At 40.1% G+C, this 60,431-nt stretch overlaps 1 protein-coding gene across 2 annotated transcripts; it reads left to right on the forward strand.

Moving 5' to 3' along the window:
- Nucleotides 1–10,313: 10,313 nt before the first annotated feature.
- Nucleotides 10,314–49,902, forward strand: prlra (prolactin receptor a). 2 transcript variants are annotated; one of them, XM_029125314.2, is made up of 10 exons: nucleotides 10,314–10,590; nucleotides 21,295–21,397; nucleotides 26,859–26,991; nucleotides 33,010–33,179; nucleotides 34,528–34,694; nucleotides 38,998–39,054; nucleotides 46,616–46,757; nucleotides 47,044–47,140; nucleotides 47,220–47,289; nucleotides 48,265–49,902. In XM_029125314.2, exons 2-10 carry the CDS (start codon nucleotides 21,328–21,330, stop codon nucleotides 49,264–49,266), a joined length of 1,908 nt encoding a protein of 635 aa, XP_028981147.2. In that variant the 5' UTR covers nucleotides 10,314–10,590; nucleotides 21,295–21,327; the 3' UTR covers nucleotides 49,267–49,902. The 2 variants fall into 2 exon arrangements, with proteins under 2 accessions (XP_028981147.2, XP_010864873.2); XM_010866571.3 differs by lacking the exon at nucleotides 38,998–39,054 and having other exon boundaries at nucleotides 10,315–10,590.
- The last annotated feature ends 10,529 nt before the right edge of the window (nucleotides 49,903–60,431 follow it).

The following is a 60,431-nucleotide window of genomic DNA, read 5'->3' on the forward strand; positions in this document are numbered from 1 at the left end:
CAATCATTTAACGGGGAAGTGGGGACTCAGATATTGGAACAGGTTACCATAGAGATTAACAAAGAAAGTAGAAAAAATATAATACTATTCAATAAAATAAAATATGATTATATTATAGCAGACACTCCTGACAACTGGGGTGGTGAGTGGGGTAGCAAGATATTTTTGTAGGGAGGCAGCTGCCAACACTTGCCACCCCGGTGATTTTGCCAGTGCAGTTAACATTTACTTTTCACATGCTTTTGTTATAGTTCGTCTAGTCAAATACATGATTTAGCCGATGTAGCATTTCTAGAACGTTATGTCTAATTTAAAACTCTCAATTAAGCATCCATAACTAAAACATTAGCCAATTCTGAAATCGGTGGTGGTGTTTCTGTAGTAAGAACCAGAGAGTCTCCGACTCTGCAGAAAACAAGTATGAATTGTACGGATATAATAGCATTGTTTTTTCATTGCAGCCTAAGATGTGCATGCTCCTTAACTACAGAAACCAAACAGGTGAATTCAATAACTTATTTATTGCTGTTGTTCATCACGGCCTACTACATTTGCTTGTGATATTATTTACTGTAGATTGAATAAATTGGTTATTGTTGAAAATAATAAAATAAAGGTTCATTCGGTAACATTCGGCAACTATTTTTGTGAGTCATTAAGCAGAGTGCTATTATAGTTAACAACAAGGTCCCACCATGATATAGAGATGGTATTAAGAGCTTGGACAAAAATAATAATTACATGAATCAATGATTCAAATGATCTGAATGTTTTAAAAGAACTGTACTGAATGATTCAGTTCATTTAAGTGATTCGAATGCCCATCAACTTGAGGTAGGCTCTGACTAAAGAACATACATTTAGTTTATCTGGTATTAAGAAGTTCTCAGCAGGAAACCGATGGAGTGCCTCCTCCGGGTAGGGAATGAGGCGTTACTCCAAGTAAAGGAGTTCAAGTATCTCGGGGTCTTGTTCGCGAGTGAGGGGACAATTGAGTGGGAGATTGGCCGGAGAATCGGAGCATCAGGGGCGGTTTTGCATTCACTTTACCGCACTGTTGTGACGAAAAGAGAGCTAAGGCGGAAGGCAAAGGTCTCGATAAACCGGTAAATTTCTGTTCCTACCCTCACCTATGGTTATGAAGGTTGGGTCATGACCGAAAGAACTAGATCGCGAGTACAAGTGGCTGAAATGGGTTTTCTCAGAAGGGTGGCTGGCTTCTCCCTTAGGGATAGGGTGAGAAGCTCAGCCATCTGTGAGGAACTTGGAGTAGAGCCACTGCTCCTTTGCCTCGAAAGGAGCCAGTTGAGGTGGTTCAGGCATCTGGTAAGGATGCCCCCAGGATGTCTCCCTAGGGAGGTGTTCCAGGCACGTCCAGCTGGGAGGAAACCTCGGGGTAGGCCCAGGACTAGGTGGAGAGATTATATTTCGACACTGGCCTGGGAACGCCTCAGGATCCCCCTGTCAGAGCTGGCAAATGTGGCTCGGGAAAGAGAAGTTTGGGGTCCCCTGCTGGAGCTGCTGTCCCTGTGACCCGATACCGGATAAGCGGATGAAGATGAGATGATGGTATTAAGAAGTAGGTGGAGGTCAAAAGGGGCATGTTACAGCTACGGCACCATGTTCAGTGATGGGCCAGTTGTATACAGGAGTTTGTTGTTGACATTCATGTGTATGAAGGAGTTACTAGAAGCAAGCACAACATATACCAAATGCCAAAAAAGGATTGGTCCAAGAACCTAACCTTAAAAACACCCATAGCAGCCAGCAAACCTTCAACTGATGTTGATAATGTCAACCCCTGTAAAATAATACATTTGTGGAATGAACAAACATTTCTAAATCTAGCAATATTATTACCAGTCCCAGGTTTCCATCATAAAAAGGTCATAGCAAGGTTATAATGTAGCTGTCACAGGGTTTTACATATTTTTCATCTATGCTCAAGAAGAAGTGTTCTAGACATTTATAAAGTCTAAAAATGTTTACCAATCATAAAATATGTAATTATTTATTAATACTTTAATAATGCAAATTCATGCTTTAACACAATGTATTTTTCTTAACAAAGCAACAGGTGCCTAAGCAAATCACTTTACACTGTCTCTGGGAGATTCAACCATTCTATTTGATTTCAATAAAGTAGCACCACACCCCAGTGACAGAGCAAAACGGGAAGCAGAAAAACAATAAAGATGGCATTTAAAGGCACGGCGCACCTTTACAACTACGATCAGTCACAGTGTGTTTTTACAATGTTTGAAGTGAACTCCAGTAAATCCGGATTGTTTGAGTAAAGGGAACCAACTTCACTTGTGATATGTGAGCAGTAGAAATACAGGTAGTATAGTACATTTAATCCATAGCCCAAAATAATGATTGCCTTGATAACAGGATTAGTAATGATAGCTGTAGCAATTGGATTCATATTTTTTCCTGTTTTGGATATTCTTTCGATATGGATTCAGATGTAATAAAAATGTCTGAAGAGGCATAAAGATACATTCTCTTTGGAAAGGGAAACAAGTTCACTATGTACGTTTGTGTACAAAGTTTAATTAAGTTGATTTCACTTAACATGTTATTCTACAATTAGATGTTGTAATTAAAGGAGCCATGCGTAAGATTTTTACTGTACTAGTAATGTAAATGTCCGGAAGACATCTGCTGTTCATGTTTTAAGTTAATATTTAAAAGATTTTTACCTACAAAATTGTTCAGAGGGCCTGAGAAATCTTTCATTTAAATGTTCTTGCTGGCCCATCTATCAGTTTGCGTTGACTTATAGTCTCTTCATACTCAATTCCAACATTTGGAGTATGATCCCACCACCCAAAACCACCTTGGATTAGTTAATACTATTCTTGTCTCATTCACTATGGGAAGGGGAGCAGGAGACAAGTCGTATCATTGACCTGTCAGTGTACATTTTCTACCAGTGTTAAATGGTATGACGTTTGATGCCACACAGACCCAAGTTCACACTGATGAGGTGTCCAACCAGTGTCTCATGCTGGTGTTCACTGAACATTGAGTGCTTTTAAATAAAAAATGTAGAGCCCTTTTCAGAGAATACTGTCAGACATTATCCCTGCTTTATTTTGGAAGAATGTACCCCCTCAATTTTTTTTATTCTCTACTTTTTCCGTTCACCTAAAAATCCCGTTCACATTACAGTGAAGAGGATTCCCAAGATTTGATTCCTTGGCATTACGAAGAACCTCTGAAATTCAATTAATGAGCTTTGTTGTAGCATACTGGGAGTGGATAATATGGGTTTTGTTGTAGTTGAAGGTGATACTGCCATGCAATACCAATGGCCTTTCTGTGGTGTGGTCTGCAGGTATGGGGCTAGTAGTGATAGTGGAAAACCTGAAGCTAAAAACTACTCAGGCTTGGCACCAGATTGATTCTGTTGGGGGGATCATTTGATTTCCTTAGAGGGTGGCACATTAATAATAAACTATTTTGCATTTGAATTGTGACAGTGCATCCGGCAATTTATTCTTAATTTCACAGTCACAGTGCTGTAAAAATGTATTTATAATGTACACAGTTGAAATATAATTAATACATTTTAAACCCATCAAAACAACAAGTTAGTTTCAAGCAAAAAGGAGTTAGTGAACAGGTTTTCCAACATTCTGAAGTGTTTTTCACTGCTAAGGTAAACAATGAGCCTCTAGATATTGATGAAACAAATCTGTCTTCCTCAATATAGAAAAGAAACATAAGTCTCCCTGGCAAAAGTGACAAAAAATACCTAAACACATTCCTCTGCAAAAAAAAAGTTATTTAGAAAAGGCCTGAAGGGAGACCTGAAGATCGTAGTCCACTGACGTTCACCATAGATAGAGCTTAAGATTATCTATAAGGAAGAATGGGAGAAACAGTCCAAATCCAGTTGTTTAAAGCTGGTAGAGGCATACAGAGGAACACTCTAAGCTTTGATCATTGCCAAAAGCGCTTTTACAAAGTACTGACTAAACAGTCTGAACACTTACGAGGTAATTACATTTTACATTTTCAATAAATTGGCACACATTTCTAAAACCTGTTTTGAATTTGTCATTATTGAGTGTAGATTGATTTTCTTTTTTTTTTTACTAAATTGTAAATCTTGATTTTAACACCATAAAATGTGAAGAACGTGAAGGGGTCTAACTGTAAATTTGTTCTCCACTAATAGGGAACTATTCAAATTCAGACTTGGGGAATACATTTTTTGTCTGTAATTGTATTAAATAATGAAATAATTTTAAGAATATTAAACATTTATGCAAGCATATATAGCAAATATTATTTGGCAATGTGGTGTCTAAATTAGTACAGTTAAAAATAACAATTTGTAAAATAATCAACAGACCTAGGTACTAAATATATGCAATCATAAATGTAAGTTGCACAGTATATCAGCATCAGCTAAATGACTGAAATGGAAAAGTAAATTTTACTTAAATAATGCAAATGTCTTGCCTATGACTTTTAGGCCCCATCCACTTGATTTTCAGTACCACTATCACACAGTATTGCCATGTGGAGTTTCCTTATGTTCATGGTATTGTCTGAATCATCTATTGTATTTATTTCCTTTATTTCCCTGTTATTTCCCTTTGTTTCTAGCCTGGCATTTAGTTTGGTACTAGTTCTAGCTGTGTGTCTGTCTGACCTCAGAAGATCAGTTTCACTTTTGAAGTGCAAACTCTCCTGTCTGCAGGCAACCATGAGTGGACCGTGCACAGGCAAAATCATGCATCAACATTATTATTATAATTGATACAGCCAAGTAAATTCCAATGAAAAGCTAAAACAAAAAAGAATGCAGCTAATCACCATCATTACATTTTCTTTGTTTGACGTGACTTACTCATCCAGCCTCCATCGTAAACAGTCCTGAACAACCACCATAGCAATAACAAAATGTTTAATAACTGGCTTGCATCAGTAGCAACAAGACAGTATTAACAACAACATTTATGTCTGGTCTATTACCTTCTGGTGGAAGAATTACATTTTATGCATTCACTTGTCCATGGAATGCACATTTCATCATTCATTTGAGGAAAGAAAGCAAATAATTAGTAGCTAAACCTTATTGGTCAAATAGCTTTAAACAGCCTTGAGGTGTGTTTTGGGTCATTGTCCTGTAGAAAAATGAATGATAGTCCCACTAACTGCAAACAGAATGCCAAACAGAACTCTGGAACCAATCTACAATTCCGTCTTAGGCAAATCCCCACTTGACCTCTGCTAACTTCTCAATGTCTGCCTACTCAACATAAATGTGCGCTCTAGCAGATGACTTACACGGATCGCTCCAAAAATAAAGAATATTATTAGTCTGTCATTCTTTTTAGTTTTCTGAAGCCAACAACTGGAATGAACTGCAAAAGATAATTTAATCACTCCTTACACATTTGAAAAACAATGGCCTGCGCTGCTATATCTGTTCACCATACCTGCTAGGCAACTTATTCAGTCTGTAAATAATGTATGCATCACCTCATATTGTCTACACCTACCTATTCTTTAGGTCTCTGTATATAAGTATCACCACACATGGTGTCATTTATTAATCTGACCTCTGTTTGACCTGTTCATTTTGAGTACTCAATGTGCAACATTGCCCGCTTGCACTGTTATGCCTTTCGCCAGCTCAGCATTGCTAATGAGAATTGGTTCTTCTTCAGGTTAACTAGTCAAATGAAGGCTAAATTTTTTTACAAACCCCAGTCATCTGTGCTGTTTACTTTCTGCATTTAAATCATGTAACTGAGTGTACTGAGAACTTTAACTTAACAACCCTGAATGCCACAACCCTGAATGCAACAACAGATCACATCATTCTGCTTTAAACCTTTTGGGGGCGTTGTGTAATCTAGAGCGGTCACAGGTTCAGGTAGTAAACCAGCTAATTGGGCCAAAATATTCTTAAATATCTTTTTTATTTTGGGAAAACATGTACTTGAAATCAAGGCCGTAATGACAATATATATTGAGGGGGACACATCCCCCCCAATATTCAAAATTACTCAAAATGTCCCCCCCCCCAATAAATTGATCTATAAATTACAAATAAAATAAAAATGCGCCATGCTACAGGCAACCATGCACCGCCGTCCAAAATAATCATTAGCAAATGTAAACATAATCATAACTAAACTTAACAAATTGCCGTAATTATTACTACCGGTTCCAGTTTTACGGTTTATTGCAGTAATGCGTGTAGTTTTTCCAGGTGATGTTGCCGTACCCCAGCAGAAGCCGTTGGTCAGCTGTTGTATATCCGAAGTTTTCATACGAAATTGGGCTACTTTTCAAACAATGTCACGGGTGAAAATTAATTCGTCATGGGTTAACTTCAACCCGGCTGCACCATTTATTTCTTTATATATGCTATATCGCGTGTTTCTATGCTGTTATCACAGCCAGACGTCAGCTAAGGCTTCACATGCGTCTATACCGCACCTGTTGTGGAAATTTCTATGCACAATGTATTCTAACTGAGTAAAGGATTGAGTCCCACTGTTAAGATAGGTACAGGAATGTGTGGGACCTGGTATTTGCATAGGGGACATCTATTGTCTGTCCAGATGCAGATCAATGGGTTTTAGGACAGGATAGAAGATACAGCAAGGGGGCAGTAAGGTCAGTTGGCCCCTTTGGGTAAACACTACAGTAAACATTATGGCAGGAAGGATAAGGTGGGGGAAGATAGCATTTGACGTGTGTGATAGAACAAAGGGAAAGGTGTTTGATTTACATGAAACAGATGGCAGCATCTTACCACACCCCTTCTTCCTATGTAATAAATACTGTCGAAATGATGTTTTTATTTAGAGACTATCCACTGTTACTTTGTAACCTGTATACTTTCTCCTTGCAAGCAAGATTAAAACCGTTTATTGCGCAATTGATTTCTCCTGTCTTACCTACCATTTTCATAGAACTTTGGATTTTAGAAATTGCCATCACACACCTTAGGTTTTGTTCCTGGTGTGTGGGGGGGGGGGGCATTTTTTTAAATATTCAATGCTGTGCACCAACAAACGTGGGCAAGTTTTCTGGTATTTTGAGCAGTTGTTGTTCTGGATTTGGTACAATCAATGTTGAACACTGTACTGCCTCTCTATCTCATTACTTTAAAATGTATTAAAAAGTGGAAAACTATAATGTAATATGAGTGTTACGCAGGCTATTGTGGATACACTGAATGTATAAGCTGTTAAACTGTTGTGAGCTTTAAGGCCAAATGTTGAATGTCTGCTGAAAGTTGCAAGTAGAAAAACAGGAAATCTTATTTAGGCGGTTGCTAGGAAGAGGAAGTAGATTTAGCTTGTGTGTCTCAGACACACAGGGAACCGGACACAGATTGACAAAACACACACATACTGAGGAACTTCAAGCTGAAGACATAAAGCCCAAATATCAATCAATCAATCAAATTTATTTATAAAGCCCTTTTTACAACAGCAGTTGTCACAAAGTGCTTTACAGAGACACCCGGCCTTAAACCCCAAGGAGCAAACAACAGTAGTGTTGAATTTCAGTGGCTAGGAAAAACTCCCTAAGGTCGAATTTTAGGAAGAAACCTAGAGAGGACCCAGGCTCAGAGGGGTGACCAGTCCTCTTCTGGCTGTGCCGGGTGAGATATTAAGAGTCCAATTGGAATAATAAATTAATTTCTCTGGGCTAAATCCAGAGTCTATTTGATTTTAGACTAGGTCAGAAGTATGACCAGGTGGACAAGGACAGGGACAGCAACAGGCCCCCCAAACCAGGTAATCCGCAGGTGTGGACCAGGACCTCATCTCCTTCTAAAATGTAAAACTGGAGGAAACTGAGAAAAGTTAGAAGTACATTCCTCATATCCCCCAGCACAATAATATAGCAGCGTAACACCTTGGAACTGAGACGGGGGGGTCCGGTGACACTGTGGCCCTACCCGGGGGAGGCCCCGGACAGGGCCCAACAGGCAGGAAATCAATCCAACCACATTGCCAGGCATCAACCAAAGGGACACCCACCAACCGCAACCCCCCTGAATGAGGGCCGAGTATTGCTAGCGGTGTACAGCCCAATTGCACAAGTGCGTAACAGAGAGTCAACAACAAGCCAGTGACTCTTCCCCCGAAAGGCATTGGAGGGAGGGCATCCCAGTGGCGACGAGAGCCCTCCTGGCAAGACAGCAAGGGTGGACACTTGTGCTGCATGTACACATATAAGGTATAGAACATAAATTGGACCAATGGCACACTGCTTGGCTAATTTTAATTTTTAGGCGTGTTTGAAGTATAAATAATGCTGTTATGACTGTTCATGTCAGACATTGTGCGGCGACACTTTGTCTCCAAAAGCTTTTGTAATAAACGGAATATGCGATACGGTAATTGACCTGACTCCTGGTGTTTTATTCTCCTTTCCAATAAACCAACTCGGGGAAGTGTTAGACTTCAACACTATCTTCCTGTGGATTGTGATAGTTTTAACATCAACACGTCATTTTGCGCATATTTTGTGAAAAGGGGCCGATATGTGAGTGCTAATCAATCAACCGTCACTAACGTTCATCTATCATAGCTAAATTACTTGGAAAGCTAATTTACCACACATTCACCCAGCGACCATCAATGGTGCTCATGTGCGTATTCAACTAACTTAAATGTCTTACACAAAAGATTTTGTTAGATTTGTCAAAATGCCCACGTGAAGTCTGAGTAAAGTGTCAGTAATTTATGTTGCGCTTCATGTGTAGTTTATGCAGACAGTAGTCATTTTCATTGATTGCATATTCCTATAGTGCTGTATAGTTGTATTTGCTAACTCTGATAAATAGCGTTATTAGTGTTTGTTTGATTAAAGTGAAAGCAGTTTTATTAGTCAACTTTAATTCACAGTGAGTGTCCAGTTTTTTGGGCAGCCTCAGAAAAGAAAACTAAGCTGAGAGCAGTGAGAATATCAGTACCAGTCAGATAATAGAAGTATACAGTAGAACAAGAGGTGAGTAAAAATGTATTGATATAATAATCATTGCCATTCAGATCAGAAATGGTTAGTAATCATTCCTGAACATCATGACAAGAAACACAACTTTACTGTTATTATTTATTTCATGTTTTCATGTTCAAGAATAAGAGGGGAGAGAGAGAGCATGAGGATGCCAACAGGGTAGGGAGAGTAGGTGACTTGGAGGTGAGTGAGGAAAGGAGCAAATATTGATGACCAATCTGATATCGCCATGTTGCTGTTGTTCCAATCATACTTAATGTTGGCACACTTGAGGTTAGGCTTAGGCACAGGTACCACTGAAGTTAGATTTAGTCTCTGAGGTTAGGGTTAGGTCAAAAGGTGGGGAGCAGGGGAATATTCTGTCTTTGGACTGGGTTAACCAACTAACTACAGGTCAGTTGCAATGATGGTCCAACATTAATTATTATGTAGGAACAACACCAACACTGTGTGAATATTGATGGTTAAGAGTCTTATATATATTTAACATACATAACATTTCTGAATGTTTTACTTGGGTGGACCCCCAGACCCTTGGCTGATTTGGTCCCCCTCCAATATTGACTCCATGGCTATGACCTTTCATGAAAAAAGCATCATGGTAAATAAAATTAGTAACCAAATACATATATAAGTTGCATTTTCGTAATGAAGCAGATTTTTTTTCCCCTTCCATTTCTTTTTTAACTCTTCGGACCTGTGAGGTTAAATTACATATAAGTCTTTATGGTAGTTCCATAAAACAATTTGATTTAGTAGTTCTCCAGAAATGTGTAATGTGCTAAACTGCAGTAAAATGGACAGCTCTTGCCCACGTGAAACACTGCCACACATGGAAGAATCCCGATATCTGAGACTGGCAAGTACTGTTTAACCCTGGGCTTTGAAATTGAGTGTTGTTCCTAATGTAGGACAATTAGCAAATGCAGCATATTTTGGTCTTTTGTTATTGCATGGTAATATGATGAAACGGATTTTGTCAACAATGAAATGTAGATTAATCCTGCGAAGATACAGCAAAAACATTGAGCCTAGACTAGCTTCGATTAGTAGCCTAGCCTAGTGTTGGCTGTAACAAGCCATGACACAATATAACCAGATCTTTCACACACTTTCTTTGGGAAGCTATGTTCTCGAAGGAGTGGCAATGTTGCATCATACACATTACAAACACAGATAAACTGGGTAGTTGAAACGATTAAATAATAAACACCTGTCAATTATGTGTTAATAGGCCTTTAAATGTTCAGAATCAAAATGCATGGAAGAGGATTATTCCCGTGCTGGGCGGAGTGTCTACGGCGTGTGGGAGGGAACGATGTCAACACCGATGCAAGTCAATCCCTCCCTCCTCTTTCTCCTCAGGACTGGTTAAACAGGAGATGCTGAAAGCTCCTTAGTGTCGAGTTCATTTTAGATTTCCGTGGCTGTGTCTCAGCTCTGTGTTGTCGACAATTATCCCATTACACAACAACCCATATCTACGAACTTTCCGTTGACGCGCGGTCTCATGGGAGTTAAGTTCCTCTGGACTGCTGAAATAATTAAAGGAATTGACGGAACTCGCCGGATGCGATTGAGGTGAGTGCATTATAAGATCATATGTAACCTGCTAATTCACAATTTAAGTTTATAGCTGGCCAGGGCGGTTTTGGCCGTTTGTTCTCGTAATAGATGTCTAACTTTTAGACATTTAAGAAATGGTTAACACTTAAAAAAGTTATTGAGCAGCATAAAATATAATGGTGATTAAAATTAATTGCTAAGTATTGTATATTGCTAACTTTTTAGATTGCATATTTCATTGCTGTGCTTTACCCCTGACGTTTCATAATACGTTATTTGAAACCTGAAACACTGTCACTCTCTATACCGCACTCTGACAATGTCAGCAGACGCTGTCAGAGAGGTGACAAAGATATGCTTCATTGTGCTTTTTTCTAAAGGTCCAAATAAAATATTATTGTCGAAGTCTACAAACCCCTTGCACATTTCACATTGTTCTGCCTTAACATGTAACCGTAATTACAGCTGTAAATCATTTTCAATAAGTCGATCAACCTTTCACAACTTGTAGGGTAACATCAACCTGGTCTCAGGGGACTACGCAGACTATTTTAAATACATATTTGACAGACAAATTCGTAAGGTACATTTCGTTAGGTAAAGTAACTTTAGAGTAAAAAAAAAAAAAGTAAGCTGTGTTTCAAAGCAGGGACCTTCCACTCCGCAGATGGGTACACTACCCACTGCTCCAAACAGGAACTTTCTGTTAGAGGAGGTGAGTAGTGCTGTCACAAGATCAATATATTATAAGTGATTTTCTTTGTAACCCAAACCTAAACCTTAACCCCAGTGCTGTGATACCTAACCTTAACCCAAATCCTAACCTGAACCCTAGTGCTGTGATAACTAACCTAACATTTTTCGTTTTCTAACCTTACCCCAAACCTGAACCCTAACCTTAACCCCAGTGCTGTGATACCTAACATTAATCTAACTATAACGTTAAAATGCATTTATTACATATTTGAAACACTCTGATCGAAACACAGCTCATTCATATTGTGCAAATTCGTAATGAATGATACATTTTCGTACTGTGGGTAAAATGTGATACGTTTGTCTGGCGTTCGTATCATATTATACATTTCAATAACGTTTGTAACATATTATACGTTGTAATAACTATTGTAAGATATTTGAAGTTGTAGCCAATTAGTAATTATTATAAGTTTTGGTGGCGGATTGTAATGTAACCTAACATAACCTAACATATCATATGAAATCTGGTGCCATGGATTTACGTAAAATAGTCTACGTAGTCCCCTGAGACCACTTTGCGTAAAATATATAAAAAAATGTTTGACCATATCATGAAGATCACTTTGAGTATTTGAAGTATTTTGAAATCCGGCATCTGACCATTTAGGGTTAAGGACCTGTGTTGCTCATTTGGTAAGAGCATGGTGCTTGTAATGCCAGGTTCATGAGATTAATTCCCACAGAGAATGAACATGTATACTCTCAATACTGTCAATTGTTTTGGATGATGAAGTTGGCCTGGGTAGAAAGTTTTTGGTTGATGTTTAAACATTTTCAATCAGAATTTTCGAAAATCTGAGAAAACATTGGTTAACATGGTTTCAAAATGGTAATTGCTTCCAGCACCAAGTATTGACTTGATAGTGTTAATACATACACAATCAAAACATCATAATCAAATGTTATTTGGAGTGCTGTGAAATTAGATTTTCTTGGACTGTGGTGAGGGATTAGTCTGCTCACTAATTACTCCTTTAGAACTAAGAGGGTCATGCATGTACTGGATTATGTGCAATTAGTTCAGTAGGTGTCAACTTCCATTTTTAGTTCTGCCGCAATTATCCATTGTCTTAAAACAATATACAATTTCTATATTTTTCATAAATATAAACATGTTTTTTAATAGATTACATGGTTGTTAAAAATGTGCAAGTTTTGAATTTAATGAAGTACAAAATGTTATAGCCCAACTCCAACCTAATTTGTATTTTAAATAGGTGCTGGATGTGCCCATGTGCTTTTAATAGTCATCCTATAAGCTTACTGCAAGTGAGTACATTTCTAGAAAAAAGGGTATTTGTCCAATCCAGGATTATTTCTTATGTAATGGTCTGAATATGGTTATCTGCATGGATATAGAGAAGGGTGTTCTATGAGTAAGGCCTTAGCACAAATGACAGATGTATGAATGCCAGAAAGTTATGGGTTCTGTTTTGTTAGACTTTACTGCTGTTTTTTGTGTTATTGATTGTGAATTGTTGTTAGGTAAACTTAAATCCTATGTGGAGAATGCAGTCTGGGAGAAGGCAAAACACTTTCTGTAGATGGAAACTACAAGGTGCAATGTAGGTCAGTTCGTAGAATATAGCCCCAAAAATTCCAGGTTTGATATGGAATTTAAAATGCTGCATCATTATTTAATGGCCTGCAGATCTTACCATCGAACTAAGAACAGTATTTGAAGGTGGGGGTGAAGTGGCTGAAGATTAATTGATTACTGTTAAATATTTCTACATCTAAATGTATTGTATGTGGTGCGAGATATAGGCTTGCTGGTGGACCCTAATTAAATATGTGGATGAATGGATAGAACAAGTTAAAGACAAACAATCAATTTGGACTCCATCATGTTCTAAACATATAAAGTGCCCAAGAGAAGTCTTACTTTTTTGATTCAATTGATTTACTTTCCTACTACTGAGTGCAATCTACACATTATTTTAAAAACAAAATTCTGCAATTATTTTTGTAAGCTGTATTATGTCTAGCTGACTAGCTGTATTATATCAATTTTTAGGAACACTGATTGGCAAGCCCTTACGGTGAAATTCAAATGTAAGTTACATTTCAGATTGAACTAACCAGTCCTGGAAATGAAATTGATGCATTGATCAGAGGCCTATAATCAAATCACTAATTTAGGAAAAGCTTTACTAAATTATAACTCAGCAAATGTTTTCAATGCTGAAGGGATTTGGATGGAAAGTTTATCACCCCAATGCTTTTCTAAACCCGAGGACAAACTAAAGGACATAAGAGAAATTCATTTTTAAAGTTTTACATTCAATATCCTACTGGCCTGCTGCAGGAACTAAACCAATAAAGCTGGCACTACAAGTGTCAAACTCTTACTAAGTGAGCTACAGGGAACCTTTAGTCTCCATGGCCAATGGAAATATCCATGCCTCATTAACCTAATTTAAATTGTGCTGCTTGGTAACACGGGCAGGCCAGGTGTTACTCTGGCTACCAGGTTACCTTTACTGTAGGCTAATTGCTAGCTAGCTAGGCTACTAGGTTACTCAGAAGTGGAGGGTGTGGCAGTTGTTGGTGAATTCTTTTTTCCTCCATTAAAACACTTAGGGTTAGACTCAGTCACGTACAGGGAAGTATATTTGACATGACAAGGGGTAATGAGTGAAAAGTTTTGTAAGGTAGACAATAAACAGTCACAAAATGTCAAAAACCTTTGTGTGTGTGTGTGTGTGTGTGTGTGTGTGTGTGTCGTGTACAATGTGATGACCAAAATCGTAAAACAGGAAAAATTCTACCTTCTGGGGAATTTGGTGTCCACATTTCATGGTGTCCACATTTTAATGTACAGCTTAGCTTTTCTGTGAAAGTTACAACAGCTGTTATAGTTTTTGGTTAGGTAGGTAAGGTTAGTGTTAAGAGTTAGGGTCATTATGATTTTGAATGATTTATTTTTTTCCTTAAATGTGTTAGTGGGCATATTGTACATATTGTAAAATAGACAATAGAGTTTCTGCTAAAAGAGCAGTGGGCTGGGTTGCATGATTTATCTGTTGACGTATTAACTTGCAGAGACATGCTGATTCCTATTATCCGGTTTTTACACTTTGTACATATCTTTTGCATCCCAAATGGCAATCTATAAATTACACTACTTTTTACCAGGGTGCTTAAGGCTCTGCTCAAAACAGATGAACCATGTAGGCCAGGGAAAAGGGTGCCATTTTGATCAAGAGATGTCTTGTTCAAGAGATGTCATTCATCCATCACCAGATACGTTTTGTAGACTCCTAGGAACCTACTGTGCTGTTAATGGAGCAATTTCAGTTCATTGCCTTGCTCAAGGACAGAACAACACATTGTGGAACAATCGTTTGGTTTCTGGTCAGATGACTTAACCCCATGTTAAATAACTGTACACAAATGAGTGCAGACAATTTTTGACCCCCACCTCAGAGCCCGGGAAAACGTACCATGAAATCCCATATGACGGCGGGCTTGGTTGCAGTAAACTGTAATGTGATATGTGTTCTGTAGAAAAATATCCATTGCTTGCAGGGCCTTGTTTTTATTGGTTTCAACCTTTCCTGTGCAACCTTTCCTGTGCCTTGTTTTTATTGGTTTCAACCTTTCCTGTGTACCTGTAGATGGATCACCTTGTGGTATATTACCTCCCTGGAGGCAAATATAAAAACAACTCATAATAACTGAAATGGCAGCAAGTTGGAAAAACAGTAACCAGTTCAACCACAAACCTGGATGTTTATTAACCAAAATATATATTTAAATGTCAGTTATGTTTTGAAGTTCTAGCCTTCGGTGATGAGTTCTGGGAATTGGGTGCACTAGGATATCCCAGAATACAGCTTAGCACAAAACAGACCAGATCACATCCTGTATCAACAGAATCGTGAAGCTAGTCAAGCCGGTTCTACTTTTACTAAGTAGGTTACATGTAGTTCAAGGTTCTGCTGAAAAAGCAGGAAATGTTTCAAGGTTAGTGTAAACAACAATACACTGTTTATTTGTCTGTGTGTATTTGTCTTTGTCTCTGTGTGGGTGTGTGTTTTGAAGGTGCAGGTAACTGTCTAAAGACATGCTATGCCTCAGTCATCTCTCAGCACCTGCCTGAGCTATTCAGTTCCCTCCTAAACTAGATGAGTCACACCTCAGCCTCTTAATAATTGAATATCCCTAATTGTTATTCAACCAAGGAGCATCAGGAGAGATTAGAAGAAGCCATAGGATCTCCTCAGTGTGTCAACTCTGGTTGCATGGTGATATGTCACACCTTCTGAAGTTTCAGTCTGTAACCTTTCGGTTCTGTGAACAAGCATCAGGAAGACAGTACACTTTAAAAGAATAGGTTGATGTATGCTTTAGGGAACTGCTGTAGTCTCTGGACCTGAATAAGACCAGATAGTCTCAGTTGCATCCTAATATTTAGCATAAAAAATTGAAACAAAAATATTTTTTAGACAGAACATTTTGCAGTTAGGCAATGGATCAACATTCCCATGTTTTTTTCTTTGTCATTAATTATGTATTGCTTGTGTACTTGTATAGTGTTCATGTTTAAGTTCAAAAGGTTTATTTGTAATTTGCAATAACAAGTTACGGCAATGATATGCTTGGTTTTCCTACTCCGACAATGCAGTTAGAAGGTAAAAAGTAACAGTAATTATCATTTTATAAAAAATTAAATAACACAATCAATCAGTAATAAAACTATACAAAAACACACATCAATAATAATAATTATACAAATATACAACTGTAGTGCAATGTAAAAATGGCAGGTGTGCATGATAATAAATGACAAGTGTGCGTGGACTACAGATGGAAGGGAAGATGGGTTCCCAAGTTGAGTTGCCTTACAGCCTGTGGAAAGAAACTGTCCCGTAGCCTGTTTGTTTTGGACTGAATACTCCTGTACTTATTGCCTGACGTCAGCTTGGTAAACAGTCTGTGGCATGGGTGTCTGGGATCTGTAATGATCTGTTTGCTCCTCCTCCTACACCTCTCTGTGTAGAGATCCTGCAGGGATGACAGGTCAGACCTTGTGATGCTCTCTGCTGTTTTTATCACCCTCTGAAGTGCTTTACGGTCGAGGGTGGTCCAGCTGCCATACAAGGCGGTGACACAACCGGTCAGGATACTCTCGATAGTGCATCTGTAGAAGTTGGTGAGTATCCTGGCTTCCACGCCCAATCTCCTTAATCGGCGTAGGAAGAAGAGCCGTTTCCTGGCCTCCTTCACCACGATGTTAGAGTGATGAGACCAGGTCAAGTCATCGCTGATGTTGACCCAGAGGAACCTGATGTTGTGAACTCTCTCTACTGCAGACCCATTGATGTGTATGGGGGTGTGGTCTCCCTGCCGCTGCTTCCTGTGATCCACAATCATCTCCTTCTTTTTGCTGATATTGAGCTGGAGGTTGTTATCCTGACAACACAAAGTCAGTGACCTTACTTCGTCTCTATAGGCTGACTCGTCGTTGTCTGAGATCAGGCCTATGATGGTGTTGTCATCTGCAAACTTAACAATGGTGTTGGAGACGTGATTTGCCAGGCAGTCGTGGGTGAAGAGAGAGTACAGGAGCGGGCTCAGCACACAGCCCTGGGGGGGAGCCAGTACTGAGAGTCAGTGAGTAGGAGGTGGTGTTGCCCATCCGCACCACCTGGGGTCTGCCCGTCAGGAAGTTCAGGATCCATCTGCACATAGTGGGGTCGAGACCCAGATCCCTGAGCTTAACCGCCAGCTTGTGGGGCACAATGGTGTTGAAGGCTGAGCCATAGTCAATGAACAGCATTCTGACATAGGTGTTCCTTTTGTCCAGATGAGAGAGTGCAGAGTGGAGGGTCAGAGCGATTGCATCCTCTGTGGATCTGTTTTGTCCGTAGGCAAACTGTAGTGGGTCAAGTGTTGCAAGCATTGAGTCTTGTTGTCAAGGTTGTTTGTGTGCAAAATATGCAATATTGTTAATATTAATACATACCCTGATACTCTAAAATTGAAGACAATGTATATTGTGTAAAACTGTATGTTCAATATCATTAGGAGACGTTTACGTTTTTTTAATTATCTGACTTAATGGTGAATCCCAATGTTGTGCTGTCAAATTCACGAACTTCATTGCAGGCTTGGAGGTCTGCTATGCTGGGAAAGTGAACAAACATAGACATTGTCCATTATAGTAAAAGAGAAAAAGATCATTCGTAGTCATTTTGCCTATGTTGCTGGTCGCTCAACCAGGAGATATATAATGGGTCATTATACACTGTAGGAGAGCACTTTCCCCAACCATTACAATTGAATTTGCAGGACCCTGACCTACTACAAAGACTACAACTCGACGATACAAGGCTACCAAACAACCAGTAGAAGTGTGGTGTATTCAGACTGCTGCTGTAATGTGACCACCACACCAATTTGGGATGCCCATTACAATACCAGATGCTAGTTATTCTTGAGTTGACTTGAACACAGCTCTCTGACTTCTGACTGCTTGTGGATTCCAATTAGCCTTCACACCTCAATCTTTCACCACCATATTTAATCCTACCCAAACTTACCTAACTTGAGCTTATTTTTGCCCTGCATGAGCTTTGTCATGGCATTCCACGACATTTCATTATTGGAGTGGTCAGACAAACTGCAGCCCAAGGATACTTCTAAGAGACTCCAAGCCTTGTGGATCTTTCTAGATCCTTTATCTGCATCATTCATCTCCAATTATTCATTTTCAGACAATAATCAGCCATTACACTATTAAGCAGTGGTACATCTTTTAATTGTAATAAACCTCTCTCTCATTCCGGACGAATACGAGTAAAATGCTGCGGAGGATGTAAAACTTAGCAAAGGATACCTCATTGAAAGCGCTCTGGAGTCTCAACTGGTTGGCTGAGAGTATTCACGTACAGTAAATAGGTTTCCATGGCCACAATACCATGCCCTCTTTAACAGTTCTCATATCCCCTTTGTACCTAAGGGAGGGTTTTTCTAAAGTTATTAATCAGGTTTAAGCCTATCTGATAGGAGTGAATTTGTAGATATGGAATGCATTGGAGTCCTCATTCAATGATTTGTCCTATTTCTTCTGTAAATAACTTTTGAAAAGCTGCCCCCATCCCACTCATATTTGTACAGTATGGTTAGTCAGATTGTACAAATATTAATTAGTTCTTCCCAATGTAGTACAGTTTTTTTGTGAACTAGTTACTAATGACAGAAATAATATTCCTTTTCTCTTTATAGATATGGACTTTTCTTTGGCCCATTTTTCAGACGTGATTATTTTCATTATTGACCAGGAAGCAGATTTAGGGATAGGAAAAAGGGAACATAAGCTTGCCAGAGATGAGAACCGTGAGAACGTTGACTTTTATGGGTCATTTTACAGACATTGGATCAATTGGCCTATAATGGACGTTGTCTCTGTTTGTCCGCTCACTTCCCCAGATTAGCGGCTGGGGCAGCTCAGCTTATTGAAGCAGTTATGTAACAGAGGGCTATATGCAGCAGGAGGTCAATCCTCCGCTTTATCTGCCAATTATTATATCAGGGTGACGTTGATGAAACCAAGTTGCAAATGCAAAGATACTACCTTTAGTCTGAAAGACAGGGTCCATGGAATAAGCTAGAAGCATCAAAGCAGATATGCAGTCAAACCAGTGTTTCTTCATCAATATAGCTAGCACAACCAGTTGAACGAGTAGCCCAGTGCTAATGGTTGTGTAAATTAAACACCTGAATATAACTTTGTGTATCTGACTGCATTGTCTCAAGCTTTGGCTTGCCGCTTTGTGATCTTTTTTTCCCTACTCATCATTATAGTTTTAAAGAATGTATTGGCTCTTGTTGACATACTGATTGATATGTATTTGTTGTCATTTGGAATGTTATAGAGCCAATAGTCAGGAATGTGTAGAAACTATCTCAGGGCAAAGTCAAATTAAAATGTTTCTGGTTGTATACAGGCAAATGTAGAACATATGGGACGTGCATCGAAATACTTGTATTCTTTAGATAAATATTAATAGATAATAGTGAAGGAGTGAAAACAGGAGAGAATGGAATTTACAGCAGTACTGAACTTAGAATAAAATGAAACTTGCAGTGTTTGTTCAGTTTAAACACAGTTTGAAAAAGACGCCGTCCATATTTTGATTAATCAAGGCTGTTTTGGGAGCAAAAAGGGGACCTACAAAATATATTGGGCAGGTGGTGATAGGTGTAGAATGCCATTTCGAATTTGCCATTGTACTCGCACAACTATTACCCCAATTGTAACATACACTATACTTAATACTTGTACATTTTCTGCCCTTCTCTATTTACACTTCTGGTTAGATGCTAACTGATTTTTTTTGTTCTGTACTTGTACTGTTCAATGATAATAAAGTTGAATCTAATCTAATCTAGAGGAATCATTTGATATGAAGTTTAAAGTATTAAAATAATAAAATAAGGTGTATTCCTCTTGATGTTTTGAGAAAATAATAGTTGCTACTTTTATAATATTTGAGGAGGGTCCTCTGATAACTGGGCCTCCAATAACCACACCTATAATTCATTGACATATTCTTGAATAGTATTTGAACCCAGGTTAGTAGTGAAGTTTAAATTGTTTAGCTTGGGTTTAAGGTTTTACTCAATGACGAACACAAACACTGGCCTATCAATGCACACTGATCTGTGCTGTCCACCACCCACTCCCTTCTGTAAACTCAATAGCTTACCCTCCACTGATCTAGCCCTGCCAAGGGCAGAGGTGATCCAGAATAAAATAACCAACATCTGCACAGAGAGACAGGAGAAAAGAACACAGATTGCCAATCCAACATCATGCAAATGGCGGTTTCACTAGAGCCAGTAAGAGAAGTGGCGTCAATAGCACTTGCTGCAACCCATCCAACTGTGTTTTGCTGTGGTTAGGAAGACATAAGCCTTTTAGCATTATGCAATCAGATATGCTGTTTGCCAGCTGGAAAGAACTGCACACCGAGGGGAACACATTTAACATGTTTATTCATCTCTGCAGGTCTTAGATACAATATATGATAATGTACAGTACTTAAATATCCGTTTGGCTTTTGGAATTGCAGGACCTATACACAGCACACTCAAGCTTTCTTCGAGCTCGCTTCACACATAGACCACGGATGCAGTCAGAAAGCAGGATTGAATGATTACATCATAGTGTAGAAAACCCTTTTGTCACTATGATCATTCTGGCCCAGTTGACCTCATTAGTTCAATTAGCCAATAAGATGTACAGGATGTCAACCGGCAGTATAGTCTGGTGAGGCAAGAGGCTCACCCTCCTACTGGTATACATCCATACACATTGATGGGCCCCTGTCAACAACTGCTGCTGCTTTTCTTATTGCTCAATGATTAAGGAGAGGTTATCCTTCAGCAATGAGACCAGTGTGCCTAACATGTGAACTCTGTCACTCTTCACTGAACATGCGATAAACAGGTTAAAATGCAGCTATTCCAATCCATTTTCACTTAGGTAAGCAGTCAAACATACTAGTGGTTTGTGCGTCCCATCTCAAGCCAATTCTCTCCTTTGGTGTAAATAGGACTAGTGCAGATTAGGAATGCCATTCAAGCTCATCATATATTGATCTGCTGTTTGAGACATATTGACCTTTTTTCATTGACTTAACTGGACAGAAGGCAAGCTTAAAAATGCAACTCCAGCTCCACAGTAAGTTGACTGACAGAGTTTAAAAACATTCAGTAGCCTAAAGGAAAAGTTACACAACATATTGCTACTATGGTCTTTGGTCTGACTGATCGATGAACACCGTTAGAAATTAGATTCTCTCCCAAAACATCAAGTCTCATTACTAGTGACCACACAAGACGACCACAAATTTAATTACATATTGCCTGTCCATTGTTCAGTATACAGATTATATAGGTTAATCCCTGACGGTCATGCTTGGTCGGTTTATGTCTTGGTTTTACCAGAATTCCCCCTGACTTGCAAGGCGGCGAGGAGGCATGATGTGGAGAGACACTGGACTCACACTGATACTGTCACTAATCCTGTCTGTGGTCGCTAAGGGAGCACGTAAGTTAAAACCTGTGTGTGCATGCTTGTGTGTGCACATTTGTTTGTGCATGTTTGTATGATACTGCCACTAGTCTGTATTACGCTTAAGGTACATTTAAGTCATGGATTTAGATTACACTGTCTGTCCATATCTGTTTAAATGAAAGATGTACTGTGTGTCAAAAATTTTCATTAGACCAGCGTTTCTCAACTGGTGGGTCACAACCCAATTTTGCTGGGGCTTTACCATTTGAACATCTCAGGCAACACATTTGCATGTGTAAAAACGTTAATTTCATTGTGCAGGATGACCACTCACCAAAAGATAATCCTGAAGACACAGTCATTTTGTCAAACAATCCATTATTCAGCTCTGTCCCAGGCTGTAGTTAGCATTATTTGCATCGTCCAGCGAAAACTACTCCAAAACACTTCAAACTACATTGAGTGATCTGTCGCGGCAGCTTTTTTTTTTACTGTACAGCCGGCGGAATTGGCTGAATTCAAACTGGCACTAGCGAAATATTTACTATAGCCACCATTCACAGCTTCGGCAGTAATGTCAGCGAGGTTAGCGTGAACTTTAACCTCAACAAGCTATGTGAAGATAGGTTGCTTTGCCAAGCTGGCCCATTTTCTTTGGTGGACATCAGAATAATATTTGTAATTGTGTCAAATGCTGTGGTCATAAGAAATGTACAAGGGACATGGGAGAGAAGACTTGAGCTTTCACTTGTTACCATAACTGTAAGGTCTGTTCACAGTTCCATCACCAGGATGACATATAGCAAGGCGTAGCCATGGAGTAATCATTGGGGGGGGGCCCAAATTAGCCGGGGGCCTGGGGGTCCACCCAAGTAAAACATAAAAATGTTTTAGTTGGTCACCTGAGTCCAAAGACAGAATATTCCCCTGCTCCCCACCCTCTGACCTATCCCTAACCTCAGAGACACCTGTACCTTACCTTAGTAGTGCCTGTGCCTTAACCTAACCTCTGTTGTGCCAACATTAAGTATGATACTGTCAGAACAACTCAAATTGGCAATATCAGATCGTTTATCAATATTTTCTCCTTTTCTCACTCACCTCCGTGTCACCTGCTCTCCCTGCTCCGTTGACATCCTCATGCTCTCTCTCTCCCTCTCTTTCTTTACTCTGAACGCACCAGAGTGAACATAAAATAAATACTATCAGTAAACCAGTTGTGTTTCTTGCTCTGATGTTCAGGAATGGATTACTAACCATTTCCAATTAGAATGGCAATGATTATTATATCAATAAACATTGACTCACCTCTTGTACTACTGTGTACGTCTATCATCTGACTGGTACTAATTTTCCCACCGCTCTCAGCTTACTTTTCTGAGTCAACCCAAAAAACTGATGAATGTCACTGCCATCCTTCATCGTGCTCATGACACTCATTGTGAATGAAAGCTGACTAATAAAACTGCTTGCACTTTAATCAAACAAACACTAACAATGCTATTTATCATACAGTAAGCAAAAACAACTATACAGTATACTATACAAATATGCAATCAATGAAAACGACTACTGTCTGCATAAATTACACATGCAGCGCAACATAAATGATTGAGACTTTACTCAGACTTCATGTGGGCTTTCTGACAAATCTAACAAAGTCCTTCATGTAAGACATTAACATTAGTTGAATGCAGTACGTACATGAGCACCGTTGTTGGTCACTGGGTGAATGTGTGGCTAATTAGCTTTCCAGGTTACTTAGCTATGATAGATAATGTTAGTGATGGTTGATTGATTTGCAGTTGCAAATCTGCCTTTTTCACCAAAAACTTCTGTTCACACTTCATGCAATTACTGACACTTTTTAGCAAACCTTTTTATTTCCACAATTACAGTCTTAGCGCAAAATGACGTGTTGATGTTAAAACTATCACAATCAACTGGAAGATAGACTGCGTAACGTTCATATTACATTCTGGTTTTCCACTTTTTAATATAATCAAAAAGTTGATTTATTTCAGTAATTCCATTCAAAAAGTGAAACTTGTATATTATATTCATTCATTACACCCAGACTGATATATTTCAAATGTTTATTTCTTTTAATTGTGATGATTATAACTGATTATAACTAATGAAAATCCCACATTCAGTATCTTGGAAAATTTGATTATTACTTAAAAACAATACAAAAAAAATATTTTCTTAAATGTTGGCCAACTAAAAAGTATGAACATGAAAAGTATGAGCATGTACAGCCCTCAATACTTAGTTGGGGCTCCTTTTGCTGCAGTCCACTCTTTGTGAATCTCCACATTTTTGAATGGGTTTTGTTTCACAATCCTCTCCAGGATGCGGTTATCCCTATTGCTTGTACACTTTTTTCTACCACATCTTTTCCTTCCCTTCGCCTCTCTATTAATGTGCTTGAACACAGAGCTCTGTGAACAGCCAGCCTCTTTAGCTATGAGCTTTTGTGTCTTGCCCTCCTTGTGCAAGGTGACAATGGTCGTCTTTTGGACAGCTGTCAAGTCAGCAGTCTTCCCCATGATTGTGTTGCCTACAGAACTAGACAGAGAGACAATTTTAAGGTCTTTGCAGGTGTTTTGGGTTTATTAGCTGATTAGAGTGTGGCACCAGGTGTCTTCAATATTGAACCTTTTCACAATATTCAAATTTTTCTGAGATACTGAATTTGGGGTTTTCATTAGTTGTCAGTTATAATCATCAAAATTAAAAGAAATAAACACTTGAAATATATCAGTCTGTGTGGAAGGAATGTATACATTATACAAGTTTCACTTTTTGAATGGAATTTATTTTTGATGATATTCAAATGTTATGTCCAGTACCTGTATATTGTACTTACGGCCTTGACATATAGCCTCCAGATCCCAAGATCCTCCAATTCCCAATCACAACGAAAGCAGCACTCCTCACAGCTCCCAATCACCGAAATACTAAGCCCTTTCCAGAGTTTGTGATAGCTTTTTAATGTTCTTTGATCCTAGCATGCCTTCCGTGTTGACGATATAGCTTATCCTAGTCTGTATTATTGCCATATTTATTGCTCTATTTTTGCTTTATATATTTCTTAATTCTTACGTAGATGTCATGTGCCTTGTCACAATAATTTCATTGTGCAAGAGGACGCTGTGTAATTTAGTGCATTTGATAAATAAACTTTAAACTTCTGGATTTCCTTTGGATCGACTTTATCCTGATCACGTCTTGACCACGCTGTTTTCCTGCTCCCAGGGTTTATGGTTTGAAATTAATTTCTACATTTGGGACAATACCTCTGCTTCCCCCAAGTCGTATTGTGGGAGAATCAATGGAGCAACTTCGCCAATGAGAAGTTTGAGAGAGACATTTTACAGAGCATCGTGGGCCATGTTCACTTAGAAGAGGACTAAAGGCGAATGCAATTCCATCAAGTCACCAAGTTCAAGTAATACTTCTGATTGCAATGTTATAATACACAAAGTACACATTGCCTCCGGATATTCTGGGCTAGGGTTGTCGATTAACGGGTTCACCATCGTCACCCTTAAGCTGCTGGCAAGCTTCTATTCGGTCAAATCATCATCTGTGTATTATCTTTAGAACAAGTAAGGCTCTATCCCCCAAAAGATTTTCTGCCTGCTCGTATTCAGAGTCAGACATATATATTATGAATATACATATACATATATAATACATACACATATACATACATATATATTTTCCTTTCTCTCTCAAGCAAATAAAGTTTTACTGTCTGAGGTGAATATCAAAGACAAAATAGATTGCTTGCTTTCTAGCTAGCGAATACTGTAATTTATTGTGATATAAACCCTCTTCCCTAAATAATGCGTGGATTGATACAAATGTGAACAAAACTGACAGGAAGTACCCGTATATTTGAAATGTGAGTTATATCACAAAATAAAAATTACATTTATTTAGAGGAATACAACAATCTCATGTACTTTGAGGTAAACAACACCACTTGTTTGGAGTGTTTTAGAGTAGTTTCCCGCTTGCAATGCATCTTTGCGATAGGGGTACAAAACCTTTCCATTCATGAATTTGGACGATGCTAAAATGCTAATTACAGACTGAGACAGAGCCGAATAATGGATTATCTGAAAAAATTACTCTGTCTTCGGGATTATCTTTTGGTGAGTGGACTTTGAGAAATATATGAATTTGGACGAACTATCCCTTTAGACACAGAACTGCAAACTTTCGCAGTTCGAAATCGAACCTAATTATTTTAGATTTTCAAACTTGAATCGAAATAGTTACACCCCCACACAGATGTCTTAAATTATAAACAAAATTTCAATAATACTTTTTTAAAAAGTCCTATTTTGATGTTATTGTTAATTTGCCACAGTGAATGTATTGTATGAAATAATAGAGTTTGTAAAATTACAAAAATAATGTGAAAACATGTGGCAGTGTGTGCTATATCCAGCAAAACTATATTTTCTACCCCCTCTTTAACCCCCAACGCAACACACTATACTGTACATGGAATTAATATTGCCTTAGTTAACCCCTACTTCTGTGTCATCTGCTACCATTGTTCAATTTGGGTACAAGAGGAAAACCATTTGTGAATCGCTGCATTAGCTAATAAATGGAAATGCCATTAGTTGTATTGCCTTATTAGTAGCTAGTGTCTTTTATTAGTAGTCTGGTTGGCTATTCATGAACAGTTTTAGATAATGGTTAATTGAGAGTGAGAATCACATTGAAATTGAGATAAGTGGAAAGAAAACACTCACTCAACTTACTATCCCAGCTACATTTAGAGCCAAACAACCAATAAACTTTGTGCCAAAGAAATAACAAATTCAATAGCGAAGTTTATGGCAATGGATCTGCAGCCTTGCCAAATAAATACCAAGGTATGAATAGATATATTAAAATTGGTAATAAGTGCAGGACATAGTAGCCACCAATTAAAAAAATGTTATTGTAATATTGTAATTGTTGTAAATGTTCTATTTTTGAGAGTTGTTCAAGTTAATTTAAATGTTCTATATTTATGTTATTTTATTATGGTATTTAAACGTTTTTGTTGTATTTAATCGATTGTTTTTTATTTACAAAACAGGGCCTATAGTCTTAACAGCATTGTAGTCAGCACAGAAAAAAGTAGATAATCGAAAATCGAGTCCAATCATGACCTAAAAATGTTAAGATAAATCTAATCGAGGATTTGGAGAATCATTTCATTTGTGAACCGCTGCATTAGCTAATAAATGGAAAACATTCATAGTTCGGCTGTATGATTACTGTACACTGCCAACTATTTAAATAACTTGCATAACAAGTATGACAAAAAATGGAAAACCTGGTCAAAGGAAGTTAACCCAAAAAATAAAAAAAATAAGTAACTGACTGGTCTGTGGCAGGTAAAGTGTGGCAGGGCTGCATGTTGTGTCTATTATGTATCCTATTGCAGTCTGACCTGTTTTACCTGTTGTCTCTCCACTAGGACAAACCCCCCCAGGAAAGCCAAAGGTGACCAGCTGTAGATCCCCAGAAAAGGAGACATTCACCTGCTGGTGGGAAGTAGGCTCCGACGGGGGGCTACCCACCACCTATTCACTTTTCTACCGCAAAGAGAAGTGAGTATTAATATACAGACCCATACACATGTGGGAGGCATGCTCAGACGGCGGAGCAACCAAACACCTATTCACTTTTCTGCCGCATAGAAGGCAGACACCAGATTATGAGAGTGGAGTTGAGCGGTAGGATATCTTCATAACTCGGGTCTACTTCAGGGACCATGTGCACTACCGTTTAGTTTGGCGGTAGGATGTTGAATATAAAGAGCTCAATGTTTTAACAGCATGCCGCAAACAATGCCTAAATCTAAAGAAGAATCTAATTAAGGAAATTGACCACGCACAAAGTTGGCCAAGCAAAATTGGATCACTTCTGGGATTTTTTTTTTTTTACTGCTTTGCACTTTAAGCAAATAAGGTGTAGTTCGCTTGTCATTCTTCTCCGCACACTATGGCGGACACCCACAATACCCAAAACAAAACGCACCCACACCCACATCATCGCCATTTCACGTGATCACTCATAAACACAGTGGCTCACTTGTTTTGGACACATGTATACATAGAAGTAGTAGGCGTACACACAGAGACATTTTCTGGAATTGTTTATGTAGACACAAAGGCAAAAGGTGTGGAAATCTTCTCACTGTCATGGAAAAAACTAAGTCAGCCTTGCCTCATAACAAAACCTCAACAAGGATCCGTCATCCCCAGTACTGTCTTTCCTCGCTAATGTCACACTGTCATTTCTGTGATGTCTCTCTCCGTTCAGCTGTCAAATTTTTGTTGTTGGATAAATCAAACACAATAATGACCTATTTGACAGAGTAAAAAGAAGAATAAAAGGGCAAACATTACACTGGATTTGCTTAGCGAAGTGGCCAACAGATTATAATTCGGACAGAAATCTGTTTTAAACGCTGTGGCTGCCTAGCCATGATCCCAAAAACCTTGACAGAGCCAGAAATTTGAAAAGACTAGTGGTAAAAATATTGCACAATCGCAGTGTTCAAAGTTATAGTCTTACTCCTGAAAATCCACAGATGTCATCCGCCTTGTGTGTTCTTCTGTGACCATTTTGGGTCCAACCCAGACTTTTTTTCTCACTGGCCCTATTGGTCTGAAGTCTACTGGCCCGCATTGTATTTTTACTGTCCCGAACTGTATTTTTACAGGCCCGAACTGAATTAAAGGAAAACATTATATAATTGTATTTTACAGATAAATAGTATGTAAATATCATATCAGAATTTTGATTTATACCACAGATTTGCATGTGATTTGAGAGATGAGAGCTGATACAAGCAATTGCTGTTTACATAAATATGATGCAATGCACATCATTACTTTTTTATAAATGGTTATCAAGATATTGGCTACTATAAATATCATTATCATCTTTTCATGAAGATGCTTAAGTCTAGGTTTTTGGTAGTTGTTCATTCCCTTAATAAACAACCCTGCCTGGAATGCATGAACAGCAGTTAGTGTCAATGCCATTATCCTTTTCGACCGATGGAATTCATAAATGAAAACTGTTTGTCCCACTAAAGCAAAGCTGCATTGCAAGCGGAAAACTACTCCAAAACACTTCAAACTACATTCAGTAATCATGTGGTTTCCAAATATGGTATCCAACAAGCAACACTCAGATAACATGCAGTTAAATTCATAACATTAGCAACAAACACTCAGTTCAGTCAAACACCAAACACATCAGGCCAAAATACAATGTGCACGTCCATTCTCATATTATACTGTATGCAACAGACAATTCCCTAAATGTGTAATCATGAGTATTATAATATGATGCAGTCAGGAAAAACTATGTAAATGGGACTTTGTATCCTTTCAGAAATTGCATCACTTAGTGAAAAGCACCAAAATCCATCCTGCTGTTGTTTTTCACAAAGTGAGTGATGGCTTGGTCAAATAGTTTATCTTTGGATTTCAACTCCTGGAGAAGTCCTTTCTCAATTGATAACAAGGCCAAGGCGGAAAGGCAGGCCTGTCCTGTGCTATTCCTGCTGTATGTTTTTATTCTCTTGAGCGTAGAAAATGTCCTTTCAATGGAGGCCGTGGACACAGGGATGGTTAATACCAAACAAGTGAGAAGGTAGGGCTGGTGCATAGTCTCAGTCAGTCCTTTCTGTTGTAGTAAGTGCAAGAGGTCTGCTGGGCTCTGTCATTTAAGATCAGACAGTGCACATTACTGAAAGTTCTGTCTTCAGACACGACACGTCAAAGTGATGTCTGTATTTTTCCCCCAGATTGGAGAGTGCAGTGTCAAGGAAGATCTGCGTATAGCCAGTAAAGTGTTGTGGGTCAAGAAGGGCAATGAACATTAGTCTCTTGTGGCCCTCACCTGAGTGAGAAGGCTGTCAATTATCCCGCAGTGCAGCTAGTGGTACTGGGAGTTTGTAATGGGTGCATGCGTCCTCCTGTGCTTTGACCCTGCGCTCTGTCAGTACCCTGGCCTCCCGAACTGTGTCCTCGTAGATGGCGTGGAAGTTGGCCCTCTTCCTCTCCAGGATGACACAAAACTCTTGAATCCGTTTCAGACAAAATTGCACATCCATCTCTTTAGTCTGCAAAATCCACAGGCCATAGAGGTGGGAAAAAAATTCCCTGATCATTGCAGCACCCTCTGACATGACCAAATTCAATGTGTGTGCATAACAATGGACAAATAGTGCCTGAGGAATTACTTATTTTACCCTTGGCCCTTTATCTGAGTTGAAAAGCAAGCAGTCCCAACAGTACAACTTAGTGGTTTTCGGACTGGCTGTTAACCACAAGTAGCGATCGTAGCTGCTTGCTTGAAAATGCTATGATATGCTATGATAGCTATGATAGCTCTTGCTAGCTTGCACTAAACCTGCTAATACTGGTGTTGGTTGTCCTTTTTCAATAAGTTCAAGCTTCTGTTGAAAAGGCCTTCTAGAAAATGGTGATGCTACACCGGTCCTCCTCACACATTGTCGATGCAAAAGCATAATCTTCAGTCTGATGTACAACAGGCCTAAACAGATGTACAATCACGCTATGAAACTTAGAACCATAATTAGCAAAAATTTGTTAATCAGATAAATGCCTGCCTGATTGGCTATGTCCAGCCAAGTATAGCAACCTAGATTACTGCTTGAATAAAAAAAGAACACTTTTGACTATAAACAGATCGTCTATGGACTCGACAACATTAAAAAAAAACTACAGCCGACATGAGACATTCTAAAACGTCCTCAGCAAATTAATTTGAAAGGGATTAGCTAACAACTAGGTGTTTGTCTTGCTAGGTCAGACATACACTAATGTTAAATTTAGTTTTTAGTATGCCTGAAAGTTTTTTCTATTTAAGCATGTTCTACCCTTACATTATGTGTATGTATAATGTTCGGCAGACAGCAAAGAACAAATCACCAATAAAGAACCATGAGGCAGAAGTATTGTCTGGAATCTTTACTGAGATTATTCTTATTTTGTAAAATTGTAATTTCAGAAGAAAGAAAATGTATATTAGTTATTATTCACATACATTGTAATTTAGCAGATTATATGTACCTAACAAATACATGTCTCTGGATCCACATACTACATACTAATCAGGTAAGTACATTTCGGAATAGCTATGCATTAGCATGAATTAGCACAATTGGGACTTCCAGTGAAAGAACAAAATTACTGGTACACTGCTAACACATTAGCTGAGCTTTAGCACAATTTGCTTAACACAATGGAACTTTAGGATAAAGAGAAAGAACATAAGTAGTTGCCACTTTGCAAACACAACCTGCTCTTACAAAGATGCATATTAAATGAATAAGAACAAACAAAGACAACTTAAAGACTTAAATACTTTCCAATGTCCCATTTTAGAAATATGCAAAACCCATAGTAGTGCAGCCTCTCTTTAGCTGGCAGAAACACGAATGCTGCTTAACAGGAAGTTGCTACCCTTAAGGATACAATTCTAGAAGAAACCACTAGGTGGGAGCAAGGGCTTAGAACTGATACTGAAATCTGCATTTATTTACCAGATAGTACAAAGCATAAGAATATAAAGCACTTTCAATTGCCCCATCCAAATAAATAGTTGTACCTTATACACTTGTTTGCTAATGTAGGTAGCTACTTACTATTTTGAGAGCTGGTCATTGGGTCCCTCTGGCCTAGAACGTCTTCCAGTTAATTTTTGGAATGTAAAAAAAAAGGCTCCAGCATCCCAGGAGTTAGAAGGGGGGTGAAATCCGGATGATCAACCATACATCTTGGAACGAGTTCAGCTTCAGGGTCATTCATGGTCTCCAGCATTGGAATTAATAGTTTCAACTCGTAACAAAAGCATTCCCTTTCGGTTGGCATTAGATTGCACGATCCACAGCCACACCACCATTCTCTGGACATTCTGGGCAAGGGATGGGGATTAACTGGTTCAGTGAATTCATCCTTTGTGTATTCTTGTTCGAACAAGTATGGTTCTGTCCCCAGGAAAAAGTATTCTTCCTGGTCGTATTCAGAGTCAGACATGATACCGCGAAATAATTTTACGAGGAATTCAACATTGTCATGTTCTTTGAGTTAAACAACACCACTAGTCTTAGTTTGGAGTGTTTAAGAGTAGTTTTCCACTTGCAATGCAGCTTTGCTGTAGTGGGACGAACAGTTTCCATTTATGATTTTGGACGATCTTATGAATGCTAATTACAGCCGGGGACAGAGCTGAATAATGGATGGTTGGATAAAATGATTATGTCCATTCTTGAATTACTTTCGATAAGTGCATTTTTTTTTAAATATGTTTTTTGGACTTATCCCTTTAATATTAGCACAAGTGAAAATCGAAGCAAGAAGAATGACAGAGATGAAAAGCAAATGTTTTAATACCATGCTATGAATTTTAATGGGGAAATTGAGTGACTGTCTTTGTCTTTTGGCCCGACGTTGGGTCTTACTGGCCCCAGGCCAGCGGGCCATCGTTAATGTTGAACCTTGACGTTTTTCTAGAACAATCTCCTTCAGTATCACTCTTTAATTTGAATTTAATTGAAACTTGACTAGAATCCTGCCTGTACCAGAGTTGTGCCATATAATGAAAAGATCCTTTTGCATATACCCTAACAATGGAATTCATTGTCCAAAGCAGAATGGGGTTTGCAACAGATCCTACAGCCACAAAGTCAGATTTCCAAAGCCATTGGAGTGTTAAAAGCTTTTCTACACACTTGAATATGCATAGACTGTCTTCAATTTCACACCGTTTCAGGTACAACTTCGCTATTGTGCATTTTTTTTAAGTTGACAGGATGTCATGCACTACATGTCAGTACAACCTAAGAACTTAAGCATTATAAAATGTCAATTTTGTCAAATAAGTGTCACATCAAAAAACATATGCATTTTTATCTTGGTTCATTTCAACATTCTTATATGGACCCTGATACAAAACCAATAGACTGCCAAACATAGATGGATTACCTACCAAAGCATGCCTACAAGGAGAACACATTTTTTTCTAGGTTGAGGTAAATCTATTTATATTCTTACCTTAAATAAGGGGAAAATAACACCAATTACACACCAAAAACAGTAGTATTTCATGAAATTGCAACATTTAATACTTTTGTAGTCTGAAATGTGCAATAGAATTATAATATGGAGAATAGCATAGCCTACTATAGAACTACATATTAATTTAAATGAATATGCCTCCATTTCCCACATTGATATGTGATATCAAGAATCAAGTCTTGCACCATCAAGTAAAAATTTTTTGTCTGCATACCTCGAAACACATCCTGCCAAGGAGTCTCGAGAAGAGCACTCCTTTAGCTAATGACCAGTTTGCTTGCAGGCGGCGCTCTGCCCCAAGCAGTTGATAGAGTGGGATGTAGAAGTCATCCATAGTATCTTATGTAAGGCATCCCAGGCCGACCATCCCTCCCTTCAACCCAAGTGATGCTGGGCCAATTTGTACCACACTTTCCTGGATTCTTGGGCATGGTTGTTTGTGCTGCTGAAACCAAAGAATATACCCAGGTCTAAAAATGACACTCTCTCTGTCCCATGTCTTCACAGCTCTGAAACGCTTTATGAGTGTCCAGACTACAAAACAGCCGGGAACAACACTTGTTTCTTCAACAAGAATGACACATCCATCTGGGTCAACTATAACATCACTGTGGTGGCCACTAATGCCCTGGGCAGCAACACCTCTGATCCTTTTGATGTAGATGTGGCGTATATAGGTAAGAAATATGAGAGGTTTTTGGATGATACAAAGTTTATCCACAGTCCTAATGTTAGGGGCAAGCTTGTTTCACCATTATGGGGCCAGGACAGAAAATATACATGGCTTTGCTGAGCGGTAGCTGCCCTCTCGTTGGGGTGGGACAGCAAAGACACTAGAGGTGGTGGAACAAAGTACTTGGGTTCTTATTTAGGGGGCAGTTCCTCTTACTGCTCAGTAGGCAAGCACCAGGGTCTTTAAGATCATTAGTTAGTGGAGTGTGCAGAGAATCAGGATGGAATAGGATAACCTAAGACAGTGAAGAAAACAAGTGGGTTGCACATTCTGGGTGAGATGCAGAGGTTTGATTGCACAAGCGGGGAACCCAGACAATAGAGTTTCAGTTGTCGAGATGACAAGTGCCTGGATACTGAAGTGGTACCCTTTGTGTTAGCAAAGTTCTTACTCAAACAGATGTTGCAAAGAATAAAGCTCCAGGGGGAGTTGTCGCACTGATGTGCACAGAGAACGAAGGCAGTTGATACATCTACGATGGATGAGAACAGAAGATAGTCAGCTTTGAGATTGGGGAGAGTGTCTTTGATTGGAAGAAGGGTGGTCTCAGTTGAGTGAACTGCCTTGAAACCTGACGGGTTATGGTTTCAGAGATCATTCTGAGATAGATGACAGAGTTGTTCAGACAGCATATGTGTTTCTGGAAAATAAAGATAGTAACGCTATTGTTGTTGACATCATAGTGGTCAAATGTTGGTTTCTTTAGGAGAGCAATTGGCTCAGGTATATAAGGGAAGTGTGGAATGGCAGAAGTACTACAGCGATGGTCTGCAGAAGGAGATTTTGAGGAGAGACGAGTAGGAGAGAAAGAGTGAAGATTGTCATGGATGCATGACCATCTGTGTAAGTGCTGAATGGGTAGAGTTGACAGAGACAAAGTAGTCATAAAAATGCTGGAGTTGGAGTTAAAATGAGTCAGGTAAAAAGAGGAAAGCAGTGTTACTATTTTTTTCCAATGCAGATGTGCAGAGATTGAACCAGTTATGAATAGTGAGCCATTGTCTGGAAATTAGTGTATCAAAATGTCTAGCTCATTAAGGAACTATCCAAACTTATCTGTCAAGCAGTAGATTTCAAGAATGTTAAGCTTGAATGGACAAGTGACATTGAAACTACAAAATTAATTTCACAGCTGAGGGACAGGGATGAGTGAGACTTAAAAAATAGCGTTACATTAGTGATAGTTCAACAAAAAAGTTTATCTATCTGTAAAAATATGAAAAGAAATGTACTCTTCCTATTTTTAGTAAAAATACACAAATTCCTACTATCTTTCTGTTCCACTTCTACAGTCAAGCCGCACCCACCCGAAAAGTTAACAGTGGCAGTGTTGGAGGACAAAGATTATCCATTCCTCAGGGTCTTGTGGGAACCGCCCCGTAAGGCTGATACACGTTCTGGCTGGATCACCCTTATCTATGAGATCAGAGTAAAATTGGAAGATGCTGAGGAGTGGGAGGTAAGAAAGCAACTAGAATGTTTGCCCTGGAGCAGCCATACACTTGAACATTTGGCATGACATCCTGTAATCAGGGAGTGAGTGCTCACCAACCAGACTGACGAAAAAGAGGAGTGATGTGATTAGAAAGGATTTATTGGGATCAGCCAGTTCATAACCTCATTGCCAGTGATCCTCAATCCTGCTGTTTATGAACTCCTGTACCAGCATGTGCTTAGCAGGTAAACACTGGACTCTTTAATCAAAGAGTTAGAGATCATTTGAGGTCGGTGTGATGACAGCACTAAGCTGGGATGAAACACTGCATTACTGCAGGAGTAGGTTTAAGGCTCACTGCTTGAGATTATCTATATTGAGACAGTTAGCAGTTTGCTTTTCTTGAGACTCTCTTAGCTGAATACCCTAAATGTGCAATGCTAAATTGTCCAATCTCTCTATCAGACTTGTTAGGTAATACTGTCATTATTCCTGTGTTATCTAAATAATCAACAACTCACACAAACCAAAGCCTTCAAATGTTGTTCACATCTGGACACATCTCTATGACAAGCTCTTAAAGTATCAATATTTTGTACAAATTGGAATTTGTCAAAAATTATACAAAATAGAGCAAAAAAATATATTCCTCAAATGAATGCCTAGTCTTAGTACCTAGCCTTAGTTCATAAAAGTTTTTGTTTATTTTAATATATATATATACAGGTGCTGGTCATAAAATTTTAATATCATCAAAAAGTTGATTTATTTCAGTAATTCCATTCAAAAAGTGAAACTTGTATAATGTATACATTCATTCCACACAGACTGATATATTTCAAGTATGTTTTTCTTTTAATTTTGATGATTATAACTGACAACTAATGAAAACCACAAATTCAGTATCTCAGAATATTTGAATATTACTTAAGACCAATACAAAAAAAGGATTTTTAGAAATGTTGGCCAACTGAAAAGTATGAACATGAAAAGTATGAGCATGTACAGCACTCAATACTTAGTTGGGGCTCCTTTTGCCTGAATTACTGCAGCAATGTGGCGTGGCATGGAGTCGATCAGTCTGTGGCACTGCTCAGGTGTTATGAGAGCCCAGGTTGCTCTGATAGTGGCCTTCAGCTCTTCTGCATTGTTGGGTCTAGCGTATCACATCTTCCTCTTCACAATACCCCATAGATTTTCTATAGGGTTAAGGTCAGGCGAGTGTGCTGGCCAATTAAGAACAGGGATACCATGGTCCTTAAACCAGGTACTGGTAGCTTTGGCACTGTGTGCAGGTGCCAAGTCCTGTTGGAAAATGAAATCTGCATCTCCATAAAGTTGGTTAGCAGCAGGAAGCATGAAGTGCTCTAAAACCTCCTGGTAGAAGGCTGCGTTGACCTTGGACCTCAGAAAACACAGTGGACCAACACCAGCAGATGACATGGCACCCCAAACCATCACTGACTGTGGAAACTTTACACTGAACTTCAAGCAACGTGGATTCTGTGCCTCTCCTATCTTCCACTAGACTCTGAGACCTTGATTTCCAAAGGAAATGCAAAATGTACTTTCATCAGAGAACACAACTCAGCAGCAGTCCAGTCCTTTTTGTCTTTAGCCCAGGCGAGACGCTTCTGACGCTGTGTCTTGTTCAAGATTGGCTTGACACAAGGAATGCGACAGCTGAAACCCATGTCTTGCATACGTCTGTGCGTGGTGGTTCTTGAAGCAGTGACTCCAGCTGCAGTCCACTCTTTGTGAATCTCCCCCACCTTTTTGAATGGGTTTTGTTTCACAATCCTCTCCAGGGTGCGGTTATCTCTATTGCTTGTACACTTTTTTTTTTACCACATCTTTTCCTTCCCTTCGCCTCTATTAATGTGCTTGGACACAGAGCTCTGTGAACAGCCAGCCTCTTTAGCAATGACCTTTTGTGTCTTGCCCTCCTTGTGCAAGGTGTCAATGGTCGTCTTTTGGACAGCTGTCAAGTCAGCATTCTTCCCCATGATTGTGTGGCCTCCAGAACTAGACTGAGAGACCATTCAAAGGCCTTTGCAGGTGTTTTGAGTTAATTAGCTGATTAGAGTGTGGCACCAGTTGTCTTCAATATTGCACCTTTTCACAATATTCTAATTTTCTGAGATACTGAATATGGGGTTTTCATTAGTTGTCCGTTATAATCATCAAAATTAAGAGAAAAAACACTTGAAATATATCAGTCTGTGTGGAATGAATGCATACATTATACAAGTTTCACTTTTTGAATGGAATTACTGAAATAAATCAACTTTTTGATGATATTCTAATTTTATGACCAGCACCTGTATATATATACACTGCGTGCACAATTATTAGCCAAGTGAGTATTCTGGTTGTATTATTATTTCTATGCACATTTTCCAACCATAATAACTTGAAGGCTAATTGGATTGAATCATTTCAAGATTATATGTATTTGTGTAATGAGGGAGGGTGTGGCAACAGTGAATAACACCTAATATCAAGGTGTGCATAATTATTAGGCAGCTTCATGACCATGAGCTTCATAAAATGGGCCAAAAAAGAGATTTAACTGACACTGAAAAGTCATAAATTGTAAAATGCCTTTCAGACAGATGCAACACTCTTGATAAAGACAATCTATAGATGCATGACCACCGGACACATAAACTTTTGTTACGAATTGTCAACTGGGGTGCAAAAAATGCATGGAGAAGAAAAGACGCAAATTAACTGCAAAATACTTGAGAAGAATTAAACGTGAAGTTACCAGGAAACCATTATCCTCCAGTGCCACCATATTCCAGAACTGCAACCTACCTGGAGTGTCCAGAAGTACAAAGTGTCAAGTGCTCAGAGACAAGGTCAAGAAGGCTGAAAGGAGACCACCACTGAATAAGATTCAAACATTGAAGCATATAGATTGGGCAAAGAAATGCCAGAAGACAGATTTTATGGACAGATGAAATGAGAGTGATTCTTGATGGACCACATGGATGGGCCTGTGGCCATCACTAATGGACACAGGGCACCACTTTGTGTCAGGGGCCATCAAGGTGGAGGAGGGTTACAGGTATGGGCTGTTTATCATTAAGGATGAGGGTTGAAAAGGTCCAACTCAACTCACATACTTACTACCAGTTTCTGGAAGATACTTTCTTCTAGCATTATTACAGGAAGAAGTCCTCAGCTTTCAAGAAGGCCATGTTATTTATGCAGGATAATGTTCCATCACATGCATCTGTTTGGCTAGCAAGCAAGGGCCTCAAAGATAATAATGACCTGGCCCCCTTCCTCACCTGACTTAAATGCTATTGAGAAATTGTGGACCCTTCTCAAACTTCAGCTTTACAGTCAGGGAAGACAATATACCTCTTTGAACAACATGTGGGAGGCTGTGGTTGCTGCTTCAGTGAAAGTTTATCGTGAACAGATCAAGAAACTAACAGACTGCATGGATGGAAGGCTCATGGCAGTTACTGAAAATAATGGTGGCTGTATTGGTCACTAAATATTTTTTCATTTTCATTTTTAGTTACATATTTGCTGCAATTACTCTAAAAATTTAGAATAAATAAAGTGAGTTGGAGAAATTATTTTTGTAATTTAGTTGCCTAATTATTCTGCACACTAATTGTTGCCTAATAATTGTGCACACTTATGTATTCCCCTGAGAAAGCTCAAAACAAATGTTTCCTTTGTTAAACATTCAGGTTTGAGGTTCAATTATACACTCACCTAAAGGATTATTAGGAACACCATACTAATACTGTGTTTGACCCCCTTTAACCTTCAGAACTGCCTTAATTCTACGTGGCATTGATTCAACAAGGTGCTGAAAGCATTCTTTAGAAATGTTGGCCCATATTGATAGGATAGCATCTTGCAGTTGATGGAGATTTGTGGGATGCACATCCAGGGCAAGAAGCTCCCGTTCCACCACATCCCAAAGATGCTCTATTGGGTTGAGATCTGGTGACTGTGGGGGCCATTTCAGTACAGTGAACTCATTGTCATGTTCAAGAAACCAATTTGAAATGATTCAAGCTTTGTGACATGGTGCATTATCCTGCTGGAAGTAGCCATCAGAGGATGGGTAGATGGTGGTCATAAAGGGATGGACATGGTCAGAAACAATGCTCTGGTAGGCCGTGGCATTTAAACGATGCCCAATTGGCACTAAGGGGCCTAAAGTGTGCCAAGAAAACATCCCCCACACCATTACACCACCACCACCAGCCTGCACAGTGGGAACAAGGCATGGTGGATCCATGTTCTCATTCTGTTTATGCCAAATTCTGACTCTACCATCTGAATGTCTCAACAGATATCGAGACTCATCAGACCAGGCAACATTCTTCCAGTCTTCAACTGTCCAATCTTGGTGAGCTCGTGCAAATTGTAGCCTCTTTTTCCTATTTCTAGTGGAGATGAGTGGTACCCGGTGGGGTCTTCTGCCCTTGTAGCCCATCCGCCTCAAGTTTGTGCGTGTTGTGGCTTCACAAATGCTTTGCTTCATACCTCGGTTGTAACGAGTGGTTATTTCAGTCAAAGTTGCTCTTCTATCAGCTTGAATCAGTCGGCCCATTCTCCTCTGACCTCTAGCATCAACAAGGCATTTTGCCCACAGGACTGCCGCATACTGGATGTTTTTCCCTTTTCACACCATTCTTTGGAAACCCTAGAAATGGTTGTGTGTGAAAATCCCAGTAACTGAGCAGATTGTGAAATACTCAGACCGGCCCGTCTGGCACCAACAACCATGCCACGCTCAAAATTGCTTAAATCACCTTTCTTTCCCATTCTGACATTCAGTTTGGAGTTCAGGAGATTGTCTTGACCAGGACCACACCCCTAAATGCATTGAAGCAACTGCCATGTGATTGGTTGATTAGATTATAGCATTAATGAGATTCCTTCATTACTAGTAGAACCTCGGATTCAGGAGGAACAGTGTGGTTTTCGTCCGGGCCGTGGAACATTGGACCAGCTCTATACCCTCTACGGGGTGTTGGAGGGTTCATGGGAGTTTGCCGAACCAATCCACATGTGTTTTGTGGATTTGGAGAAGGCATTCGACTGTGTCCCTCGCGGCATCCTGTGGAGAGTGCTTCGGGAATATGGGGTCCTGGGTCCTTTGCTAAGGGCTGTCAGGCCCCTGTACGATCGAAGCAGGAGCTTGGTCCGCATTGTCGGCAGTAAGTCAGACTTGTTCCCAGTGCATGTTGGACTCCGGCAGGGCTGCCCTTTGTCGCCGGTTCTGTTCGTAATTTTTATGGACAGAATTTCTAGGTGCAGCCAGGGGCCGGAGGGTGTCAGGTTTGGGGACCACACGATTTCGTCTCTGCTCTTTGCGGATGATGTTGTCGTGTTGGCCCCTTCAAACCAGGAACTTCAGCATGCACTGGGACGGTTTGCAGTCGAGTGTGAAGCAGTGGGGATGAAAATCAGTACCTCCAAATCCGAGGCCATGGTCCTCAATCGGAAAAGGGTGGCTTGCCCACTTCAGGTTGGTGGAGAGTTCCTGCCTCAAGTGGAGGAGTTTAAGTATCTAGGGGTCTTGTTCACGAGTGAGGGAAGGATGGAACGGGAGATTGACAGACGGATCGGTGCAGCTTCTGCAGTAATGCGGTCGATGTATCGGTCTGTCGTGGTGAAGAAAGAGCTGAGCCGCAAGGCAAAGCTCTCGATTTACCGGTCAATCTGCGTTCCTACTCTCACCTATGGTCATGAGCTTTGGGTCATGACCGAAAGGACAAGATCCCGGATACAGGCGGCCGAAATGAGGGCTGGGCGATCCCTTAGAGATAGGGTGAGAAGCTTGGTCACCCGGGAGGAGCTCAGAGTAGAGCCGCTGCTCCTCCCCATCGAGAGGGGTCAGCTGAGGTGGCTTGGGCATCTGTTTCGGGAAGGTGTTCCGGTCTCGTCCCACCGGGAGGAGACCCCGGGGAAGACCTAGGACACGCTGGAGGGACTATGTCTCCCGGCTGGCCTGGGAACGCCTCGGTGTCCCCCCCGGAAGAGCTGGAGGAAGTGTCTAGGGAGAGGGAAGTCTGGGCATCTCTGCTTAGACTGCTGCCCCCGCGACCCGGCCCCGGATAAGCGGAAGATGATGATGATGATGACATTAATGAGAAATTGAACAGGTGTTCCTAATAATCCTTTAGGTGAGTGCATTTTAATTGTGCACGCAGTGTATAATAAACTCTTTCATAGGTATGAGTAACAACCCAAGCTTTTTCCGATTTTTTTAAATGTGGATTTTCAATCTATACTGGTATATTAGAAAATAGGTTTACAATTTATGTTTCAACATGGCAAGGAAATTCAAGTTAAATTACCTTTTAAATTACCTACAACAGCCCCGTTAAGTCTGAAGGCATAATTGGTGAACGCTTGAGCTAAGTCACACATGAAGGAAAAATAAATGTTGTCTTCTGTAAGTTGACCTTGTGGTTAGGAGAGCAAGCCCTAAGGTTATAAGTTACATGCACAGGGCTACTATTCACAGTACCCCTATCATCCTCACAGAAAGAGGCAGAACATGTGGAAGAGATGATACTACAGTTCTATTCATAGTATAGGTGGAGGTATGATTCCTGTATGAGCTGACAAAATCATTAGTGTAAAATTACATTGTCATCTTTATAAGTCGAGCGAGAGCAATGGAGCTGGAAATTCAGTGATTACCGTCGCAGAACTTGGTTTGGTTAGTAAATTTTTCCGAGCTGCCTTGTAGTGCATTAATCAAATCACAATTACCATCAAAGGTTATTGGTCTCCACCTGTGTGAAATTGTATTGATTTACATTTCCGTAGGTTCCGTTTGTTGGCATTGCAAAGCAAACACAACCACAAGCACTAAGCTGTTTTTGCCAGACCGCATAAGCGGAGACAGCAAAGAAGAGCGAATGTTTTTTACTGAGTGAGTGACTACCCCTTGTGAAATAGCGTTGTAGTTGTTTAACTACTACCTCAGTGCCTTTTCATGCGAGCAGTGTCCGAATCTCAACCCAGACATAAATTTCACATTAGGATTTGTTCAGGATAGACAAAAACTTTACTGGCTACAACCTTCAGTAGCTATGTTATAGTAAGCCTAAAGTAAAACTGTTTACAATTATATTGCAATCATTTCTGATGGATTTTCGAAGTACGCATCCATGCATGCTTTTTGAGGTAATAACCTATAGATCACAACCCCTTGCGCAGTAAAAGAGGAGGGGTTTCCACAGTTCTGCCTTTTCACTTGACAAAATAGTCAGTTATCTTCACCTATATTGACAGTTATTGTGTCAAAGTCATTCATGACTGAAAGAAAAAGCTAATGTTGTGCCATGAAATTAAATAAGTTTGGCAGTGTCAAGTACATTATTTTCAGTCTCGCTAGCAATTGCTCAATTCTTAAGACTATTCCAAGTAATAAGTAGATACTAGTAGGCCTATTACTGACTAATAAAAGCCATACAGTTCATAGATGTTATTTGTGGGGGAGGTAAACTTAATAAATGTTCAGTCAGTTTAACACAATGATTAATGGTGTCTAGCTAAATATTCAAACTTGGTATTAATGTTTGACAATGTCAATGTCAAAATCTAATGTTGAGACGCAATTTTCTGACGAGGTAGTATGTCCCCTCGTAGATCACATAGCATAGTGCTTAGCTATTCAACTGTTATTGTATGAATGACCATCTACAGTAATCTTTGGACAAAAGTACATGTTCATGTTTCAACCCATGATTCCCCTCTCAGACATTCCAATTTTTGTCTCTCTTTTCAGCCATTGCACAACAATATATATATCCAGTCTGTAAAACCTCATATATTTAAGGGGGAAAAAAATGTACATTACCCTTTTATACTGTTATTGTTTTCTAAAGAAACAAACCAGCCATGGAGTGATTGGAGTCCTTGTTTTCGTTATACAGTTGTGCTCAAATCTTTGCATACCCTTGGAGAATTGGTATATATATATATTATTTCTTATGGGATTCACATTCAACTGTTGGTCATAACAGAATGGCTCTATCATAAAACAAAACATGGCAACAAAGAAAGAAATGAACTGACCCCTGTTCAAAAGTCTGCATACCCTTAGTTCTTAATACTGTATTTTGCCCCATTAGCATCACTGACAGCGTGCACTCTTTTGTAATTGTTGTCTATGAGGCCCCGAATTCTTGCAGGTGGTATAGTTGCCCATTAGTCTTGGCAAAATGCCTCCAGGTAATGCAAAGTGTTTGATATTCTTGCATTAACCACACGTTTGAGATCACCCCAGAGTGGCTTGATGATATAAAGGTCAGAAGACTGTGCTGTCCATTCCAGAACGTTCACATTTTTCTGCTGTAACCACTGGAGGGTCAACCTGGCCTTGTGCTTAGGGTCATTGTCATGCAGGAAAGTCCAAGAGCATCCCATGCGCAGCTTACGTACAGAAGAATGCAAATTGTCTGCCAGTATTTTCTGATGACATGCTGTATTCATCTTGCCATCAATTTTCACAAGATGCCCCATGCCTTTAGAGTTCACACAGCCCCAAAACATCAGTGAGCCACCACCATGCTTCACCATGGGGATGGTGTTCTGTTTAATACAGGCTTTGTTGACCCCTCTCCAAACATAGCGTATATGGTTGCTCTTTTGGTCTCTTCACTCTAAATTACAGCGTGCCAGAAGCTGTGAGGCGTGTCAAGGTGTTGTCCGGCTTATTGTAACCAAGCTTTTTTGTGGCATTGGCACAGTAAAGGCTTCTTTCTGGCAACTCGACCATACAGCAAATTTTTGTTCAAGTATCATTGTATTTGTTCCTTGAAACAACCACACAGTCTTTTTCCAGAGCAGTCTGTATTTCTCCTGAGGTTACCTGTGGGTTTTTCTTTGTATCCAAACAATTCTTCTGGCTGTTTTAGCTGAAATCTTTCTTGGTCTGGAATTTTCCACTCCTTAATAAGTGATTGAACAGCACTGACTGGCATTTGCAAGGCTTTGGATATCTTTTTATATCCTTTTCCATTTTTATTAAGTTACATTATCTTGTTACGCAGGTCTTTTGACAGTATTTTCTGCTCCCCATGGCTCAGTATCTAGACTGCTCAGTGTATCCACATGAGGATCCAAACAACTATGGGATAATAAATGGCTTCATGTGATCACTGTCCTTAAATAGTGATCATATGAAGCTTTTTTGCATGATCTGTCATATTTTCAAAATCAATGCCAAAATGTCACTATTTCTGACTATCTCACTATTTCTGCAAACCTATGAGCACAAATGTAGGTACTGTATAGCTATTAGCTATTAATCTGTAGAGTACACTTTAGTTCTGTTAATAAATGTTTTGCGGATTGGTGTATTAAATTAGCATATACACCGATTAACCATAACGTTATGACCACAAGCCTAATATTGTGTAGGACCCCCTTTTGCCGCCAAAACAGCCCTGGCCCGTTGAGGCATGGACTCCACTAGACCTCTGAAGGCGTGCTGTGGTATCTGGCACCAAGATGTTAGCAACAGAACCTTTAAATCCCGTATCTTGCAAGGTGGGGCCTCCATGGATCTGGCACATTCCACAGATGCTCGATGGATTGATATCTGGGGATTTTGGAGGCCAAGTCAACACCTTAAACTTTTTGTGTTCCTCAAACAATTCCGGAACCATTTTTGCTTTGTGGCAGGGTGCATTATCCTGTTGAAAGAGGCCAATGCCATCAGAGAATACCGATACCAAGAAAGGGTACACGTAGTCTGCAATAATGCTCAGGTAGGTGGTTTGTGTTAAAGTAACATCCACATGAATGGCAGGACCCAAGGTATCCCAGCAGAACATTGCCCAAAGCATCACACTGCCTCTCCCAGCTTGCCTTCTTCCTATAGTGCATCCTGGTGCCATGTGCTCTCCAGGTAAGCGACGCACACGTACCTGGCCATCCACGTGATGTAAAAGGAAACGTGATTCATCAGACCAGGCCACCTTCTTCCATTGCTTCATGGTCCTGTTCTGATGCTAACGTGCCAATTGTAGGCGCTTTCGGCAGTGGACAGGGGTCAGTATGAGCTATGCAGCGATGCACTGTGTTTTGACACCTTTCCATCAGTACCAGCATTACCTTTTTCAGCAATTTGAACTACAGTAGCTCGTCTGTTGGATCGGACCACACAGGCCAGCCTTCGCTACCCACGTGCATCAGTGAGCCTTGACCCTGTCGCTGGTTCACTGCTTTTCCTTCTTTCAACTACTTTTAATAGGTACTGACCACTGCAGGCCGGGAACACCCTACAAGGGCTGCAGTTTTGGAGATGCTCTGACCCAGTTGTCTATCCATCACAATGTGGCCCTTGTCAAAGTTGCTCAGATCCTTACGCTTGCCCATTTTTCCTGCTTCTAACACATCAACTTTGAGAACAGAATGTTCACTTGCTGCCTAATATATCCCACCCACTGACATGGGCCATGATAAAGAGATTATCAGTGTTATTCACTTCACCTATCAGTGGTTATAATGTCATGACTGATTGATGTATGTTTCAGTATAGTTGCTTATATGTCCTGTTAAAATATGTAGTTATATTTGAAGTTCCATACAAATATTTAATTATATTTTTAACATGAGTTGTCGGTATGGTTAGTGGCCAAAAGCACCATTGACAGAAGTACAGGCTTTTATGGAAGTGTGAATGTTACAACAAGCACTACAAATCTGTTCTATATAGTATCTTGTCAAGAAGAAAGCCACCTAGAATATATATTTTTAAATTCTGTACCTATGTTGCAAAAAGTTTTGTAACATGGGTGCATGAAATAGAAACTGAAATATAACTTTTGGTCTAAATGCAAAGTGTTATTTTTAGCGCCAACCTAACACTGCACATCACCCAAGGACCACTATTCCTAATGTGAAGCATTGTGGTGGCAGCATCATGTTATGGGGATATGTCTCATTGTCAGGATAAGGGGGAATGAATGAAGCAATCTATAGAAAGGTCCTTGAAGAGAATCTGCTGCCCTCTGCAAGAATGTTGAAACTGCGACAGAGGTTTTCCTTTCAGCATGACTATTCTCAAAGCCAACCAGCACAAACAAGTGGCTATAGAATAAAACGGAAAATGTCCATTAGTGTCTCAGTCAGAGCTCTCAGTCAAATCCAATTTAACATTTATTTTGTGTGACAGGGAAGCCCCATGTTTTGCATAATGAGTTCTTTCAGCAAAAACTCTCCTTTATCTTTCACCATTTACTGTAACTGTCAAAATAAAGCATACAAATGCCCCATAAAAAGGGAGGCCAGACACACATGTGTAAGGGTATATGCCTGGAGGCATTTTATTAACACTGTCCCAGAACCCCCCAACAAAGAACAAGAAAATTGTTTGTGGTCCTGAACCTATGCTGACACTGCTCTCCTCCTGCAGTAGTAAAATTCTGACAGGACTGGTGCAGCACACTGTATAAAGACAATATTATCTTAGAAAGTCAATGAAGTAAAATAAATGCCTTTTCATAAAAAGCTCATAATCAATCAATGCTGGGACTACGCAAATTCAAGTTCAAAAGATTTATTTGTCATTTGCAATAACAAGTTACGGCAATGAAATGCTTGGTTTTCCTACTCCCGACAGTGCAGTTAAAAGTTAAAAAGTAACAGTAATTATAATTTAAAAATAAGATAACACAAGCAATCAGTAATAACACTATACAAAAACACACATCAATAATAATAACTATACAACCGTAGTGCAAGGTAAAAGTGGCAGGTGCACATGGACTATGGATGAAAAGATGTATACAAAGATATAGATACTCTGTACTTTAGATACAATTGTCTGTTTCATTAAAGTGCTCTAAATTGAAAAAAGGCTCAATGTATTTTTATTTTGAAAGCGCTGATGCCCTTGTGGTTATACAAAACTGTAATATCTAGTGTATTTTCTCTTACAGGTGCACCCGGCAGGCCAGCAGAAAATGTTCAACATCTTTAGCCTGCACTCTGGTGGCTTCTATATGGTCCAGGTCCGCTGCAAGCCAGACCACGGTTTTTGGAGCGAATGGAGCACCACCCGCTCTGTCAAAGTCCCAGACTGTAAGTCTTTTTCTACCCCAAAATGCCTCTGTGCTTGTCATCATTTCAATAAAACACAACAGTAAATGTGCTGTGCTTCTTCCAGCTTGTTGGAGGTTTCTGTGTATATTTCCTGGTGATTAAGAATAAATTGACATACAGAAAAATATGAAGATGTAAAACAGGCTTTTAAAATGTACAATTACATTCCCTCTAAAAAAAAACATAGTTGCATGGAGGTCAACGGTACACTGGATTATGTCACAGTCCCTCAAATGTCCTTAGGTATTGCCTTGTTGTTTGACAGATATCCACCGGAATCGGTCTGTGTGGCTCCTGATGGCCATCCTTTCAGCCTTCATTTTTCTCATCCTGACCTGGATTATCAACATGAACAGAAACAGGTGACACATTCAGAAGTCCCTTTGTCCTGATTGTCATACTGAGCCTCCACTTTCACTCATTTATTCTCTCTTCCTCTAGCTTAAAGCAATGTCTACTACCTCCAGTTCCTGGACCGAAAATAAAAGGATTTGATAAACAACTTCTGAAGGTAAAGTGTTTTCAGTTGTTTACTGAAGATCTCAATGTGTTTCAAAGAAATGTTCAATGATTCTGAGGTTAAGTGATTCAATAGATTTTTCAGTATTTGAGTAAAAGGAGTGTCATTACCCCTTTCTTGGGTCTAGTATTACTAAACATGGTTGCAATTACCCCAGAATGTCCATTTGACAATTTTTTTCCCAAATTGACCGGTGTTATGTTTTTTCTCTCCAGAAAATGGAAAGTTATGACAGAAGACTGAGGTTTTTTTTATCTAAGCTTGAATATTTTTCAACATGTCCAAGCAATAACAGGCTACACTGATAACTCAAAATTCACTACCCAATGTTTTGTGAAATTTGCCTTAATATTTTCATTCAGGAACTGTCATTAAAAGAATTATTTTACCAATCCATACTACGTGAACAAATGTCCAAAATTTCCCCAGCAAGCTGTGAGTTTAACAGAGCACTTGAGTTGCTTTTAGGCTGTGGATGAGAGAGTGAACTTATCACTTGTCAGCTCAATTGGAAATGTATTAACAGTAAGTGTTTCAATATGTGTGCAGGGAGATTTTCCTGATGCATTTTCTTCTGTTTAATTAATTGGCATATAACCTATGCTAATACATGCAGGCCCCTTACATGGACTGCACTTTGTTTAATGATACATTTTTCAAATCAGTTAACAGTACCTGTCATGTCATCCGAAATTTCTCTCAAAAATTATTATAAGGGAATTAATAACGCTAACTAGTTTAACTATTTTTTTTCGCCTGGAATAATTACTTTCCACTAAGTAAAAATAACTAACATTGCAGGTTTGGACAATATTAAATTACTGATGTGGTCATTTATTGTTATACCCATTATTATATTACATTGCTTCTCCCAGCAAAGCAAATAATTTTGTATAGGGCCGGTCCTTCAATCATTGTTGATGGTTGATTACATCGTCTATTCCTGTCACCTCCTTTTGTCACCAGAATGGAAAGTCGGAAGAGGTCTTCAACGCTTTGGTCGTCAATGGCTTTCCACCAAGGTCTACGGACTATGAGGACCTGCTGGTTGAATACCTGGAAGTGTACGTCAGTGAGGAACAGGAACTGGCGCTGGATGGGAAGGACCTTCAAAGTATTGGCTGCCTGAAGTCCAAGAGCCCCTCTGACAGCGACTCGGGCCGGGGAAGCTGCGACAGCCACACCCTGCTGATGGAGAAGTGTGGAGTAATGGAGCCCAAAGAGGAGTCGAGCTATGAGGAGCCAGAGCTGCAGCAGGCCCAGGCGGGTAACTGGGTGTCGCTGGATAGGGGAGAGAGCTGGGTGGACAGCCCCAATACATCAAATGGACAGGTCAACACCAAGCCATTGGTCTTCTCCATGTTGATACATGGATCCTCCAACAACCAGTACCATACTAGTCCTGAGCTACCCAAGCAGCACACCGTCCCAGATAATGTTTTCCCCACTACCCCTTACCATCCCAACCCAGAGTACATGGATTGCCCAGGAAAGTGCAACCAATACCACCTCAGCCAGTCTCTGTCCGCTGGGGCCCACCAGCTCCAGAACCCCAATGACTTCAACGTGCCCTGTTTGGAGGGGCAGAGTGAGGCCATGGGACTCGGGCTACCACACTCTCGGTCCATGGAGTACGTGGAGGTTCAGAAGGTAAACCAGGAGAACCAGCTCGTCCTGAAGCCTCTCTCTAGCCACAGTCACGGCCCTTTTCAGCCGCTGTTGGTCGAAGCCGGAGAGGACTATAGTAAGGTCAATGGGGTGAATAAGGACAATGTGCTTCTTCTTCAGAGGAAGAGGGTGATGGCTGAGGCTAGCCAATCCTGTGATCATCAGGTGAAGGAGGTGGAGTGTAAACAGCAGCAAGGGAAGACGGACACACACAGGTCTGTCACTACCCAGCTACAGGAAAGCATGTGTCCGACCACTAGCGGTTATGTTGACACTGCCTCTATGATGCTGACTTTCTAAACTCCTCCCCATGGGTGTCTGAGATAAGGTCTAAAGTGTGCTGGAACACGCTCTGGATGTGTAGGGCTCAACAACTAGCTATCCAACCGAAACATACACTTTGTGAGGAGACTTTATTGTCAGACTGGAAATAAGCAATAATAAACAAGCATACGTGGCTTGTCAAAGAACTATGTTTTTACAATGACTTGTTCATGCAAGAACTTTTAGAGAACAGCTTCATGCTTCAGACTCCACAGATTGTTGAATTTGTATTTATTTTTAAATGTACAATACTATCATATTAATACACTGAATTATATATTATTTTGCAAATATTACTAACATCATTTATGTTGTCTTTATATTTAATGCAAATGGCACCTTCTACTGATTTCCAAAGGTACTACTGCACATTATTTCCTAAGCTGACTCTTGCAATGTATAATTTTCTGTATACCGACAGTATGCGTATGTAAACCTAATGAAGAACCAACTGGGGAACCCTCTAAATGAAAACTGTACTGTGACTTTTATGAATGTCAATTTTTTGTCCAGAAAATTCTGTACCAAATGTCCACTTCTGATTCAAGTTTGTGTATATAACGTTTTCTATAATTGAAAACATTTTGTATTAAAGGAAAAAAGTCGAACCAACAGGGACTTCTAAATGAACATTCATTTTGGTAAGTGGACATACAGCTGAATTACAATAATTGTTTAGTAAAGTCCAAAGGTATTTGAATAGTGAACAGTTTGTTGTTTCTGGCTCCCTATTCCAATCTTGGATTTGAAAATATTCAATGAAGATGGGGTAGTGATGCTTATATACATTTATTTATTATTATAAACACTATCGTTCCAAATGTTCAGGTCACCTAGAAATTGCCTTGTTTTTGAAAGAACAGCAAATGTGTCAATTAAAATAACATAAAATTAATCAGAAATACAGTGTAGACTTTGTTAAGTATATGTTATATACTGTAGCTGTTGTTGCTGGAGACAGATGATTTCCAATGGAATATCTTCATAGGCATACAGAGGCCCATTATCAGCCACTGTTACTCCTGTTTTCCACTGGCACCTTGTTTGTTAATCCATATTTATCATTTTAAAAGGCTAATCATTAGAAAAACCTTTTCTAACTATGTTAGCATGTATATATATAATATATATACATATATATATGTATATGTGTGTGTATATATAAATGTGTGTCTGTATATATATATATGTGTATATATATATATATATATATATATATATGTATATATATATATATATATATATATATATATATATGTGTGTGTGTATGTATATATGTGTGTGTGTGTATATATATACTCACCTAAAGGATTATTAGGAACACCATACTAATACTGTGTTTGACCCCATTTCGCCTTCAGAACTGCCTTAATTCTACGTGGCATTGATTCAACAAGGTGCTGAAACCATTCTTTAGAAATGTTGGCCCATATTGATAGGATAGCATCTTGCAGTTGATGGAGATTTGTGGGATGCACATCCAGGCCACGAAGCTCCCGTTCCACCACATCCCAAAGATGCTCTATTGGGTTGAGATCTGGTGACTGTGGGGGCGTTTCAGTACAGTGAACTCATTGTCATGTTCAAGAAACCAATTTGAAATGATTCGAGCTTTGTGACATGGTGCATTATCCTGCTGGAAGTAGCCATCAGAGGATGGGTACATGGTGGTCATAAAGGGATGGACATGGTCAGAAACAATGCTCAGGTAGGCCGTGGCATTTAAATGATGCCCAATTGGCACTAAGGGGCCTAAAGTGTGCCAAGAAAACATCCCCCACACCATTACACCACCACCAGCCTGCACAGTGGTAACAGGGCATGATGGATCCATGTCCTCATTCTGTTTACGCTAAATTCTGACTCTACCATCTGAATGTCTCAACAGAAATTGAGACTCATCAGACCAGGCAACATTCTTCCACCAATTTTGGTGAGCTTGTGCAAATTGTAGCCTCTTTTTTCTATTTGTAGTGGAGATGAGTGGTACCCGGTGGGGTCTTCTGCTGTTGTAGCCCATCCGCCTCAAGGTTGTGCGTGCTGTGGCTTCACAAATGCTTTGCTGCATACCTCGGTTGTAACAAGTAGTTATTTTAGTCAAAGTTGCTCTTCTATCAGCTTGAATCAGTCGGCCCATTCTCCTCTGACCTCTAGCATTAACAAGGCATTTTCGCCCACAGGACTGCCGCATACTGGATGTTTTTCCCTTTTCAGACCATTCTTTGTAATCCCTAGAAATGGTTGTGTGTGAAAATCCCAGTAACTGAGCAGATTGTGAAATACTCAAACCGGCCCCTCTGGCACCAACAACCATGCCACGCTCAAAATTGCTTAAATCACCTTTCTTTCCCATGCTGACATTCAGTTTGGAGTTCAGGAGATTGTCTTGACCAGGTCCACACCCCTAAATGCATTGAAGCAACTGCCATGTGATTGGTTGATTAGATACTTGCATTAATGAGAAATTGAACAGGTGTTCCTAATAATCCTTTAGGTGAGTGTATGTATGTGTGTGTGTATATATATGTGTGTGTGTATATACAGTGGGGAGATCAAGTATTTGATACACTGCCGATGTGGCAGGTTTTCCCACTTACAAAGCATGTAGAAGTCTGTAATTTTGATCATAGGTACTCTTCAACTGTGAGTGACGGAATCTAAAACTAAAATCCAGAAAATCACATTGTATGATTTTTAAGCCAGAATTAAGAGAATTGCAGTGGTCTCTTAATTTTAAGCATTTTGTTCCTCGTTCAAAACTTTCCTTTTCGATTTTTTTGGAAAGGAAAGAAAAAGTTGCAGTGGTCTCTAAATGTTTTTCTGGAGTTGTATATTCAAGAAAAAAGCAATATAGTAGCAGCAGCAAAAGAACAAAAGCAAGCATGGCAGAAAATTGCTGACCAAGTCAATGCGTGAGTATTAATTTAAAAAATAAAAATAAATCATCTTGAGTGTTCCACACATTAAACATTATATATTGTGTGTGTAATATGTATGCAGGTGCATCCCAACAGACCCAAAACGTACTTGGCAGCAACTAAAGATGTCTTCGACGTTATACAGAAAACTGCATGTCCACAATTTGTCACGATATGAGAACTGAGAATATTGTTCAGATAAATAAGGCTGGGCATTGCCCCCCCAATTAGAATCTGTTTCCCCCGCCGTTTTGTTTCCCCTTAAACACTGCAAGTCTTATGAATTAGATATGCCCCCTTGATAAAAAATGCCCCCTCAGTCATTTAATCCTGGAGCTGGTCCTGAAATAAATGATAAATTGTGCAGAAAAACATTAACGGTCAAACAGATAATCATCAGGGAATGATAAAACATTCAAGCGGGATCTGATCACCCTCTCCCGACAGAGATTTCTGCAGAGTATTTGTGGTTCAATATCAGCTGGTTCTTCGAGAAAAGGACAAGCCTTGTCTGGCACATTCAGATAGCAGATTTCAGTTAAGGAGTAAAACAAGCTCAGGGTTAGATTCACAGAGTATGTTGCCATAGTAACTGACTCAGAGAAATGCCTAACTGGCTCTTTGAAACCGCAAACCCAGAGTTTCCATCAACATTGAGTCAACTAACTCAAACTTTTCACTAAACCAGCTTTCTGAAGTAACTCTTCACTAAACCCGCTTTCTGAAATACCTCCATCATTGATGTTCCACTGGCAGTCTACACTCGCAATTCACTACTAGCAAGTATTGTTTCTGCCTGGTTTGTTAACCGGACCTAACTATTTTTTTTTTGGGGGGGGGGGGGGTGGTTATGCGGAATACAAAGGCTCTCTGGATATTTACTTGTTGCCAGAACCAAGAAAAATAAATAGGAGAAGTGGATAGGTTAATAATTTAATGTTGACATTTTTTAACCCAATGGGCCCTTGGCCCTTAAAATTGTCTTTACTTACCCCCAATACAGTGCACTCTTTTGAATGCACTGTAAAAACACTGCAATTTCTTTTAATAACTTTTCATAGACTTTTGGTTTGGTATTCCCCAGGTCATACATTGCATGCGTAAACCAATGATTGCATGCCACACTCTGAACTCAGCCTTTGACTGAAAGATTGCTATAATACAATGTGGTTAGCTAATGTTTAAACTATCTTTTCAGGTGTTGTAAAATCTGTCAGGCGTCAGCAACATCAAAGTGGGGTGGGGAAGGTTGAGCGTGGTCGGGGACAGTAAGCGGACTAAACCAGACCAGTGCGGCCCACTGCATGTACTTTGACCAGCCTATGCTGTTTATGTTTGACCAATGTGTTCAGTGTCTACATGTAAAAGTACAAATGTTTTTGTTATTTGTGTAATCAAGGTTTGTTTATTGTTATGACTTAGATTGGGTTATATTTTAGGAGCCATATAACCGAAACAAGGCTGTATACTTGACTGTATACAGGGAGTGCTATTAGTCAATGTGTGGGCATACTAGTCATTTAGATCCATTTACATACAGCTAGGGGTATCATATATACATATATGCATATATGATGTGTGTGTGAGTGTGGGGGTAGACTTGTGTCTGCGTACATAATCAGTCCTAGTCAGTACTAAAATATTCTCAATAAGAGGGACAAAATTGCACGAATAAGGTGTGTCTTACTAATCTCAATGATAAACACTGTCTTTATCATGCTCATGCATGTTTTTCCTCCACCTACCATCACAACCACCATAACAACATATCTCATGAAAACTCATAGCTTTGGTATGCAGTTTCCCAAGTTGTGTGTTGTACATATGCACACTATAAAGCCAGATGTATGTGCACACCCCTACTAAATATTGAGTTCAGGTGTTTCAGCCACACCCATTGCTGGGTGTATTAAACCCAACACATTGCCATGAAATCTCCATAGACCAACATTGGCAGTACAATGGGTCATACTGAAGAGCTCAGTGATTTTAAATTTGGCACTGTCATAGAATGCCACCTTCACCAAATTTCTGCCCTACTAGATCTTAGGGATGGGAAACTGAGGGTTTCTGAACCATTGAGGCTTGTTTAAAAAAACCGCTTAATTGCTCATAGCTTTCCAATAAAGTGCACAGCAGGGACATCTGCTGGACAAAAATGTAATATGTTTGATTTATATGTATTGAATTTAGCCCGGAGCGGTGTATTTGAAGTAATGGTAAGGATGAATGAATAATGAAGCCCATTGAAAAGGGTAACCTAAAGAAAACAGGAATTTGTGGAGGGAGACAGGATGCCATTTTGCGTTTACCAGGAACAGGAAGAATCAAATCTGTGACCATGTAAACTGCAGTCTGGAATAGTACGTTAATAGTACGGCACCACAGTATTAGATGCATTGATATGGTATTTGGTCATTTGTGCACTGGTATATTGTGTTCCAGTCTGAAACAAACTTTAGTCATCAATCTTAAGTGAACTTTTGAAAGCTTTGGACGCTATCAATCACGTGATATTATACTAAAATATCTTTCAGTTTTAGTCACTTTGATATAATTTGAATTATGATTGAGCCATTTTAGTCAACGAAATGCCCTTATGTTTTAGTCTCATATTAGTCCAATCACAGTTATTGTCTCATTAACCTATAGTAGCCTAAACATATCACCATATCAAATAAGGCTAATGTGACATATTGTAATTGATGTTTCGCTTACAATGTTAATATTGCCCACAATTAGGCCTACTAATAAAGAAATTAAGGGCGGGGCTGTGCACATTATGGAAGCCTAAAATTTCAGAAATGTAGGCTAATTAGCTAGTGGAATATGTGTATAGCACATGCGTTATTGTTTGCACAGTTTAATTCACATGGATGGAAATATCAGTTTGTATGTAATGTAAGAACAATGGGAGAACAGAAGATTCAAAAACATTTTGATAGTTAACAAATTAGGGTATACACCACCAGGCACCACACAACAGTCTTTGCCTGTGCATATATATTAGGATGATACGCTTTCAGGAGTCTTTTGATGATATCTGAAAGCGCGTCATGAAAAAGAAGAAGAGAAAGTAGAAGGCAAGGCAAGTTCGGCCAGCCCGCAATTATAAGAAATGAATGTTGTTGTCCTCGCTGTATTCACACCGGAGTCTCCTATGTGGCAGGATGTGTCTTTAACCACTACACCATTAAGCTATACACTCACCTAAAGGATTATTAGGAACACCATACTAATACTGTGTTTGACCCTTTCGCCTTCAGAACTGCCTTAATTCTACATGGCATTGATTCAACAAGGTGCTGAAAGCAGAAATGTTGGCCCGTATTGATAGGATAGCATCTTGCAGTTGATGGAGATTTATGGGATGCACATCCAAGGCACGAAGCTCCCGTTCCACCACATCCCAAAGATGCTCTACTGGGTTGAGATCTTGTGACTGTGGGGGCCATTTCAGTACAGTGAACGCATTGTCATGTTCAAGAAACCAATTTGAAATGATTCGAGCTTTGTGACATGGTGCATTATCCTGCTGGAAGTAGCCATCAGAGGATGGGTACATGGTGGTCATAAAGGGATGGACATGGTCAGAAACAATGCTCAGGTAGGCCGTGGCATTTAAACCATGCCCAATTGGCACTAAGGGGCCTAAAGTGTGCCAAGAAAACATCCCCCACACCATTACACCACCACCACCAGCCTGCACAGTGGTAACAAGGCATGATAGATCCATGTCCTCATTCTGTTTACGCCAAATTTTTACTCTACCATCTGAATGTCTCAACAGATATCGAGGCTCATCAGACCAGGCAACATTCTTCCAGTCTTTAACTGTCCAATTTTGGTGAGCTCGTGCAAATTGTAGCCCCTTTTTTCTATTTGTAGTGGAGATGAGTGGTACCCGGTGGGGTCTTCTGCTGTTGTAGCCCATCCGCCTCAAGGTTGTGCGTGTTGTGGCTTCACAAATGCTTTGCTGCATACCTCGGTTGTAACGAGTGGTTATTTCAGTCAAAGTTGCTCTTCTATCAGCTTGAATCAGTCGGCCCATTCTCCTCTGACCTCTCGCATCAACAAGGCATTTTCGCCCACAGGACTGTCGCATACTGGATGTTTTTCCCTTTTCACACCATTCTTTGTAAATCCTAGAAATGGTTGTGCATGAAAATCCCAGTAACTGAGCAGATTGTGAAATACTCAGACCGGCCCGTCTGGCACCAACAACCACGCCACGCTCAAAATTGCTTAAATCAACTTTCTTTCCCATTCTGACATTCAGTTTGGAGTTCAGGAGATTGTCTTAACCAGGACCACACCCCTAAATGCATTGAAGCAACTGCCATGTGATTGGTTGATTAGATAATTGCATTAATGAGAAATTGAACAGGTGTTCCTAATAATCCTTTAGGTGAGTGTATGTACTAATATTTTTCAAATGCATTAGGAGTATCTTTTAAATATACATTGGTTTTATTTAAAAAATTAAGCAACTCTATGTGTATGGCAGCCATTCCATTCCAGGGTCCGTTATTAGCTCTCGGTATTTGCCTTTTTGACTCCCAGCCTGTTGTTCTCTTCCCTCCGTTTCCCATCCTAACTCCTTTTCCAGAAACGTCCTGACCTGCCTGCTTGCCCCGTGGATTCTCCTCCCGCCTATCCCTGCCTGTGTTGTTACCCTCGCGGACTGATCACCCGGAATTCCGACCTACCTGCCTTCCTGCTTCTGGTTTTCTCGTTCCTGTCAATTCCTGCCTGTGCCTTTGCCTTCGAGGACTGATCTCCTGGTTACCGAACTACCTGCCCGTCTTTACCGTTCTTGCGCTTGCCTACTCCCTTAAACCTACAGTTTCACTTCTGCTTTTGGGTCCACACTACTCCGGTCTCGGTGTTCATTACATGTGGATGGAGGACCACCAGATCAACACCCTGTCATGGCCAGCCCAATCTCCAGACCTGAACCCCATTGAAAACCTCTTGAATTTGATTAAGAGGAAGATGGATGGTCATAAGCCATCAAACAAAGCTGAGCTACTTGAATTTTTGTGCCAGGAGTGGCATAAAGTCACCCAACAGCAATGTGACAGACTGGTGGAGAGCATGCCAAGACGCAAGAAAGCTGTAATAAAAAATCAGGGTTATTCCACCAAATATTGATTTCTGAACCCTTCCTAAATTAAAACATAAACATTTTTATGTAAGGTCTGAAAACAATATTTATTTGGTTCTTTTGACAAGTTGTTATTTTCTACAAATAAATACTCTAAATGACAATATTTTTATTTGGAATTTGGAAGTAATGTTGTCAGAAGTTTATAGAATAAAACAAACATTTTAATTTTACTCAAACACATACCTATGAATAGTAAAACCAGAGAAACTGATAATTTTGCAATTTTGTATATTACAAATACACTGAAGTAAGAAAATTAGTGGGTCCATTTAGCACTTAGTATACATATTCAATATTAATAAAATGTTGTGTATTGAAGTACCATTTTACAAATAATACATTTGGCTCCTGCTCCTGAGTTGAAGTCAAGTATGTAAAATTAAGACCCAAAATACAAATGGATTCAGATTTTTTGTCACGGATTATTGTTAATCTGACTGTGGAACTACCCGAATTGTAAATGATAGTGTATCATAAATTGGCCCTTCACAATTCACTATCCAAATGCAGGCAGGAAGGGCACGTTTTGACAATGTTGATTCAATGTAGAAAATATGTCTATCATGCCCCAGTAGCCACTGACGATTTCCCGTTCAGGAGGCATCTGGAACAGATGCCCAAGGCACCTCAGCTGACCCCTTTCGATGTGGACGAGCAGCGGCTCTACTCTGAGCTCCTCCCGGGTGACCGAGCTTTTCACCCTGTCTCTAAGGGATCGCCCAGCCACCCTGCCGCGAAAGCTCATTTCGGCCGCCTGTATCCGGGATCTTGTCCTTTCGGTCATGACCCAAAGCTCATGACCATAGGTGAGAGTAGGAACGTAGATTGACTGGTAAATCGAGAGCTTCGCCTTGCGGCTCAGCTCTTTCTTCACCACGACAGACCGATACATCGACCGCATTACTGCAGAAGCTGCACGATCCGTCTGTCAATCTCCCGTTCCATCCTTCCCTCACTCGTGAACAAGACCCCTAGATACTTAAACTCCTCCACTTGAGGCAGGAACTCTCCCCCAACCTGAAGTGGGCAAGCCACCCTTTTCCGACTGAGGACCATGGCCTCGGATTTGGAGGTACTGATTTTCATCCCCACCACTTCACACTCGGCTGCAAACCGTCCCAGTGCATGCTGAAGGTCCTGGTTTGAAGGGGCCAACACGACAACATCATCCGCAAAGAGCAGAGACGAAATCGTGTGGTCCCCAAACCTGACACCCTCTGGCCCCTGGCTGCGCCTAGAAATTCTGTCCATAAAAATTACGAACAGAACCAGTGACAAAGGGCAGCCCTGCCGGAGTCCAACATGCACTGGGAACAAGTCTGACTTACTGCCGGCAATGCGGACCAAGCTCCTGCTTCGGTCGTACAGGGACCTGACAGCCTTTAGCCAAGGACCCAGGACCCCATATTCCTGAAGCACCCTCCACAGGATGCCGCGAGGGACACAGTCGAATGCCTTCTCCAAATCCACAAAACACATATGGATTGGTTGGGCAAACTCCCATGAACCCTCCAGCACCCCGTAGAGGGTATAGAGCTGGTCCAGTGTTCCACGGCCCGGACGAAAACCACACTGTTCCTCCTGAATCCGAGGTTCTACTATCGGCTGTATTCTCCTCTCCAGAACCCTGGCATAGACTTTCCCGGGGAGGCTGAGAAGTGTGATCCCCCTGTAGTAGGAACACACCCTCCGGTCCCCCTTCTTAAAAAGAGGGACCATCACCCCGGTCTGCCATCCCAGAGACACTGTCCCCGACCGCCATGCGATGTTGCACAGGCGTGTCAACCAAGACAGCCCCACAACATCCAGAGACTTGAGTTGTCGAAGGCCCCGCCTTCGACTGCCGCCCGATCCTCTACGCACCAACCCCTTATGGTCCCTCCTGCAGGTGGTGAGCCCACGGGAAGGCGGTCCCACGTCACTCCTTCGGGCTGAGCCCGGCCGGACCCCGTGGGGAAAGGCCCGGCCACCAGGTGCTTGCATACGAGCCCCAACCCTGGGCCTGGCTCCAGGGTGGGGCCCCGGCTGCGCCATACCGGGCGATGTCACGGTCCTCAAAATGTTTTCCGTCATTAAAGGGTTTTGAACCGCTCTTAGTCTGACCCGTCGCCTAGGACCTGTTTGCTTTGGGAGACCCTACCAGGGGCATATAGCCCCAAACAATATAGCTCCTAGGGTCACTCGGGTACTCAAACCCCTCCAACACGTTAAGGTGGCAGTTCATGGAGGAGTACTGGGCATGTGATTGTTATTAATTCTATGTTTGTGGAATTCATTTATTGTTTCATAATCTAATGGGAATGAATATACTGTTAGGTCCGGAGATATTTGGACACTGACACAATTTTCATAATTTTGGCTCTGTAGGCCAACCCCAATGGATTTGAAATGAAACAACTAAGATGCAATTGAAGTGCAGACTTTAACTCAAGGGGTTGAAAATATCATATGAAATTTTATTGCAAACATTTTCATACACAGTCCCCTTATTTCTCAAATGTAATTATACAAATTAACACAATCATAAATAAAATGTTGATTTTAAATACTTTGTTGAGAATCATTTGCAGGCAATGACTGCTTGAAGTCTGGAACACATGTACATCACGAAATGTTGGATTTCCTCTTTGTGATGCTTTGCCAGTCCTTTACTGCAGCTGTCTTTATTTGTTCTTTGTACCTTAAGTTTTCTCTTCAGCAAGTTAAATGCATGTTTGACGGGGATGAGATCAGGTGTTTGACTCAGCCATTGCAGGATATTCCACTTATTTGCCTTAAAAAAACTCCTGGGTTGCCTTCATAGTATGTTTTGTGTCACTGTCCATCTATAAAGTGAAGCGCCGTCCAATCAACTTTGCTGAATTTGGCTGAATCTGAGCAGACAATATATCCCTACACACTACAGAATTCATCTGGCTGCTTCTGTTTTCTGTCACATCTTCAAAACACTAGTGGAATTGGAAGCCATGCTGCCCATGCCATCACACTGCCTCCACCGTGTTTTTCAGATGATGTGGTATGCTTCGGATCATGAGTCATTCCAAGCTTTCTCC

This window comes from Esox lucius, chromosome 14 (genome assembly GCF_011004845.1).
Source record: "Esox lucius isolate fEsoLuc1 chromosome 14, fEsoLuc1.pri, whole genome shotgun sequence".
Classification (NCBI taxonomy): domain Eukaryota; kingdom Metazoa; phylum Chordata; class Actinopteri; order Esociformes; family Esocidae; genus Esox; species Esox lucius.

Excerpts from the sequence above, each read along its gene's own strand:
- prlra (XM_029125314.2), top strand. The coding sequence starts at position 21,328 with ATGATGTGGAGAGACACTGGACTCACACTGATACTGTCACTAATCCTG. Across the intron at positions 26,992-33,009 it reads CTTTTCTACCGCAAAGAGAA|CTCTGAAACGCTTTATGAGT; the intron begins GTGAGTATTAAT and ends ATGTCTTCACAG. Across the intron at positions 46,758-47,043 it reads CTCTGTCAAAGTCCCAGACT|ATATCCACCGGAATCGGTCT; the intron begins GTAAGTCTTTTT and ends GTTGTTTGACAG.